At 40.0% G+C, this 58966-nt stretch overlaps 1 protein-coding gene across 7 annotated transcripts; it reads left to right on the top strand.

The window, feature by feature from the left end:
* Positions 1-4917: 4917 nt before the first annotated feature.
* On the top strand, positions 4918-57496 carry IDE (insulin degrading enzyme). Of its 7 annotated transcripts, none has more exons than XM_081192164.1 (25): positions 4918-6270; positions 17735-17919; positions 18923-19130; positions 20354-20523; positions 25655-25777; positions 26512-26624; positions 26996-27158; positions 28067-28159; positions 29566-29657; positions 30236-30316; positions 31344-31447; positions 33459-33561; positions 34686-34808; positions 35530-35612; positions 39020-39164; positions 41717-41827; positions 42387-42507; positions 45910-46001; positions 48376-48487; positions 49450-49617; positions 50094-50366; positions 51022-51083; positions 55480-55552; positions 55929-55996; positions 56633-57496. In XM_081192164.1, exons 2-25 carry the CDS (start codon positions 17760-17762, stop codon positions 56726-56728), a joined length of 2937 nt encoding a protein of 978 aa, XP_081048290.1. In that variant the 5' UTR covers positions 4918-6270; positions 17735-17759; the 3' UTR covers positions 56729-57496. The 7 variants fall into 7 exon arrangements, with proteins under 7 accessions (XP_081048290.1, XP_081048292.1, XP_081048293.1 ...); XM_081192166.1 differs by lacking the exon at positions 4918-6270 and adding an exon at positions 6294-6648; XM_081192167.1 differs by lacking the exon at positions 4918-6270 and adding an exon at positions 6714-6816.
* The last annotated feature ends 1470 nt before the right edge of the window (positions 57497-58966 follow it).

The following is a 58966-nucleotide window of genomic DNA, read 5'->3' as shown; positions in this document are numbered from 1 at the left end:
AACACCAGGACTGGCACGTGCGAACACTTGATCCCAAGCAAACGCTCGGTTATTCGGTAGACCTGTGCGGAAGCTGCGCAGCATTACTTCTGCAGACAGACACTGTTCTGTTTTAGTCATCTCACGGAGTAAAATAGAAATTTCCAAATAGGGAAACTACTGGCTGTTGCTCTAATCGTTTATCTCTATGCTTAGGGATTTGTAAAAGCACCGTCAGTTTAATAACAGGGCATGCTGGGAGTTGTAGTTTCCACTGCCCTTTTCGGCTTGCCTATCACGTAGCTCTGAAGCTGTGAAACCTGAGTCCGGTGTTACACGGTTGCTATGCAGGATTCCTTATTGTGGAAACTAGGGAGATAGAGCGTACTTATTTACATATGACGTGTCCAGTCAGTCACCAGGTGAACTGTTCCCATTCCCTGCCTCCTTGCTGTGAGGAAAGGAATACTGCAGAGGGAGGAGACTCACCTAGGGCGATTCATTTGCTGGAAGCTACCATTTGTCCTTTCTGGTGTGAAAGGACCACCTTTGGGGCCTATAAAAAGGCATTTCTTAAGTATCCTTGGGAGTGACACAAACAATTTTTAACAACCTAATGACAGTTTACTAGGACCAATCAAAACATAACAAAATTATGAGCCAAGTTAGGCAATAGTAGGCAATAATATAATTACTAGGCAAGCACCATAATTATATAGTTTTCCATGCCTGCTATAAGCTTTTCTGTTTATGAAAGACTACACAGACATGTAATTTTATAATGCATATTTGTTTTTTAAAACTTGCTTTTATTTAAATTTTGAAAATTGTATTATGAAATTTTAAAGGCTGTTTTGTCACTATTTTAATTAATATTTTGTACTATTTTACCTAAACCACCTAGTTGTTCTTAGTGCTATCTAAACCTTACTAAACAAAATTTTAAAAGGCTTTTAGAGTTCAACAGAAATTTGTGATTTAGTCTCAGTTTACACTCCGTGACTGTGCTGTGAAACCGATGGATCCAGAAGTTTGCAGCACCACTGTGGATTTATGTGGCATGGATGTGGCCTGTTATTGTACGGTGGAACTGTGATACCTGCATGTAAAATCATGAGGGCTTGTTCCTTGCATCTTATACTTTTTTGCTTTTCCAGAGCAGATAGTGTTAAGACCATGATTTTACCATGCTGTCTGTGGGCATGAAGAGAAGTCTAGATTGGGGGGGGGGGCGTGTCATGAAGTCAAGAAGTAAAAGAAGTAGCTACACCCTGTATGGGAAATGCACCAGAAGATATATTGTACATCGATGTGGTGTAGTGGCCTGTCACAATTGCTCCTTCATGCCAGTGACCTTCACTCTCCTAGGCAGCAGTTATCCTTATTTTGGCTAGAAACAGCCTTACAGTATTTTGCTAAAATGTGTTACTTGTCTACTTCCCAGCTTAAACATTTAGAAGAGATAGCGTACAGCTATGTACCATCTTAGGAGGATCACAGCCTAAATACCTGTAAGAGAGAACAGCTGTGATTGGGGGAGGATCCCTTGAAGCAGCATTAGGCTTATTATTGGCAGCTGCCGCACCAATCACGCAGCCCAATTTAGGAAGGCCCCTGTGATTCAGACACAGGGAGAGCATCAGTGCAGACCTGCCATGCTGTGTCATTTGGTGACTACCTATGGGGTCCTCTTCGTTGCTGTCCCGGTGGAGCTCCCAGCAACTGAACGGAGGTGTTGCTTACTTGGTGTAGTATACTCTTATGTATAATCTGCCTGCTTTTTAATAAATCTTAAGGCTTTCTTCCCCAATTGTGCCTTGTCTTGCTTCTGAATCCCAGAGAAAGAGCCCCCTTGCCTTTGGCAGGGCACCCTCCCTCCCTCCCAAGAATCTGGAACAAAAATATTATACCAGCTGTGAATGGAGCTTCGTCACTGTCTTGTGTATACTGTAGCTCTCATCAGAACTTATTTGGATTCTCATGTTCCTGCTTGAACATCTTCAAGATGCAGAGCACAGAAGACGAGGCATTCCAAGACTTTATGGCGGGGTCAAATTTAAATTAGCTGTTGCCCTGGCTTCTGAATATATTTAACAGCCTGTTAATACAGATTCATTGTCCTACTTCGGTTTCTTGGGTTTATACAAACGCCTTAGATTTGTTTGGACATGGGTGGATGACTGACAGCAGCAGGCAGGAATAACCAGTGAACAAAGATATTGCAGCAAGGATCTGCCAGGTCACAGACAGTTCCACCTACTTGAACTACAACTGGAGACAGGTAAGATTGTGTGGTTTAAAATTATTGCCTATCTCTGCACAGGTGACTTCACTGCGTTTTAGTGAGGCTTTCTCTCAAATGAGTGGGTAGAGGGTTATTAACTATGAACCCCCAAATTTGGTATCCCTTCCAAACCTCTGGCTAGCATGTCAGGCTAGGACCTGGAGCCAGGGTTCTGTTCCCCACTCGGCCATGAAACTCACTGGGTAACCTTGGGCCAATCACTGCCTCTCACCCTAGCCTACCTCACAGGGTTGTTGAGGGTATTAAATGAGAAAGAGGGAGAACCATGTACACCACCATGAGCTTCTCAAAGAAAAGGTTGAGATATGAATTAAATTAATAAGTAGCACTTCATTTTAAGAGGCATTCATCCATTGGTCAAAGAACAGTAGACTACAGCACAAGTAGTTTGTGCGCCGGGCTGTAATTGACATGATTGCAATTAGGCATTTTCTCATATATATCATTACGTATAAGGCTTAATGAAAGGAGGGTGTGTATATAATTGGCATGAAATAATCACATTCTTACTAATTACTTTTCACCTTGACTATGAGTATGAAGCCTTTTTTCAACTAGGTGTTGAGGCCAAGGCATTCGACTAGGAGCTTAAAGTGAGTTCTTATAGCAGAGCCATAGTGGCAGTGGCAGGAGGGGTAGCCAGGCTTTTTGCCCCAGGTGAAGCTTCTAGAGAGGATTACCATTGGGGCTCCCAGCCTGTGTGTGTGTGTACGCAAATGTGCATGGGAGTGTGTTTTTGACCCAGATTAAATAAAGCATAGTTTCTCCCCTGCCTACAGCTGATGAGTGGTGGCAACTCACCCTGGTCCTGGAGGGTCAACAAGTGGGGCTTCAAAACCCCACATCACCTCACATCATAGTGACATCAGGTGACTGATAGGACAGTCCCACCCACCTGTAAAACTTGGTTCAGCAGAGGTGGAAAGATAAGAATCTGGATCACTAGCCAGGAAAGGTTCCCCCACCCCTTCGGCTGAAGGACTAGGGAGGTCAAGGAAAGAGGGAAATGTTTACAGATTCTAAGCAAGCAAAGCAGGAACTAGCCTCGGATGAGGATGTTTACAAAAGTTGTATTCTTTCGGGGTGTCCCAGTCCTGTAATATGTTGCGAAACCTGTTGGAATCACTGAGCAGGTCTGGTACAACAACAGGGAACACGTTGAAGATTAGGCTGTTGGTGTAGGCTCTCTAGAACAGGTATAGGCAGCCTGCAGGCTTGCAAGATCTATTTCATGGGTAGACAAACTAAGGCCCGGGGGCCGGATCCAGCCCAATCGTCTTCTAAATGGAATCAGTGTGTTTTTACATGAGAAGAATGTGTCCTTTTATTTAAAATGCATCTCTGGGTTATTTCTGGGGCATAGGAATTCGTTCATCCCCCCCCCTTCAAAATATAGTCCATCCGTCCCCCAAGGTCTGAGGGACAGTGAACCGGCCCCCTGCTGAAAAAGTTTGCTGACGCCTGATCTATTTTGTTTTCATTACGACCTCAAGATAGACTCAGGTGGAGTTACGTGCAAAAGAGGCACATTTAGAATAAAAGAATTTGGAGCCCAGTAATTCATTTTGAATACCATAACTTAAATGAGCTGACTCAAAAAGCTACTTCTGGTTACCCATTCTGGTTACACTCCCTATCTCTCAACTTCATTTCAGTAGCATGTGGTGGATGGTGAGTCTTTATATTGCTGCTAAAACAACTGAGTGCTCCTTGTCAAATTTCTTCAGTTTCCTCAGAGGTTTACCACCAGAACCTACTCCACCTTCTGCCACTCCTGTTAAAAGAAGGGAGACTGAGATTGAGAGCACAAATCTGTGTACTGGAAGTTCTAAGATTTGTACTCCATAGATTGTAGCTCTTTCTGTGACAAGCCCCATAGTTCCCTTGTTCCTACTGGCAAGTGGATGTCAAAAGAACAAGCAAGCACCCACCACCCACTATATATATGTGCACCCACCTCACAGAACACCAAGCACCTTCACTCTTTCTTTAAATGTGAGGTTTCATCTTCTCTCAAAAATCACAAATTAATATTTCACTCAAAATTCCACATATCTGTGGGCGTAAGTACAGCATCCAGTTTTCCTCAGTAATATTTAAATCTTTACAGGTCCGTTCAAAACTAAACAGGAATGCCTGTACATCATCACCTTTGACATACTTTGAAAATCTCTTTATATTAGTTGAGGTAAAATCTTCACCCCGCAACAATGGTTGTGGCAGTTCTGCTCTCAGCTTAATTTCCTTCATTTTTAAAAGAAACATGTCTTTTTCATGGGCCATCTTGGTCTCCCTTTCTCTGTATTCTTGGGCTAATCTGGCATCTCTTTCTTTCTCTTTTTTCCTCATGAGCTAATCTTCTCTCTCTGCCATATCTCTCTCAGCCTGTATCTGTGCTACCTGAATGTCAGCTGCGATTCTGGCCTTTTCTCTTTCTCCTTTAAATTGTTTTTCTTTCTCTGCTTCAACTTTAGCCAATTCTAATCTTAGCCTCATCATTTCTAATTCAGTATTAGGATTCTCCTCAAATGCAGCAGCTCCCTGCACTGGGTCATCCCAAGTGTCTTTTGCTTGGCGCTTGCTGGTCATTTTCTGACAGATTTTTTTTCTTCTTTTAATAAAGAGTTGTGGACTCTCCTTCCTTGGAGGTTTTTAAGCAGAGGCTGGATGGCCATCTGTCATGAATGCTTTAGTTGAGATTCCTGAATTTCAGGGGGTTGGATTAGATGACCCTCGGGATCATTCCTTATACAATTCTCTGATTCCACATGTGTTTAATATTCTGAATTATGTTACTCTAATTAAAATATGTCAAATGTTGTCTGTACAACAACTTTGGAAGAAGAAATTAACAGTCTTTTTTTAAATTATACATCATCAGCCAAACAGAACAAGCTTGAAAGCAGCAATTAAAGTTAATGGGAACTTTTGTACTGATTTTATAGGCCTGTATAATTCTTCCAAAGATTCCTGCCTTGCAGAAATACCCTGAGATCTTCATGACCTACCCCCATTATACTTCAGGATGATGGACTAGGAAAGGGGTAATGGCCTGATCCAGCAGGCTCGTCTTATGAAGTTTGCCTAAATACCAGCCTGCATATAATTTGTGCTTTAAAAGGGAAAAACAACAACAACCCACTAACACCAGAATTTTACACCAAGATCAATAAAATTCTGTGAAAAAAAGATGAATTTTATGACCAGGTGCTGGAGACAAAGAACAGGAAGAGGCTGTTGTCTTCATGGTACGCTTTTAAGTTTTCAACAAGTAGCTTGCTAGTCATAGCTGGAAATGTAACACTAGACTCCTAGATGGACATTTGGTCTCCTCCACACAAAACTAGTTATATGAATATGTAAATTCAAAACAAGGTATTTGTACTTATTTGCATAATTTGTTTTGCTTTTAATCTCAGGGAGAGGCAAACATGAATGTAGGAAGGAACCTATATTTCAGACTACAGGGCTAGAACTTTCCTTTAATAATAAACAGAAACTCTTAGGATGCTGAAGTTTGTGCCCAAGGCTAGTTTTTGCCTCTGTGCCAAATACACGTGCGCCTTGATCATTTAGCTTGATTTTACCGTTGCCATTTCACAGATTACCGGTATTTCTGAAGCCCTTTTTGTCCTTACACCGATTCTACGCAGCTTAGCGCATAGCCCATCGAAATCAAAAGGCATAGGCGCGCCTAGCTGCATCGGATCTGGCTGTTTAAAAAAGGATCCCACACAGGAGACAGGTGATGCTGCCTTCTGCTTCATTACTGGGGCAGCCGATTTCGCATACGTACAACCGTCTAGTAGGCTGTTGTCTGCCGACGCTCGTGCCGAGCAAGCCATCCGCCGGCAGCAGCCCCTGCCGCAGATCGCGTTGTTCTTCCGGAATCGGAAGGATGCCGGGCTCAAGCGGTGATGTCTCCTAACCCATTTTAATCGGAAGCAAAATCCAGTGGATGGTGGCAAGACTCGCTCCCCCCCTAGGTAAGTGTATAGAGTTAGGAGGGTCTCCCAGAGAAGCAGAATGAGAGCGCGCGCGCTGGGGCGTTCCACCCATGTGCTAGTTCCTTTCGCACGTGCATGCTTTTAACTCGGAAGTTAAAACGGGGTCGACTATCGAAGCAAAGCGTGCAAAGGGCGAGTGTCTTAGAAACCAAGCTGTCATCATTCTCCATAACGGGAATCCCTCGACCCCGCGATCGAGGAGAGCAGCAGACAGCTCCGCGGCCTTTTGCTCCTTTTATACCGCAGCAGCAGCAACAGGCGCTTTCCCGCCGCGTCGCTTCTGCAGCCGCCGCCGCCCTCGGTCTCTCTCTTAGCGGTCCCTCCGCAGGAAGGCGACTTGGTTCCCCTCGGCCCCAGGTAGGAGCAGCAGAAGTGCTTCCAGGCCTCGGCGCGGGGCTGAAGGGAGGAGGAGGAGGAGGTGGGCGAGGGCAGCAGCAGCGACACTCCGCCGGGTAAACGAGAGGAGAGAAAATGGCGCCTCCGCCGGCCAGAAGCGGCTTCAGCTGAGGGAGGAGCGGCGGAGAGGTAGGCCGGGCTTGTGCACCGGCGACAACAGGCAGGGCCGGGATATAATGCGGCAGTGGTTCCCCCGGCTTATTCCTCTCCTCAGCAGGACTGTGCTGCTCTCCTGGGGCTGCTGCTTCGCCCGGCCTCTCGCTCCGCCTCGCCTGCTTTCGCTGCGACAGCGGCTCTTCGTCTCCGGGTATCGTGTCTCCTTCCCCACCTCCTCCGCCACGCGGCGCGCCGTTGCCCCAAAATGGGGGTGTTGTGTGCCAGTGTAGTAGTAGTAGTAGCAGCAGCAGTAGTATTAACGGTGTGGGTGTGGGGGGAGATGTGTGCGCGCGCGCCCCCCCAGCTCCCTCTTTCCGTTGTGTAAGCCGTTGAGGCGGCGCGAGGAGGGTGGGGTGGATATATTTCTCCACCCCACCCCCCCGCCACCCGGGTTTCTGCCCTGGTTGTATAACAGGCGGTTAAATGTGTGTGATTTTTTTTGGAGGGGGACCTCTACCTGGGAGCGGGTGAATCGGCGCTAATGCGAGGCCGTGGGGGAAGGGAAGGTGGACTCTGGCACTGAGCTGTTTAAGGAGGGAGGCTTGGCTTTGAGGGGAGGGGGCGGTGTAGCGGCCTCTTTCTCCGAGTCTGCGAAGTGACTCTGGTAGGCAAGAAAGGGGGTCGTATGCGGCTGCGAAATAGCCCCCAAGCGATTGAGTCGGGTGTAGTGGTGCAAGTAGGAGTAAGCAAGTCGTAAACAGCTGGCGCAAATAACGCTCGATGGTGGCTGTGGTTGTTTTCTTTTCCCTACCCCTGCGCCCACCCCTTGTATTTTTTGCTGGGAGTCATGTTTTTAATGGGAGGAATTCAACGTCACATTGGTCGTAACCGGTTTACTAAGGGGAGAACTTAGCAAGCGGCGAACGATCGCTGAAATTCGAGCGAAAGAATGTTTTTTTTGCAGAAAAAATCTGGGAAATCGAGTTTTTTTCTTCGCAAACTGCGATCGTCTTTAAATACTGTGTCGCCGTCGGTACACGAATGCTTTTCTCTTAGTGTGTGTGGATGTCAGAAACAAGAGCACAAAATACATGCATGCAGGCGAGGGTTTTGCAATATCGTGTTGCTGTTCTTTAAGTGCGACTGTTTTGCATGAGTTGGCAATATTAGTTGTTTACCTACAGGGCTGATGGAAAGTACTTCCCTGCAAGTGTGTACGTAACAGGTTTATCAGATCCCCGTTGTCTTTGAAGAGGATTAGCTTTTAATGCTTGCATGGCTTTCATGTGGACTTAAAAACACAGTGCAGACAACTTTGTTTAGAGCAAGAATCGGGAACCATGTTAGCCCAACATTATGTAAGTTAGGAATGCATTAGACACCTTTATAAGTTGTTCCACAGGAAGGAAGCTTCTCTCCCCACCCATTCAAAACTGTGGTTTTGACACTGTTTAACAACTGTTTTACTTCATAGAACACATGCAGCAATGCTAAACACACTTACTTGGGAGTAAGCCCCCACTGAATTAAATAAGACTTCTTAGTAGACAGCTGTACAATTGCACCATAAATCATTTTGAATTCAAAAGGTATGCCATAATTGAACAGAGTAGGATTTGGCTTGTACTCAGAAAACATACTTAAATACAAATAAGGCAACAGTTAGTTTAAATACAGTAGTTTAAGTGCAATATACAGGTCTATAGAGCATCTGTTTTCTGACACATTGGTCTGTATGAGGAAGAACAACCACATTGCTGAATAAAAGCATGCAAAGCTTTGAAAATGTATAGGCTTAGGTTAATGTAGTCAAATGGTAAGATGAGGTGCAACAAAGTGCTCTTGGAATTAAGCTCTATTGAACTTGGTGGGAGTTGCCTACCACTAAACATAAATAAGATCAGGTTGTACAGGTTTCCAGTGAATGTGTCATGTAGTAGCAAGATTTTTGAATTTAAGAACTATTATAAAAATTATTTGATCTATTTATTAAATATAAATCTGTTGCTAACATATTGTTAAGAAAGGATGACTGAGAAGCTTTCACCAAAGGTAACTTAATACTCTGATATATGTTTGAAATAAATGCATCCCTTGATTCTGTTGTAATTAGGCCCACATACCTGCATCAGTAATTTTTTTTAAGAAGTGGAACAAAGGTTCCATAAAATGAGTTGGCAATACTGCAGATTATTTCATGCTTTAATTATTCTTTCCTGCCTGTGTGTGCACCACATGCATGTACTGTACACAACATCAGAAGTAGGGCTATCTCCCATTTAATTTTTAGTTAATCTGCGTACATTTGCACATTAAAAGTTCTTCAGATGATTTGATATCTCAGCCCTCCTTCTGTGTCTTCCTGGAGGAAATGGTACTTCTAAAATGTTCTTTGAACATTTTAATACATTATCAATACTGATTTTTTAAAAGGTGAATTGAGGATACCTTTCCAGTTGGGCACAATGTTTAACTCATTGATCAAATAGTAGTTGCTGAATCCCACAACAGAAGATAGCTTCGTTTTGCTGGAGCAATAGACGGTAGTTGGATTTTCTATCCACCCTATGAATGTTTGGACATTGCCAATGCTAATACAATGAGATCATCCATCCAGGCTCCCATCCTACACTGTTACGCCTTTTGTTCACTTTGTTTGTTATTTTTTCTTATTAACAAGAAATTCTGTCATCTCCAGAAAAAGGTTTTTTTAACTCCCCCCCCATTTGGGGGGGGGGCTGTGGCTCCTGTTTGCTAACAGAGTATCTCCATTTCAATGTCAGAGTATGAAATTATGCTCTTTTACTTTATCTTGATCCTATTAGATTTATAGTACCAGTGTATCATTGAATCTGAAATGTGTGTCACAGTTGTGGGCTACATTGATGTCAAGAACTTCTACCTCAAATCCCTGGGCACAGTTCTTGATGTTTCAGATCTTGTCTACTGAGCAGGGTATAAAACCAACCCTGCAATGTAGTATACTACCACTGCTCCTTAAGTCCAACCAGCCTGGGCTGAGAGACCCTTACTGGATGCTTCTAGGATATAAGAGAAAGAGAAGTTAAAAGCAGGGCACTTAGGAACTGGATTCAGTACAAAGGCTTTATCCCAAAAGGCAGACACCCATCTTAAATGAGATAGTTATTCAAAAGAAAAGGGGAAAGCATGTGAAAGTCCCATAAAAAGTGCAGATCTTAAATACAATTGACAATTATGAATGGAATCATGAAACTAACTTTCTAAAACAGTGACCCGAAAGCTTCCTTAGCACAGAAATAGGATCTTGCAGATGGTACAAAGAAACAGGTACAAGCAACAGGAAAGAAGAGACAAAGGGGTGAAGGCAATGGCTAACTTTATAGTAAAAAGGTATAGCAACTGTGGTGAGTCCCCTGAGCCAATGAAAACGCTTAGAAACTTCCTGAACTTGGGCATATGTTCATTCTCACAGCTGAAGTCTATTCTCAATGAGCAGGCCCAGTCGCTGACCTTGAGACACAGGAGGGTGAGATAACGCAGGTGCTTCAAACTGGTGAACTCATCCCAATTACTGAAATATAACTGTTTCTCACAGAGGCTTAAAGCAAGAGAGCCATTTTTCTTGATAGATCAGGCCCTATGTTGCTGATTTCATAAAAGGTTAGTATCTTGATAGAAAATTTGTGTAGCATGTTAATTGAGTCTTCTCTCTGTAAGGCAGGGTAGCTTTCTTTGACTTGAGGGATTCACTTAGGGGCCCCATTCTAGTAGTAGGTGTGGCTGCCACACACTCATTAATGTACCTGCATGTTGCATGTGTGCAGACACTCTTACACAAAATATCCACAGTCAGACAGCCTCCCCACCCCAGCTGATCCACGCTGAGAGTGATTATCATTCCCTCTCTGCTCAGATGATCAATCTCATGACACTGGAGAGTGATTTGAATTCCCTTTGGGGCACTGGGCTCTTCCCACTCCAGCACTGTGTCTGTTTCATTTTCTTTCTTTTTTGCTTCTGCAGCAAAAATCAGAGTTCTGGGAGGGCCAGAAAAAAATTGCTTAAGGGGTCAGATCAGACCTGAACTGAGGTTAGCCATCCCTGTTATAAGGTGGTCATACAGCAGCAAATAACAAAGAGAGGGTATAGGTTGGCTTTTATATTTCTAAGGTACCTACTAGATAAGAATTGATTACAGGAAACAACAAAAGTGGTTAGGAAAAAAATGTGTTACTTTTTTTGGTTAAAGCAGCTGGCGAGAGTACAGTCCAGCTTTTTAACTAGGTTTTTTGTAGTATATAGGGTGGCTTAATATTTAAAATATTGGTTGACATATTTCCCAGATAGAAACAGATACCAGTTTGTCACATGGTTCCTATTTATAAGTACCCTATGAAGTAAGTGAGTAGAACCCTCTCAGCAACCAGCTCATCACACACTTAAACTACCATTGGGATCAATTCTAAGTAGTGTTCCCATGATTAGTAGTCTGTCTCCATCCTTTGTGACTGAAACATTAGATTGTGTGGGCCCTTGTGAAAATGGAAGGGACAGTGGGAAACAAGCCAATTAGAGACAAATACTGTTGGAAGGCCGAAAGAAATGTGATCTTAAACTACAAGGGAAATGAAGGAAAAGGGGAAGCAAGATAAAAAGCTAGTTTCATTATTTTCCTAAGGTGGAGGGGATAATCATAATAAAATGAGTAAATAAGTTCTACAAAGACTAAAAAGAAGAGATAATTATGCAGACCAGAGCAAGGGCAGGGAGTCTTATCTGGTTTTCTGGGATGAAAATTATACTTCAGGTATATCAAAGGTTGAAGGCATTGACAAATAATCAGTAAGATCAGGAGCTCTTGACCCTTTATTTTGTGAGGAAAGAGAGGTATCAGGTGAATATATCTGGTTATTATATCTGCTGGATGGAGTTCACAATTCTGTAGAAAAGCAGTGACCTTTGAGTGATGCAAGATAGTCAGCTAGGGATGTAGCTGAATCATTTTGGGCTTCCTACTTGTTTTGATATGAGATAGCAATCTTTCTTTTCATTGTGCGAATAAAGTCCTACGTGCTGCAGTAAATTAACCTTTCAGTTCAGCTCTTGCAGACACCTGTGCACCTCACTGATATTTTCCCATTAAGTTATTGCCAGAGAACTTCAGGCTTTGTGAGCATCTGCTTCTGTGTTGCTGCACTGTGCATGGTATCAAAAACATCTTTTCAAAATGAACTGTTGTGTATTTTTCCCTCTATCTTATTCTCACTTCGGTGAAACTTCTCTGTTTCCTCTTCTAAGCATGTTAATGCCTGTTACTGCCACCAAATAGTCTTGTATATGATGATTGAATGGGGGGGGGGGGCTTGTAAGCCATTAAGCCCAACCCCTTGCTCAGTACATGAATAACAGCATTTATCCTTCCTGCTATTCCATTTGAGTCACTTCCTTTGTGGCTACCCTTTAATGACAGCACCTGAAATGCCAGAACTTTGTACACCACTTGTGAGGGTTCTTCTTTCAATTAATGCCATTATGTTCATAATTTAATTTTAGTTTATTGTGTTGTATACCACTATGGGTCCTCTTTATTTCTAGAAATTATAAACATAGTGTATCATTACTGAAAATAAATGCTTATGACAGAAGCATTTCTCTAAATCACTCTAAAAACCTTTATAAACAGCTTGGGAGTACGTATGTGTTTTTGTGTGTATCCTTTCTGTAACTCCTTCCCACGCAATTGTTTAGATCTTAGTTGCAAGCCACTTTCATCATAAAAATGTTCTGTTGAAAGCAACTCAAACTTTGCATCCGTCATGTGTGCCATCGTACAACATTTCCTCTTTAATAGTACGGTATTAACTATTTCAGAACTGGTTATTATTGAGAAGCCCCAGGAAGTATAAAGATATGCTTTATATATCTAGATATATAAAGCAAAAAGATATACAAGTGGTGAATTGGGGGTGTTCATATTCTTGTTTAGAAGAATGCTTATTGTTAAAGAGCTCTGGTTTGCCTTGCACAAGCTTAGGAACTAATTTGATGAAAGCCATTTCCCTGTTGAGGTTGTGAGAAGTGTCACTAATATATGGCATGTAAGTAATGCTTTTCTCTCTAAAAATATCCAGGAGGCAGAGAGAGAGGGAAGAATAAGCCACTATACATCCAAACTGTATCTCCATAGGAAAAGTCCTGTTTTTAATTGAACTGGAAATTAATTGATCTCATTATCTGGGTTATTCCGGGTCAGTGTTTAAGCTGCTATAAATATAGATTACTCAGACTGTCACATGCTAGTTCAATACTTGTTCCCAGAAGTATTATTAGGTACCACCTTAGCAAGTGCATTTAGCTTCTGTTGAAAGTATCTTCATAATTATGAGGTTTTTGTGCCTCTAACAGTTGCATAACAGGTAGGATTTCAACAGATGTAGCTTTCTGAAGATTATGTACCATTGCTTGGCAAATTTGTTACATGTTTTATTTGCCTGTCACAGGCCTAATAAAGACACAGAGCCCTTGCCAGGACAAAAAAAGTAGGAACTGTGAAAGCCAAGGTGTGTGGTAAATTAGATGCATAGGAAGCACAAGTAGGGATGAGTCATGCTTTTGCAGTAACATGCAGAAGGAAACAGATTCTTACCTACAGTGAGATCTATCAACTCTAGGATTCATTTTCTTTCTCTGCTTCTATGTAGCATTTGAACAAGAACTAAACTCGGGATTCTAAAATAAAGCAGAAAGTTATCAATTTAAAAACGTCATGATAAAAGATGCCATTTATACATTTCTGGAGGTACCGGTACTTTTGACTTAGATTTATGAATTAGGTAGAGTAGAGATATTTGTAGCTGAGTTTGTCAACACTTCGTATGTAAAAGTCTTTAAAAAATCATAATTCTTAAAGCATTTATGGCAAAATCATTTTTAATCCTGGAAAAAAGTGACAAGTCTGGCCTGTTGTTTAACGTCTGTTTAATGACTTCGATGAAGGAATTGAGGGGATGCTCATCAAATTAGCAGATGACACCTAACTGGGAGGGGTAGGTGATGCTGCAGAAGACAGAATTGGGATTCAAGGTGACTTCAACAGATTGGAGAAATGGGCCAAACTAACAAAATGAATTTCAATAGTGACAAATCTAAGGTTCTGCACACACACAACAATAACCAGCTGCACAAATATACGATGGGGGACACCTGGTTTGCCAGTAGTACATGTGGAAAGGCTTTAGGGGTCTTAGACCACAAACTTAACATGAGTCACTAGTGATTTCTGCATAGCAGGGTAGTTGGACTAGATGATCCTTGAGGTCCCTTCCAAGCTTACAATTCTATGATCTATCTTACTTCCTTGATTACTAGATATAGCCAGTGACTTCCAAACAGTGAACTTGGTAGTTACAGAGATTTTTAACTTACTTGGGGTAAGTAGCAGGTGGTGTGGTGTCGCCACTTACCTGCCCTCATGTTTCTGCTGCTTAGCTGGGGGACTATTGGGAGGGGAAAGGCAGGAGCAAGGGCAGCATGGTACAAACACACCAGTGAGAGCACTGTACCAACATGGCTTCACCTCCTGGTTAGAGCAACAACTGACCAGAGGTCAGGTGAGTGATGGTACTTTACCACACCACTTGCTTGGGACATGAGTGATGATGCAGATATGGTTGAAGTCTGACTCTGGAGATATGGGGGTGACACTGCTAGATCTTTTCCAAGTACAATGAACTTTTGTGTTGTATCACACTGAACGATATAAAAAGTGAGACTTAAAACTACTGAACAGTAATGTATTTAAATAGATGTGTACACTGATGACAATGCCTCTTTTTCATTACTGAGAGTAATATGTCAAAAAAAAAAAAGCTTGTTATTGGCTGATGTGTCTTTAAATGTCACTATTACTTTAGGAAATATGTCACAATATCAGCCCCCTCATCTTCACTCCCTGTCTTTAAGAGTTTTTTAAGGTCAACAAGGAATGTGTATAAGGAGGACTAGGCTAAAAGCTATGTTAGGGAATGGACTTGGTTATTTTTTATTTGTATATGATAGTAGTGAGTTTTAATGAATTCCTCCAAAGCTCTGAATGCTGTCTTCGTTATAGAAGAGGTGAGAAGTTACATTAACGTGATTGCCATTTGGCAGGAATTGTGCAGCTGGTGGATTTTAATTAATGGAAACATTGGCTTCTGTGGGTGTCATACCTGAATTTGTCAGTTGCGGGAATTTCTGACATTGTAGCCATTTGAATCCTTCTGCTCTACTTTGTGCTATATTTTGCAACATACTGTTCATTACAAGCTTTATTACTCTAATTTAGGACTTATCCTTAACTGTGGATCGAAAGGTACCGGTAAATGTTAACTGTTCCATAATGTCAGCATTCAGAGTCCAATCAGCCAAAGCAGTACTTTATATACAGCTTCTTAGCTCCAGTATAAATTGGGAAAGGCCCACAGGTCTCACTTCAAAGTCCTGGATGGTATCTACCAGCGGTTTCATGTAGACGTTAAACAGCATTAGTGGCAGAGTGAGGCTTGTGGAACAAAAGTCAGTTCCTTTTATGCTCCACTGGTCACTCCAATACTAGATCTCAGATCATGTCCACAATCTAAGCTAGGAAATCAGCTGGGCAGCTGGCGCACTGTTGAACTTCCAACCTGAAGCTGAATCCCAACATAAGCTCCACAGAGTCCAACTGCTGTCTGCACTGAATACCTATGCAGCTCTCAAATATGTCATTTGTGTTTGGCTCTATTTCCTTCTGTTCTTTTAAACACCACTACACCCCTACTTTTTAACTATTATTTCTTATTAATTTATCCTAATCCTCTGTTACTGGAGCAGTTGTTGCTACTACAGGCTTTCACTTCTACAGCTGCCTGATCCCTCAGTTTGATTCTTAATTGTGCCTGTCTGCAACCTCTGCTCTTTGGCATGGTATCTTGACTATTTTTATTTTTTTTTTTGCTTGTCTTGTTGACATCTGCTGTTTCATAGGTTAGCACAGTTCTCAATGAGGGATGTTCATCAGAACAAGATGAACACCTTGATTTTAGAAATGCAGTGTGCTGTAGCTGAGATCAAACTGGTTTGCATAAAACATCAATGTAAAATGTTTAGTATATAAGTGAGGGCTATGGACTTTGATAGTGTCAGTAGACAGTGGAATTTTACTATGTGGTTTAACCCATGGTCGGTATGAGATTGACTGGAGAACATAAAAATATTTATGCACGTAAATTTATTTATTTTTATTTACGTTTTTCTATTAAAATGTTTAAAAATATCCACTGTTCCATGTGGATGGATGTCCTCTGCACAGTTGCACGAGAATTGACTGTGTGGAACCCAAAATGCTTTTTGTAGACCTTGCTAACTATTTGGGGTGTGTGATTGTGATGGCTGAACGTAGTCTTTACATATGTGGTCTGATTTTGGCCTAGATACGTAGTAGTCCTTAAACACACTATTCTCTAGTACTTATTTCGCCTTCCTCTAAGCCTTAATTTTTCACATTCTTCTGTTACCTTTTTAAAAAAACGGTAAATAGCACTGTTCCCAAAATTCTATGCTGTTATTTTTCCTTTTGAAGTTTCTTTACTTTTGTGGCAGTAACAGTAATGATGGAATAGCTTTGTAGTTTTATCAAATGAATTATGTAGAACAATCGTAATGTGATGCTGTTCTGCTCCAAATAGCTAATACACTTTGTATTTGTCTTCAGTGTTTCAGCCTGGTGGTGTAATTGCCAGGAGACACTGGGAACAAATCATTCAGCACTTTAGTTTGCAGAGTACAAGATACTTGGGTGAAAGAGGCGAGAATGATCTAGGAACTGAAAAGGGACCTTGTTAACAGGCTGATCTTGTGTCTTTCTACTCAGAAATAAGTCTCATAGTTTTCAGTTTTGCTTGCTCTTGGGTAAGTGTGGATAGAATGGCAGCACAAAAGCATTTTTATTTGGCAGGTTGAAGAAGGCATGCTGTTCCTTTCAGGCATATATTTTAAATATGTATTTATATGCTTTACATGAAAGCCAAGAAGCAAGAGACTGTATGCAAAGGCATGAAAGAACAAGAAGCTCTTTCAATGATGCCTGGTACCTGGAATATGTGCAGGGATGGTTTACTTATTTTTCTATGCTTCTACTTTTCTTTTGTTCCTATCTTCTAGCTAAATCAATGACAGGTCAGGAATAGGGTGTATGTAGCATGAACAAATACAGGAAATGCAATTATATTTATTCAGTTCCGAATAAGGGTGTAGTCAGGTAAATAGCCCAGCATGAATGACTTCACCTTTCATGTGGGCTTGAATTAATTCACAGAATCACAGACATTGAAGTAAACTGTTTTTGGCTTGTCATTGGGAGTGTGGTTGTGACATTTTAAACCTGCTTGGTCAGTTCATTTTGGCTCTCTAGCATTCTATATTCATTGTAAAGCAATTCATCATGGATTTAAAGAGCTATAGTAATCTACTCTTGGCAGATGAAAATGATGTTCTAAACTAGGCTTTACTGCATCATAACTGAAATAATGCTTTTATTTAGACAAGCATATGTTGATTTTACATTGCACTTTTTTCAATATATAGCCAATATTATCAATTAGTGAAGGCTGACAGCAACTATACTGTTATAGATAAAAAGGAAATAAAGTACAGACTTTTAATATTATAAAATAGATATTAATAAACTGGATTCACTGTGACCATTATTAGGCCAACTTGTTATTGAAAGCACTCAGAGCTGTTCTACATTTGAAGGAAGTAATATAGCTTTAGTCTATTGATTTCAGTGAACTTAAGTACGCCTTACAGTGTTGGACTGTGGACAATAAGTTTTTGATCTGGACCTTCTAGAGTTGAGTGTTCTTGAGTTGCAAATGCATCTCCCCCTTTTCTTTCTTAGGCTATTTGAACTGAGATATGGCTTTAACTTTTACTGCTTTTTTTTTAGGCTTCATCAAGCAACACACAACAAAATGAGTCATCTTGCTATTAAAAGAATAGCAAATGAAATTATCAAATCACCTGAAGATAAACGAGAGTATCGTGGGCTAGAACTGGCAAATGGCATCAAGGCAATGCTTATCAGTGACCCTACTACAGACAAGTCTTCAGCTGCACTTGATGTACACATAGGTATATGATCATCTATAATATACTGTAACTTGGTTTTGCACTGTAATCTAATTCAAATGTGATAACTTTAAAAAAAAATGGTTTACAACCTTCTACATACTATACTGAGGCTGCAATCCTAGTTTTGCTTACTTGGAAGTTGACATTATATGGAAGTGCACAAAACCCCATTGAACTCCCAGGAAGATGTGTATAGGTTTGCAATCTTACAGCGCTGGCTATCCATTTCTACTCAGAAGTCCTGTTGAATTCAGTGTAGCTTTCTCCCAGGTAAATGGAAGTAGGATTGTAGCCTTAGCCAGATTAGCCTCAGAAGTTAGGTTTGTTATAAAACTGGCTGTATAAATTACTTGTTCTAAAGCAGGTCTAAGTTTTTCAAGGATGAATGATAGAAGAACTCAATTTATATTCTCCACATCCTTCTGCGCTTAAGCTCCCAGTATGTCTGCCGGGGAATTAAAATAGTTTAATTTCCTGGTATAAATTAATGGCATATGGCATGTCATATGAAAATTATTCCTTGTGTAATATGTTTGAGAAGTCAGATAGTAGGCCTAAAAATGATGTATTTGCATGTTAAGCAAACATGAAATTAGAACATGGTTGTTACTAGATGTTCTGATTAAAAACCAAAAACCAAAATGGTTACATATGTATGTCCTGCTTTATCAAATATCTTTTCTTTGTAGTTTGAAGTGCTTGGGATGCTCACATAAACCACTTGCCTCTGATTTCCAGCTAACACCTTTCCTATAGCTTCTCTAAAGTTAGTATGAAGCAGCTGTATACTAGCAGGTGCATTCCAGCCTAGCTTTTCTGCAAAGGGAAATGGAGCTATATAATTTCTTAAATATTTGCAGTCATAATCAGTAAGATGATTTCTCTGACCCAGAGAAAAGTGTTAAAATGTTGATTGTTCTGGATGATTTGATTGCTTTATACTGAATATGTGTAACAGCTTTTAAAGTAATACTCTATTTCTGCCCATTTCTCCTATTCATAGGGTCATTATCTGATCCCCCTAACATTGCTGGGTTAAGCCATTTTTGTGAACATATGCTTTTTTTGGGAACTGAGAAATACCCAAAAGAAAATGAGTACAGCCAATTTCTCAGTGAACATGCAGGAAGTTCAAATGCTTTTACCAGTGGAGAACACACCAACTTTTATTTTGATGTATCACATGAACACTTGGAAGGTGCCCTGGACAGGTGAGCATATCTATTAATGATTAAATATATTGGTTTGGTTTTGTCTTTCCAGCAAGCACAATTAACATGAGAGTCCTACCAGATGATAACATTATTTAGTGTATTTATTACTTCTGCTTTTTTATAATAATGACTTTAATACAATTGTAAAGACTAAATTACTGAAATACTTTTAACATCTTGGGAATAACAGTGATAAAAGAAAACATATGGAATGAGCCCTTGCGGTAGTATATCAAAATAGGTTCTAAGTGAGGAGAGACTCATCAACAGTATGGCGAGTGTCTTAAAAACTTCATATGGTTTATCATTTTGCTGTTACTTTACATAACCATGAAAGTGTTGCATAGGAACCTCACATATGTTTGTTCTATAAATATATTCTGCTTACACTCTCAGCATATGTTGCATATTTATCAGCTGACTCTCAAAGGCTCTTCTCTCTGTGGAATTTTATATTTGGTGAAAATAGGGATATTCAAGCTACTGTTGCATACTGTATATTTGATTTTACTTCAGAGTTAGCAAAATAACAGTGCAATCTCTGGTATGTCTACTCAGAAGTAAGTTGAATTTGGTGGGGTTTACTCCCAGGTAATTTAGCATGATTTTTTCCCCCAAAGACAAAGTAATTAACAGGTTGCACAGCCCTCACTCATTTCATGGTCTGTGTCCTTTTACTTTTTTTAAAAAAAAGTTCTTTGGTTCATGTTGAGGGCCAAGGAGAGGCTTAGTAACATTAGCTTTGGTGATTTTGGAAGGGTCCTCAGTACATCTGTGTAGAGCAGGTCCCAATAGCTCTTTTTTCACAGACACACAGCAGGCCTCTGCTAAGGAAACTTTGAGTGGCTAGTTCATAAGACAACAGCAAGAAGAAGCAGATCTGAAGTAGCAAACAAGGCAGCTGATGGTATCTTGCTCATAGAGTGTGTCCTGTCTGCTAAAAAGGTCATTATAGTAAATTGCACTAGATTAGAACACCCACTTGGTGATGAGACTACTTAGCAACAGGGTGGCTCCAGGTGAACAAAATTTTTAATTAAATTATGGGCATCTGTCCAGAGCATTGAAGACAAAAGGCTCAGACCTGGTGGGCAAATCCTATCCTGAACTGATAATAAATTGTGTGCTTCTCCACACTGAACATGAATTTCATATGGTAAACTATCAACAATGTAATTGTCGAAACATTGATTTGGGAAATCTGACTTTTTTTCTTGCAGGTTTGCTCAGTTTTTCTTGTGCCCTCTGTTTGATGAAAGCTGCAAAGACAGAGAAGTGAATGCTGTTGATTCTGAGCATGAGAAGAATTTAATGAATGATGCTTGGAGACTATTTCAGCTGGAAAAGGCTACTGGAAATCCCAATCACCCCTTCAGTAAATTTGGAACAGGTATTTAATCTTCCATTACATTTGCACATGATCTGCTTTCGATTGGGGAGTCCCTTTAAACTGTGCTGTGCTGGGAGGCTCCAAAGCATTATTTTATATTGGAAAAAATATATTATGAAGCAGAATGCCTTGTATGGCTGGAAGAATGGATCACTTTGGAAAAAGCAGATTTATTAGACCTGGAGGGCTTTAACAACAGGTATGGATAGCATGCCTACCTTGCATATGAGAAGATTAAAGTCAGAGCTGCCGCCCAATTAAGTACTTCTGGGGAGAAATACATGAGGACTTGAAAAAAATGCTTAAAATCCCACTAATGAAAAAACCAGAGGCTTACCTATTAGGGAAAGAAATACTGAAATCGAAAAAAAGAATTTTCTTATATGCAACCACCGCAGCTAGAATAGTAATAGCACCTAAATGGAAAGCTAAAGAATTCCCTACCAAGGAGGAATGGATTCTCAAATTAAATGAATATTTAAAATTGGCTAAACTAACAGCATCCATACGACAGCAGTCAAATCAAAAACTGAAAAATGAATGGCAATGCTTTGATGACTATATGGCAAAATACTGCTCCAAAAAAGACATGCTAATATGCTTAGACTAAGAATGTAAATGCATCAAAACAATAAATTATCAGTGACATATGTATGTATATAGAGAAAATAAAAACAACCAGAATGCAATGATAAGGGTAAAATTGATTCTAGAGAAGACGAGTAGTGGTGGAGGGAAGTTAAACAGGGTGGTGGGTTCATTTTATTTTGTTTATGTTCTTTTTCTTCTTCTTTTTTGGATATTGTATAATGATTTAATGTATAATGATTTAATGTTTCTTTTCTGTTATGTATTTTTTTCTCTTTTTCTCTTAAATTGTATGATGGAATTTTTTATTTTTTTTAAGAATGTGTTAAAATAAAAACATGTTGTATGGAAATTATTTGATGATGTAGCCTTTACACATGGTGGTTTACTGCATTTGATTCACCTTTAAAAGCAACTGAGAATGTGTCACATTTATTTAACAGAATTTATATACCAGTTGATAATTACAAAGCCTATAAGTGGTTTACAAGAAGTATTAAAATTACCAATAAAAATCAGTTTAAGAATAAATACTGTAATTAAAAACATTTAAAAGATAATTAAAATTAACAGTAGACTGAAGAGAGATTAAAGCATGTCAGCATCTACGTGGATGGGCTTGCGTAAACAAAAATGTTTTAAGTAGATCATAAAAGAGTACTTAGGTAGAGAGTTTCAAAGTGTGAGTGCTGCCACACTAGAAGAAATATTTCTTTATAAGTGTGGAAAAAGTATTATATAGCTGTACTGGTGGAAGAAACCTCTCTCAGCACTGCTTCTTAAACCAGAAAACAAAGCAATTCCTGAGAAATTTTCCAGAAAGATATTGTGGTTCATGCCACAGTAAAGTTCAGATGAATCAGTGTGTTTCACTTCCCTTGTCTCTTTTTCAGCATAGATCATCCACCCTTCTGATTGAAATGTGCTTTGAATCTGTGATAGCAGAGGGTTTAAGTCTGGTTAAGTGAGAGCAGCATGCAAGCTCTCACTCCTAAGGTTTTATTCCGTCCGTTTATTACAGCGGTATTACCTTTGGTGAACGTATTAGGTTTAAAATGGTGGCAGCAAGATCCCTTTCTGATAATGGTCACTTTTTGTCTTAAACATGATTTCGAAAACTCTTATTTTCAAATGTATTTGCAGTCTTTAAAATAATAAAAAAGAAAACAGAAGCTTAAAGAGTTATAGCAGCACCAGATTCTTCCATGTGAAGTGCAGATGTTGAGTCAGATTCCACTAACCTAGTGTGCTAGCGGAAGCCAGTGCAAGGACTCCAATTAGTACAACAGGGCTTTCCTCCCCCTCCACAACCCCCAAATCTGCTCTGGAGGGTCAGGATAACAGGGCATGGGGAGGGGAAGAAAGGGGGGATCATTCTGTATGGCAAGCAATCAGGAAAGTGCAATGTTGAATTATTCTGTAAGGGTGGCAATTCACAATGAAAGTGTACGGAGACCTGAACTACTGTGCATTCATCATAAATTGAATAAGACCATTTGTTTATGTATCTTGAATGGTTTTTCTTATTCGTGCTTGTCTGTATTCATTACTACTATTTGTGAATTGAGCTGATCATTCTTTAAATCCCTGTTCTCATTATTTTTAGAACATTATCTTCACCTCACTTATTTTATGATTTCTTGCATTAAGCTTGTTTTCATAACTACACTTCATCAACCCAGAATGCTGTGTTTTAGCTTTATTTTGCATAGCAGCAATGTTAGAGTCAGCTTACTGGAAATTAGAAACTCTAGTCTTGATTTTCCTTTTTCACTGCCAAAAAAAGGGAAGTAATTTAGAAAATTATTATTGATTAATAAGAACTGGGAGATAGACACTGGCAGGCAGCCCATTTGAAGTTGCCACATGATGTCAAGTGAGTGACATCCACCCTGACTTAAACCACAGTTTTCTAAGTCAGGTATCGTGGGGAAACTGTTTTAATTATCCCGAAAGTCTTATCTAAGGCCAAGGGTGGGAGGAGGAAGCGCTTGAGCTAACTGCTCATTTCTACTCCAACAAACCATGCTTTGTTGACTCAATAACACTATATCTGACGCTGGCCTGAACATGTCCATGAACTATGAGGATATACACTGCATTTGTTGTTAGGCACAACACTAATTGTATGATTAACATACCTGTATTTCTGCTCTACACAACCTTTATATTATGAATATCAGAATAGGATTTGCCTGTTATCTTATTAAGCAAAACCCAGCAAATTAGTGAAAATGTATAAAAAAGGGTCTAATTTATTCTGGAGGTGCCACGAGATGGAGGGAACCCTGTTCCATATGTGGTGGTCATGTAAATATGCTGGAGAGTATTGGGAAATGATCCACACAGAATTAAATAAGATTTTAAAACTCACGTTTCTCAAAAGGCCAGGGGCCTTTCTATTAGGGATAATAGGTGATGATATTCCAATTCCAAAAAAGGCACTCAGTATTTTTCTGTACACAACCGCTGCAGCTAGAACAGTATATGCGAAAAAACGGAAAGAAGAGGAGATACCCACGATGGAAATTTGGCAAAACAGATTGATACCGTATTTTTCGCCCCATAAGACGCACCGGCCCATAAGACGCACCTAGATTTTAGGGGGGGAAATGAAGGAAAAAAAATTTATTTCCCCCCCAGGTGCGCTGCGCTACACCAGGAGCTTGGGGCGTGCGGAGCTCAGCGCGCCCCAAGCTTCTGCGTGCCGGCAAGGTCTCCGCTAGCGTGGGAGAGCCGGCGCCTCTCCCAGGGCTAGCGGACCCCTGCGCTAATCCAGAAGCTTGGGGCGTGCTGAGGTCAGCGCGCCCCAAGCTTCTGCATGCCGGCAAGCAGTCCGCTGCCGCCCCAAGCCTTGCGCACCCGGCGGGACCTCCTGCCGGGTGCGGGAGGCTTGGGGCGGCAGCGGACTGCTTGCCGGCATGCAGAAGCTTGGGGCGCGCTGACCTCAGCACGCCCCAAGCTTCTAGGTGCGCGCAAGCAGTCCGCTGCCGCCCCAAGCCTCGCGCACCCGGCGGGACCTCCTGCCGGGTGCGGGAGGCTTGGGGCGGCAGCGGACTGCTTGCCGGCATGCAGAAGCTTGGGGCGCGCTGACCTCAGCACGCCCCAAGCTTCTAGGTGCGCGCAAGCAGTCCGCTGCCGCCCCAAGCCTTGCGCACCCTGCCTTCAGGGCGCCCGACGCTCCGAGAAGCAGGCTGCTATCCGCAGCCTAGGCAACCCTGTGGGACCTCCCACAGGGCTGCCTGGGCGGCGGAATTGTTCCCGAAGCGTCGGGCGCTCTGCCTTCAGGGCGCCCGACGCTCCGAGAAGCAGGCTGCTATCCGCAGCCTAGACATCCCTGCGGGTCCTCCCACAGGGCTGCCTGGGCGGCGGAATTGTTCCCGAAGCGTCGGGCGCTCTGCCTTCAGGGCGCCCGACGCTCCGAGAAGCAGGCTGCTGTCCGCAGCCTAGGCAACCCTGTGGGACCTCCCACAGGGCTGCCTGGGCGGCGGAATTGTTCCCGAAGCGTCGGGCGCTCTGCCTTCAGGGCGCCCGACGCTCCGAGAAGCAGGCTGCTATCCGCAGCCTAGGCAACCCTGTGGGACCTCCCACAGGGCTGCCTAGACTGCGGATATCTTCCTGAAGCCTGGAGAGCGAGAGGGGTCGGTGCGCACCGACCCCTCTCGCTCTTCAAGCTTCAGCGAAAGCCTGCATTCGCCCCATAAGACGCACCCAGATTTTCCCTTCATTTTTGGAGGGGAAAAAGTGCGTCTTATGGGGCGAAAAATACGGTAGTTTCACAGTCATGGTTACTAATGCTATGTATTCTAAGGAATAAGGATGAGATAAAGATAGGAGTGGAGGTGTTTTGGAGATTATTTTAGAGGGTAAAATATACAATTTAATCTACAAGTAGGAGTTGACATATGAGCAGCAGATAACATCAAAACAGGAAGACTTGAAATGATAATGGTGAAATATCAGGATATGCAGTAGATCAAGATTTCCCTACAATGTCACAGAGAGATGGATTGGGAAGTCTTAGGAAAAGAGATAAGTGATGGATACTGTACGATGTGTGTATAAAAGCTGTTAAAATTGCGCAAATAAAAGTTTAGAAAAAGGATTTGTAGAAGCAATCCCTTGAGAACACAATTCCAGATTTCAATTCTCCTAACTCCAAGCTATTCAAGCTGAGCCACAAATGGTCTTGCTGAAATCATGAAAGCAGGAAATCCGATAAACATCTTGCACTCGATAGAAGTACCATCATGTGATAGAAATATAAATAGGATCTGCATGCACAATGCCCATCATTTGTTGTTATGAGAATAAAGTGAGGGGGTGCGGAGAACCATGTATGCCACCTGAGCTCATTGGAGGAAATGAAGAGTATAAATGTAGTAGTAATATAAAACAATCGAGATGCTGTAATCTGTTTGAGGGATATGTGCAGTATCGCCTCTTGTGATTGCAGGGATTAACAGTTTTTACAGAACTGAGCACATTTACCCAGTCATGGCTCTTATTGTAACACATCCTTCTTTTTATTTATGTACTGTAGGAAGCAAATTCACTTTGGAAACTAGACCAAACCAAGAAGGAATAGATGTAAGACAAGAGTTATTGAAGTTTCACTCCACTTATTATTCATCAAATTTAATGGCTGTTTGTGTTCTAGGACGAGGTAAGAATGCCAAACTTTTTGGGAGCTACTTTTAATATATAATCAATTTACAATGGATTAGCACTGGAACTTAACTCTGTGTGGGTGTGGGTGTGTAAAGAATGTAACCACTCTCCAAATCCTAAACCACAGGTCTACTTTAAATCTGTAGCATTTCTAATATCTACACTTATTAATTTGTAGGATGACTTAAAAAAAATTATAGGAAGGGATGTATGTACTCTGCAGATTTGTAGTAGAAGAAAAAGATTGTGTGTCTGCTGCAGAATTTGTCATTCTGAAAATGTCTGTTTTTATATAATGTATATGTTTCTAGCCCTAGTATTTTCTTATAGATGAATCTTAAAATATAAACATGCAGTGATGTTCCAGAACTCAGAACATGGAGGGCAGGCTTCAGTGACATGCATTTCCTAGCATGCTCCAATCTCCGTATCTTTCTTAGTCTCACTGCTTTCTGCCTCCCAGTCTAGACTCCATAGTTTTAATTCCTTAGGAAGATACTTACTATACAGAGTATACATTGTGCTGCATCAACAGTACATAGACAGATTTTATTCTGGGCACAGAATTTTTATATTGAAGAATGTGTAAAATGCATTCAGATTTTAGATACTGACTTTTCTTAAGACTGTGCTTATCAAGGCTTTCTCTAAAAGGAGCAATCAAGGATAACATCTGTGAAACTTTTGACCATGTGTAACTTTCTTTTCCTCCCAAATATATGCATACAGAATCTTTAGATGAGCTAACAAGTTTGGTAGTGAAGCTATTCTCTGAAGTAGAGAACAAAAACGTTCCATTACCAGAATTCCCTGAACATCCTTTCCAGGAAGAACATCTCAGGGTGGGTTTATTGCATTGTGACTTATTTTAAAATAAGTTTTATGTTGTGTTTTTAAGCAAGACCAGAAAACTACTGTGATAAGTTGAGTAGCGTCATAGCACATCAGAATTACTTGCACAGCAAGACAAATGTATGTTGGCTGGAAAAGGTGTGGGTGTAGGTGTAATCGGTCCCTTCCTGAAACTTCACTAATTGTTCTGCTAGAAAATGCAGTTGAGCAATATTAATTTTATGTTATGGCCTAAGCATGAAATGGGCATATGTGTAATGAACTGTGGGTGGTGGATTTGAGAAGAAAAGTAGCCTTGTAAAAGCAAAATACTAGGTTCAGTTTAAATCTGATTAATTTTGCTTTTTTGTTTGTTTCACAGCAACTTTACCAAGTGGTACCTATCAAAGACATTAGAAATCTTTACGTCACGTTTCCAATACCAGATCTTCAGAAGTACTATAAATCAAACCCTGGTCATTATCTTGGCCATCTTATTGGTCATGAAGGTCCAGGAAGTCTTCTATCAGAACTCAAAGCTAAAGGTAAGGTGTGCAGTGAGTTGACATTGAAACCTTGGGGCAATTGCTTCTCTACAGCTCAGCCCCTGAAAAGTAGGAGTGAAGTAAACAAAATCCAAGTTGCAGTTGTAATATTTCAAACAATCCTGCATTACATTGCTGATGCTCTTTTTGGTTTTTCCTATCAATGGCTCAGTACTTCTTATATGAAAGATTATAAGGGATCTCATTTGTATGCAGTATATCCCCTCTCGCCAGTATTCCATCAACAGGATGACTGTTTGTGATGCTCAGGACATGTTTACCAATGTGTAGCATATGTCCCCCTTGCTCTCAAAATGCCCCATTTGGGGGCCTGCACCAGCTTCAACTCCAGCTCCACCAGGAGTGGCAAGGGGGCACAGGCATATTGCCAGCTGAGCTGGGGATGGGGACTTGGACTGACATAGCCTAGCTGCATTGGGAATCTGCTGAATTCTAAACTGCTCATTGCAGAAGATCTTTACAAAGGATTGCCCCCAATGCACTTAGATTTTGTCTGCATGCAATGTCTTTCTGTCATTTGGTTCTTTCATAGTATTTATTTAATTTCATAGATGTTAACCAAAAACATATACAGTGGAACCTCGGGTTACATATGCTTCTGGTTACAGACTCCGCTAACCCAGAAATAGTACCTCAGGTTAAGAACTTTGCTTCAGGATGTGAACAGAAATCGCACGGTGGCAGCGCGGCGGCAGCGGGAGGTCCCATTAGCTAAAGTGGTACCTTAGGTTAAGAATGATTTCAGGTTAAGAACGGACCTCCGAAACGAGTTAAGTTCTTAACCCGAGGTACCACTGTACTTTCTAATTTTGTTTGTGTGCATGAACAACATAACTAAGAAAAAATAAACTATTGTGTGTGAGTTTTAAATATATTCTATTTCACAGGCTGGGTAAATACCCTGGTTGGAGGACAAAAAGAAGGTGCTAGAGGTTTCATGTTTTTCATCATAAATGTTGACCTCACAGAAGAAGGACTTTGTAAGTGGATCCCTTCTTTTATTCTGTGGAGTTTGGATTTGGAGCACATTGATCTAAGTGGGCTACTCTAAGTAGACTTTTTTTACATCTCCCAAAGTGAGAAATAATCTGATGGAAATCCATACTATAATAGCTAGGTCAGGGACAAATGAATTGGCTTCAAACTACGGTAACTTCCCCATCACATGCAAAAATGTAGAGATAAGAACAACCTCACTGCCAAGCATTTGTAATTTTAAGATTGTAGGTGGTTTTTTTTAGAGGGTTGAACAAATGATCTATGTGCTCATTCTTAATTCTACAGATTTGAAAATTGTTTTCCTGCATCTGAATACTGCTAGTGTTCACCCAAATATGAGGAAAGTTCTTAGCCCATCTAATTCTGTTGAAATTACCAAGAAGCTGGTTGGAGGATTCCTAATTGTATATAAAACTAAGCCAAATTATGGCTTGCCACAAGGAAGCAAATGTGGGTTCTCAAGAGATAAGATAGTGGTTGTTTTCCTTTCCTCTAGTGCTACTCCTACTACATGGTTTGCCTTAGCATTACATCTGATCCTGGGCTTATGCTTTATTTTGCTCAAAACAAGCCATGAGCTGGGGGCAAGGTTTGTTCTATGGTTTTGCCACTCATAGTTTGTGCAGGGAAAATAAAACATGAAACTGGATTCAGACATAAAGCTCAGCCATTATGTTTGGACATAATGCTAAGGTCACAGCAGCATAGCAGCAGCAGGATCAGAGGAGGAGCAAAGTGGCCACAATCTTCTGTCTTTGGTTGCTCACAATGAGCCATGGTTTGGTTTTGTGTTATGTGCAAATTGGGCCTCTGTTAAGATCATAACTGATCAGCAAGTTTATCTCTCTGGAAATTATTTGTATATCTAAAGGTATCATGTGCATGTTGTTTGCTTGATACTCTATATACTTTTACATTAGTCAAATAGATGTATGAATACTGCATACATTCGGTTTGTACAACTTTGTATTAGTTTAGCCTCTGTCAGACTGAGCTGCTAGTTTTAAGTGTAAGGGCTGAACTGGAAGATTGATGGTCGGCAATGCGGTCCCAACCATATCTGCTCAGCAGTAAGTCCTGCTGAATTCAATGGGGCTTACTCTCAGTTAAGTGGGGATAGAATAGCAGCCCTAAATGGCTCACCCACTGGAGCAAATAGATTGGGGAAGGGCATCGGAGAAAAGGGTTTCAAACATCCCCGTCTTCAAAGTGCATGCATGGGGCTGCTGATTCGTTTTTTAAAAGCCTTGTACATGCACACAGGAGATTCTAATTGCAGATCTCTTGTGTCATGTCTAGTCTTGGCCCTAAGAAAACTAAAAATGTTCACTTTGTGTTTCCCTGAGAAATTGCTTATGCATGCAATATTTTATCTTTTTCTTGAAAGTACACGTGGAGGATATTATCTTGCACATGTTTCAGTATATACAAAAACTACGTACAGAAGGACCTCAAGAGTGGGTTTTCCAAGAATGTAAGGTATGATAATTGCAACATATTTGAGGTTTTCTTTCAAGTAGTTTTAGAGATTCACACCGGATCTTCTCTTATTTTAGATACCTTAATTAGAAATAGATTGCATCTGTTAAATTTTCTTGTTTTTAAAATTAATTTATGAACTTATGAACAAACACATGACCTACCTAAAATGATGCTATATTTAATAATCCATAACTTTATAAACATAAATTCATCTTATAGAAGATTAAAATTATTATAACTTCCATTTTCTTTAAATCTGCTTAGTTAAGTTCCTAATGTTCTTGAATGCAATCAATTAGTTTCTAATGCTTTTGAATGCAGTTTATTACATACATTGTTTACTTTCCCCTAAATGCTTTGTAATAACTTAAAGCGGTTTTCACTTATTCTCTTATGTTTGCCTGCATTCATTAAACCACAGTGCATTTATTCAATTGATTGCTAACTTCAGAAAACAAATAAAATTTATGTCCAAGCTTCATTTCCCATTATCGTTTAAAAATACCATTCTTACCCATCGTTTACAATATGAAGAGTGACATTGCAGAATAACTTAATTTTATTTCTTGTTTTAGGATTTAAATGCTGTAGCCTTCAGGTTTAAAGATAAGGAAAGACCCCGGGGTTATACATCAAAAGTTGCAGGGGTTCTTCACGTAAGTTACAAAATTGGACTGAATTTAATGCTGAAATATTTCTCAACATTTCTGAAATGTGTCAAAAGTTGGGCATCAATGTCATTAGGTTGGGGTAAAGCACAAAAAAATTATGCATGTATAGTGATAAATTACTATGTCCAAGATGAGTATTGCAGGCCAAAAGATGTTGGTACGGCACACAATTACACTATAAAGTGGTAGTGACAGCTAATTGTCTCCTCACTTAATAACTCCAAGGAAAGACTAGTTACCAAGTGTGGACTGGGACCCTGACTGGTGCTGGATATAGCTGAATAATTTGCACTGTTTCCTTCCAAGCATAACTGAACTGATTATCTGTATATTGATTAATCAGTATGACTTTTACAATGCACAAGCATGCTTACTGGTTAAATGATCTTTCCTGTACCAGGCGTTCTTAGGGCCTGGTCCTAAACATATGGTATTGTCTTATTTATCTGTAGACCTGTTAGGTTTTAGTGTCTTCACATCTAAAGAGCCTTGGTGACTTAGATCGAAGGCAGACTCACCAAAGGTTCCAGTTTGCAAAACAACCTTGGAGAAATCTTTGCTTCTACACTCTTTTTTATTTCCAGAATGAATTCATAAGTACTGAATTCTTTGCTTTTTGCTGGGGGAAGGGGGAGGGGGAGAAGATAGCTTTCTGTTAGAATTTCTGAAAGTAGGGTTTTTTTTAGATACTGCTACATGAACATGTTTATGTTGCTTCCATTCACTTTGAAAACATCCTCCAGGGGTCAGCATTTGCTTCTTTTTATCCCTTATAATATCAACAATTTAGTACAGGTAGCTTTTTTTTTATTAGCTGTGTACCTAAATGACAGTGATTCTTTCTGTACTATGGGTGACATCTAACATTAGTCATAACTCTAAGAAGATCTATTGATTTCAGTGAGTCTACTCCAAGAGTGATAGCCAACTATCATAGTAACTATATTTTATCACTTTAGTATTATGCATAATGTCTTCAGTTTAAACTAAAAATATCACATTTTTATTGTAGTACTATCCTATAGAAGAAGTTCTTGCTGCAGAATATTTACTTGAAGAATTTAGGCCTGATTTAATAGAAATGGTATTGGATAAATTAAGACCTGAAAATGTCCGGTAAGCTATATTGTCATATTTACGTAACTAATGTGTAGTTCTTTTGAATTATCATATGATGTTGATAGACTTCATTGAAACTTCACACCCATGTCACTGACTCTTCTGGATGCTTTCACACGAGGGCTCAATTGAAACAATCCTCCAACCCATAGGTGAAGAAACGAAAGGAACAGCAGGCATGCTCTTCCCCTCTAGCGTGATGCTTTTCTTTCTGTTTTCTATTTATTGTAACTATAGTTTGCCACATTGGCAAACTGGTCAGTGCTTGCCCTTGAAATCAGAATCTGAAAATGAGGTTCGAATTAGGTATCTGATTCTGGTTGTGGCAGGTTGAGGGGCATAGATGACACAAATTGATTATTTGGGAAACTGTAAAGATGATAGTTGCTGCAGAATAGGGACTGAGAGGGAACTTGTGCTTGTAGGATTAACTGGACTGAGCCCAATGCTTCTACTTAAGGAAAACACACTCTTCTTTGTGCAGCTCTTCTTGAGAATCACAGTGGTTCATCATGGTTTTTACCTGTGATTGTATGCTCACCCCAAGTTTGCACTTGGCCCACATACAGGGTCCATGTCAGCAGACACCCCTGACTGCTGCTTAATTCATAGTAATGTATTGACTTGCTCTGTATTTGTCATATGATTTGTAAAACAAGATGGTTGCAGCGGAGTGGAAACACAGTTGTCCACTGGCAACAGAGAGGTTTTTATTAGTGGCAGGTAACCTCTTCCTGCTATTTTCAATACGATAGACTTTCATACTTGGTGTACATAATTGACTTTTATTTTTTTGCTGAAGCCATGGTTCTCTGCCAGTGTATGCTAGAAACACTGAGATAAGCAGTGTTCTCTCATTGCCAGTGACAGAATTGTTACCATAGTAACTAATTTCAAAGGGAAATAAAGCTTCCCTCATACTATTGTATGGTGCCTTGTAGTCATACATAGTGTGAAAGAAGGCTGAGTGGGGTGCTTCATTTACAGCACAGAATCTTCCATCTTGAGATATTATTTGGCAGCCAAGGACAAGGTTAAAATGAAAAATTGCTAGTTATTTCTGTCTCTGATTCAGCCCTATCCTTTGTTTTTAAGGTTATGTTTGTACTAAATGTTCAGACTGATTAAGTGTTCCATATATCCAACTGTCCTATAGTCTTCTAATTAACTACGAGTTGGCTCTGAGGTGCTAGAACAGGATTGATAGTAAATGTTTTCTCTCGCATATAATTGGCCAGAGAGATGATAATTACTCTTGCTATTCTGCATTATTTCTCCTTACTTACCCCCCCCCCCAGCATTTCTTTAAAATTCTAGACTATTTGAAGCCTGGAAAACTGTTAAAACTAATTGGAAACAGTTGTTAAAATGTTGCAGAGAGCATGATCACAAAAGTATGTTGTAGTTTTACCCATGAATGACATTTGCATGGTCTTTTCCTTTGCTTCAAATTTCTGTTTAGAAATGGTAGAAAATGAATTTAGGAGCACCTTGGGTGTGTTATATATGCTCTTAATTGCTGGTAATTTTTTCAAATATTCTTTTAACGTCTTTTTTAAAATACTTGTCATGAGAGCTAGAAATCTTTTATTTTAGTGAAATTTTTGGTGAAATTTTGCATAGCTGCAAAAAGCAAACTGAGCTTAATATATTAAATCCTGTAAAATACATCCTCTTATACGCAAGTTCAGTGTATAATCTCTCTCTCTCTCTCTCTCTCTCTCTCTGTGTGTGTGTGTGTGTGTGTGTGTGTGTGTATATATATATATAATATCTTTTATGACAAGGGGTCGTTTAACATAGCCATTTTGATATGGATAAATGTTGCTTTTTGTTTTACTGACAGGAGGATTACATGGAAAAATAGAATAGGACATATAGAATTTACAGTATTAATAACAGAATCTTTGAACTTAGTGACCAAGCAGAATTATTTGAATAGTATTTTGGGGGGGGCGGGGGAGGTAATATGCTTGCTTACTTACTATGTTTTGGTTTTATTTTTTAGGGTTGCAATAGTTTCTAAGTCTTTTGAAGGAAAAACTGATAGAACAGAAAAATGGTATGGAACCCAGTACAAGCAAGAGGCAATTTCTGATGAAGTCATTAAGGTGTGGTGAGAAAGTTGGTGGTAAACTGAATATGTAACCAGTATTTTCACACTTCTTACAATCAGGGCGGAGGAAGGGGGGCGGTGGGGGCGGTCCCAGGGTGTCGCCATTGGAGGGGGTGACAAAATGCTGGGCGGCACTCACTGCGGGGCCTGCAGCACACCCAAGGCAGGTGTCTCTCCTGGGAGTGATGCGGTGGCTTGAGTGCCCGCAGGATCTGCACTGCCCCAAATGGTCCGCCCGCCACCTTCCCCTCAGCTGTAGGGTGGCTGAGTGGGAGAAGGCAGGCAGACTCCTCGGAGGCCCCGCGGAGCGTCCTGCCCTGGGTCGCCCCACCCCTGTGGGTGGCTGGCCCGCCCCCACGGGCGGATGGCCTCGCCCCTGGGCACAGGGCACGTGTGCTGCCCCAGGCGCCCGATCGGCTTGCTCCGCCACTGCTTACAATAAAGTTTATTTTGTGTTGTTTACAAAAGCAACTAATACTGTTGCTTGTATAAGTGTGTCACATTGGTGTCAGTTAATTTCAACTGGTGTTATGGAGGGAAATAGATTTCACTTCAAAATGTGAACCAAATCCTTGAACATCTCTTTGTGGTGCAGCCAATACTATACATGTTGGACCCTTAAAACACCTCCCCCCCCCAAAAAAAAATCCTGATTAATAAGCTTTAGCGAGAGAGAAACTATGTGCAGAGCACCTAGCTGAACATACAGCTATGATCACACACGCAGCTATGTTTGGAGGATTTGTGTAATATTTTCACATATTGCTAAGAGTGAAAACCAGCTGCTCACATGGTGATACATATTGCAGAAAGCATTTCTTAGTAGTTCTACACAGTGGTTAGAGCATGCACTCTAGCCCTCAGTCAGTGCTATGTTTTAAGTGTTTATGGAACATAGTTAAAAGCAAACTTAAATGGTATTATGTGAACTGCAGGGAATCATACAGATTAAATAATTTGAAACATTAGTAATAATTAATTTTGTCATGAATTTTGAAGAAGCATGATTCATCAGAGGTCAATAACCCTTCATAGAGCAGCACAATTGCAGCACAATTTTTTTAAACCCACCCACTGGACAATAACAAAACTATCCTCTTGTTTGCACATTGAATGTAGAAATGGCAAAATGCTGACCTCAATGGGAAATTCAAGCTGCCAATGAAGAATGAATTTATCCCTACTAACTTTGAAATTGTACCTTTAGAGAAGGATGCACCACAGTACCCTACTCTTATCAAGGTAAGCATATGTATTTAATAATTGTGGGTGGAATTTCGGGAATATGTACCATTCTTTGCTGAATTGCTTTTGAAAGATTAAGGTCATTGAGTAGGCTGCTTATAATATGAACAGTATTGTAAGAATAGATTGTAAAAATGAATGAAAATTGGATCTTTATTTTAAGAGGTGACTAGCTCCTATCCAGTTGGCTTTTTGCCCCGTATACAAAGTATATAAACCTTCACATAGTGGTGGAAGTGAGTTCAAATTGCGGAGTTAGGAGATGAACTCCTAATGGGTCATCCCAATATCAGATAAGCCCAGACCCTGCCATACCTGTCTCTTCTTTTCAGACTTATCTGGCAGTGGTGCAATCAAACGGCGTATGGATTTAGTGTTCATACCGGCAAAAGTCCCACAGGGCTTAGAGGTCCTCCTTCCATCTCAGAAATGTTAGCATATAAGCATGTGTTTAGACAGCACAAGGGAACATCGTAGGGAATAGGTCTGCATCACTGTGTGCTTAATTGGGGTGGGGTTGAGAAATTTGGGCTCTGTTAAACCCTGTGGGACTGCACCCAAACTCAGATGGCCTGGCTCTGTATGTTTAAAGAATATAAACAGATTAAAATGATAAAAATACAGTTTGTAGTTTAATAATAATAATAATAATAATAATAATAATAATAATAATAATAATAATAATAATAATAGAAAATGTATGTTTTCTTAAACTCAGGACACTGCTATGTGCAAGCTATGGTTCAAGCAAGATGACAAATTTTTCCTACCCAAAGCTTGTCTCAACTTTGAATTTTTCAGGTATGCACGCATTCTTGTCTTTAAAATTTATCATTCTAAGCAGAGTCATTCAAGAAAACATTTTATCATTCTAGACATGCTTGGGGCTGCTACAGTGGAATAACTGAGCTTGTCGGTTCCCACTTATTGCTGCAGTCCAGCATTATGGATGTGCAACAGTGTGCGCAGGTTTTGTGTTGGCTGAAAAGTATTGTCCACGTTCCAGAGGAGCAACCATGTTAATCTGTTGCAGCACAAGCAACAAAGTCTTTTAGCATCTTAATTTGTTACTGTTAAAGTGCCACAAGAGTGTTTTAAACATAATCCAAGAGCTGTTAATGACTCTCCTCCTTCACCACACTCCTACACCAAACATACCTCTGGTGATAGAGCTTCACAGCACAGAGAATATATGCACAGAAACATGCTTCCACACATGTATGGCTATATCCAAGCCATGGGTGTTTGTTTGTTTGTTTGTTTGTTTGTTTGTTTGTTTGATTGTTTGATTAATTCATTCCTCAAAGGAAAGTAGCTTTCAGTCTATTCAGCGGAGCAGTCCCTCAGCTTTATGATCCCAATGAGTGCCTTGTTTGACCTGGACAAGTCCACTTTTATACAACTTTGGTACCATTCTACTATTCTTATTTAACCCCTAAAGTTATTTTTGTGTGTGCTAGGAGCATCTGATTTTGGAGGAAGGTTTTTTTAAAGTAAGATTTGTCCAAGAAGTAGAATGTAGGACTGTTGTATTTGTCAGAAACTGGTATGATAGCAGGAATTAGTATTGTAGAGCCATAATTCCCTTACTGTACACATGCATTTTGTGTCCTACCATATTCTGTGGAAGAATCACTTCTTGAGCCTTTGCAGCACTTCAGGCTGCATCCTAAAAAAGCAAAAGTGGGAATTGTAGTCCAAAAACAGCTGGAGACCCAAGTTTGGGAAACCCTGCTCTAGCCTCCCGCCATTGTTTTATCCCCTGCTGTCTCCGCTTGTTGGGGAATATCAATGAGGCCAGTGGATCCAGCTCCATGTACAGTCATATGGAGGGAAATAAATGAACAGGGCTTCATTCTCCTCTCCCTGCAAATGTCCAGAACAATTTTAGAACTGCACTTTAATGCTTTTGATTTTAAAAACATTCTTTAGCACACAAAATAATTAATCTTTGTTTTGGTCTGTCTCAGCTTGGGATCTTTGAGAACAGTTAATATGCAACAAGTAATAAAATAAATATATTTAGCATTCCTGTGAACCCATAATCACCATTGCGGTTCTGCATAAACTACGCTTCAGGTCTTGCCTCCTTCCCACCAGACCTCTGGGCCAGATAATACTGTTGCATCTCTGCATTGGCTGAATCATTAAATCATTTCCAGTGCAGTACAACTGATCACCCGCAGAGGTCTCCCTTTGTATCTAGTGATTATGAATTACTCAATTTGAAATTGGGATTTGCTAATATTGCTGATAATATTCACCCCATCAGATAATAGGTCTCACATACCCCAATTTGGAAACTCTGTTGCACTCTTGATTCAATGTCACTGGGATCTCAAGAGGGCCCAAGCACACCTTTCTAATCACCATCCCTAGAGTATAAACTTACTTGTAATGTTAGCAACAACCAGGGTGCCTTTCTACAAAACCTCCGTTTTCTGTCGTGTCTGGAATGTGGTGTGTAGTTTTCCCAAAGCAGCTGAACGTTCAAACAGAAAATATATGTTCCAGAGCTTCTTATGAGCTAAATATGCTCATAAGCCTGATAATTTCTCAGTGTAATGCTGCTCAATTCATAAGGAAGGCTGAGCATTATGAGCTGGGGATATTTGTATAGACCAGTTAAAAACTTAACTTTGGTGAAATTGCTTGGTTCTGAAGTCAAATTTCCTGTTAAAGTTGAAGCATACTTAACATTTTACAGCACTGAAAATGAAATTTAAGATAAAACCAAGTAAGTTAGGTTTTTACACTTAATATAATTGCTAGCTAATTTCATGGTCCCATTTTGATTTTTGAGGAAGCATGTGAACTGCAGTACTGCTTAGTTTTGTAAGAGAGTTTATAGATAGAAACTTGGGTGGTTATGTATCTTGAAATGATAATTCCTATATTAAGTAAAATGCAGTCATCCCCCCCAAACTTCTTTATCTTCTGATGAGTTTTGTATTGAAAAGGTTTTAAAAATGAGGTCTCAGCCTTTTCTGATTATGTTGTTTCTGCTTGTGATGGGTCTCTACAATAATAGCCTTGAGATAAGATGTATATGAAAATGCAACATTGTCCAGTGAGTTTTAACATATATTGAGGCCGCATACATTTCTGGGAGCAAGTCTGATTGAGCCCAGTGAAACTTAACTTCTGAATAAATAGTGTTGGTTTGCATGTCAGAAATCATCGTGCAAAGGGTCACTTGTTTCACATTATTAAAAGAACATTCTGATTTTTCTTCAAAAAGAGATGCATGGTTTTAATTAAATGTTTTGTTCTTTGAATCATTATTCTGCCCCATAATTATTATTTTGCTTTAACATGCTGAATATTGTTGTACTTTTTATTTTACTTATGATAGAATTCTTCAGTAAGAAATGTTGCTTTGTGAACAATTTACTTGGGCGATGTTGATGATTTCATATTTTTAACTGCTATATGTATATATCCATAATAGATATTAGACCATACTGTGCACAAATTACTTCTGCTCTTAATCTGGCTTGTCACTCTTAATATGTTGGTGCGAAGCAGTATTGTTGAAACATGACTTGAGTCTTTGAGTTGTCTTTACCTTTGGAAGTCTGTGCAGCGTACTCTTCCTCCTTGGGATATTGCAAAAATATATCAGGGTAGTGTTATGTGCTATAGCTAAATACAAAACTTTGATATTTTTGTGCCTAATATAGAAAATGCCAGTGGTTTGGTAGCAAACCTATAACTGCGCTATTTCCTGATTTTGTGAAACCAGCAGCTGTGTTCAGTGAGGTTTAATCCTGATGACAAGCAAGTTAAGTGTGAGACTGTCCTACTTGGCAAGCTTTTAGATTTATCCACTGTGGCGGTTTTTAACTCATTGTATATTTTAAGTGTTTTACATATGTTTTGTACTTGTTTGTAAGCATTTGTCTTTGTAGCAAATTCAGAATAATGTGAGCTAAAAACGGTTTTGTGTAATCTTACGCAGTAGATTTAACATAGATGTAATACGTGTGTGTGTGTGTGTGTGTGTGTGTGTGTGTGTCTCAGTGTGGAATTGTTTAATCAATCTTTCCCCCTTTAGCTGTGTGTTTGTGTTCACATACTGTCTTAATATTCTCATAACAGGAAGCAGGATTTTCTTTTTTACTGTGTCCTTGAGATCCAGTATGGAGGATCTAGCAGAACTGGGAAGTAATTGCAGCAGATATTTTACTTTCAACATTTTCTTCCAGCCCATTTGCTTACGTGGATCCCTTGCATTGTAACATGGCCTATTTGTACCTTGAGCTACTCAAAGACTCCCTCAACGAGTATGCATATGCAGCAGAGCTAGCTGGCTTGAACTATGATCTCCAAAATACCATCTATGGGATGTATGTAAGTACCAAATCAAGGAGAATCTTAAAAGCCTTAAATTTACTTCCACTAATCAGAAGGAAAAAAATGATTTGCTGGAAGCAATTTTTCAATGGCTTTTCCAATTGAGAACCTGTTTTTTTCAGTTTCTTTTTCAACCTTGATTTCTACCTATACTTTCTCATAATTTGAAATTTCTGGAGTCTTCAACATTTCCATTCGCATTCAGCAATTTTTGCACTTCATTTTATGTCATTCACCAGAATATTTGCAAGATTTTTTTTTTTTACTTAAAACTCAAATTTACAGTCCGAATTGGAGTTGAGATACTGCTCCATTCCACTAGAGTTCCGAATGAGAAATCAAATTCCCAGTGTTTCATTCCCGAGAATATTAGTTATGAGGCTGCATATACATACTCTTCAGTCATGTTTCTTCATCCATTACCGTGTCGCTCCTTGAAGTATCAAAGCATCCTTTTGTTTTGTTTTTCTTTTTTGTTAGTCGCTACCTTTATGCTGATCCTCTCCATTGCAACATGACATACCTGTTAATCAGGTTATTGAAGGATGATTTAAAAGAGTATACATATGCAGCACGCCTCTCAGGTTTGGTCTATGCCATTGCATCAGGAATGAATGCAATACTTGTAAGTAAGATTGGGGGGGTGAACAAGCAAAAATTAGATGGCGTGAGAGTTGAGTGCTGCTTGAAAAAATGGCTACTGGTTTTGTCCTCCTTTGCATCCCTATCATAAGGGCATGAGACTTGTGCAGTTTTATAACCATTTATTGAATGGTTTGGCCATGATTGGAATGGTTTTTTTATGACTGAGAAGTGTGCTGATGCATTACTGATCTGCATTTCTTACTCATTTGTATAGTCTAGTAACCTTGAAGGAGTTGCTATGTTTTTAGTTAAACATGGAGTTCTGCTGGCTTTCAGTTATTTAGATCCTAATGTATACTTAAAAAATAAAAAACCCCAGCCACCACCAAAGTACTGCAGGGCATCTTGAAGACTAATACATTTATTGCAGCATGAGCTTTTGTGTGCCAGAACCACCTTCATCAGACATGCAATTTACTAAATATTACTAACTGCATATTGGTATGAGAAGACTGCATTTCAGGATCAAGATGACTTGTGAAACAGGGTCCTTATATAACAAATGAGTACATTAAAAAGTGATCTCTAGTACATGACTATTTCTTCCCTAAACTTTCCCAAAACATTGCACTTACTTTTAAGACTCCAGTAATCTCTGCGTAGGTCATACATTTTCTTTATCTGACAAAACATGGGGCTGCTAAAAAGCATGCTTTTTAATGTACTGGTTTCAGTGCTAAAATTGGCTGGGGGAAAACAGCACAGTTTTATAGTATTTTTGCTTGTTTACATTTGTAGCTTGCCATTTTTTTCCATCATGGAACTCAGTGTGGTGTACAAAGTGTTGTTCAGCAGCCTCTCATATGATCAGACCTATTTAGCACCAGCAAGGTTGCCAAGGTGTTATGTTTTCAGACTGCAACCTGGGATCTAGTCAATATGAGTCAAGTCCATTCTAATTTCTTTCATCATGTAGCACAGGGGTTGGGGAGCCCTTTTGACTTCATAGGCCAGATCCTTATTAGGATCTGCCCCAGAGGCTTAGTTTGCAAGGTTGGCAGAGTCTCCCACATACCAGACATCACAAATGACAGGTGAGTCGGTGCATCTTGCAGGCAGCAAGGTGTTGCTAAAACAAAGGTTTTATCCTTTATATGCGCAAGGAGCTTTGCAGATGCTGCTAGTCATCAGTACCTGCAAATCCTCTTTTTTCTTCTTCTCCTGTCCCCTCTAGCTCCCTATACACCTTCAGAGTAAGCTCCAGAAGGGTGGAGAAGCCTGTTTAGCATGTTGGGGGGGGGGCAGGAAAGGGAGAGGAAACTGAAGTCACATTGCACAAGCAGCACCCAGTTGGCACTGCGTTCAATACAGCCTTGTGTGTATGGTGGTCAACCGAGTTATGCAATGATTTTATGAACCTGTCATCTTGATGTCTTAAACATTTGAAAGTCCCTACTTCTTAAAAATCAGTATATAATGGACTCTTCTGCTTTATTAACTATGGAACAGAAGTTTTTCTTTCCTATATTCTTTTCTAGATTTGGGTTCCTAGGATACTTTTATTCTTCATTTGGAAAAAGAATGATAAACTACTCTTTTCATTCCAATTAGCATATTGCTTTTCTGATTTTAATCCTGGGAAAGAGCAACAACATTTCATTCCGTTTTCTATTACCTGACGTTTGAAGCATTGCTTTGCAGCATGGAACAATATTTGTTTTCCACTATAATTTTGCTTTGTAATTGTAATAGAAGATGTTAAGCCCTGGGAAAAAGTAACGCAGTAATAATATCACACATAGACTTCCATGTAGTAAAGGGCAAACCTTAGTATTTCTGGTGAAATAAGGGAGAATGGTTTCCAGTGTTAAGAAGTTGCTGTTTACTGCTTTGATGGACAATCTAGAATTATAGAAAACAGAATATTTCAAACACATAACAGCTTATATATCCTTTTCCTATAGCTTTCCGTAAAAGGTTACAATGACAAGCAGCATATCCTGCTCAAGAAGATTGTTGAGAAAATGGCTACCTTTGAGATTGATGAAAAAAGATTTGAAATTATCAAGGAGGCGGTAAGCCATCTTGAACTTGACTTTGATCCTTATAAATCAGAATATCAAGCAGGGGAAGACACCATACATGCAATATTTCGTTCCTTGAAGGCAGGAGGGGGTGTACAGAGCCTAAAAGTTCAAACAAGTTATGAACAATGTGTAGGGAATGTACATATGCCTGCAGAAAGGTATAAGACTGCAATGATTGGTGCCACACTTGGACTGTTGTCATTTGCACACTTGCCTGAGAGTAAGCTCCATTTGAAAATAATGTGACTTCAGAGTAGTCATCCATAAGCTCATCAATTACAGGCAAATTCCTGATGTGTTTTATTGGCCCCAGTATTGGTTGATGAATGCTAGTCAGGGTAACCTTTTAATCATGGATGAATAATGATTTGCCATCCAGCTTCAAACTATGATATGAGATCTCAGTTAAGAGGGAGCCCTGCCCATCTTGAAGGGCATTTATTTCTTTTATCTGACCATATAATTTGAATATAGAACATCAAAAAACCAGGCAACGTTCATTGCAAATCTTCATTTCTTAACCATTATTTTATTTTAACCTTGTTAGTACATGCGATCGCTTAATAACTTCCGAGCTGAACAACCACACCAGCATGCCATGTATTACCTCCGACTACTGATGACGGAAGTTGCCTGGACCAAAGATGAATTAAAAGAAGCTTTAGACGGTGAGCTGCTGCCAGTTTATATATTTTGCCCATTTTAATTACATCTTTTCTATCTAATGTGTATTTTTACTTGTTTTGATTTTTAAATTGTTGTTTCTTAGTCAAGCATTTTTTATCTCAACTGAACTTTGAGCGAAGTATTTTAATTTCATCTCCGTCTTAAATAGTATATGCATTCATACAACTGTTCTATGGAGGGTATGGAGATTTTTAGTAATTTAGATTGACTTAGTGGTGATGAGAAAACCTTTTAAAACCTTATTGTCATGTTCTAGGTTTTTAAGATCTAAATTTAGAATTTAAATAATCCTTAATGATAACCAAAACCACATTTGTTACAGAGGGAATATTAAAATAACAAAGCTTTAAGCATTTAAAATAAGTCCATTGTGAAGAAGCTTAACATAATCATCAAAATATCTTTCTCTAAAATATATCTAGTTTAAAATTATCCACCAGCAATAACTCGTCAATCCAAGAAGATCGTAAGCTTCCAAAAGTATGCTCAGATGTGAAGTTTGAAGTCCCTCACAGAAAAGTCCCACAGTTTTGGTGCAGACAGATTTCAAGAGCTTAATCCCCCTAACTGGGGCTTCATTTAGTTCCAACAATCTGTCCTTAAAGGGTGCCTTTTAAATTCTGGGATCTGGACAGCATAAAAACACTTTAAGAAATTAATTCCATATTCCTGTGGAAGAAGTGGTTATGCAGTATGACCCATGGATATATAATTTGCCTCTTATTTTTTACAGTTGCAGTTGTGCAGTTCTAAAATTCTGTTTGATAGTCTTAGGAGAGGGGTTGCCAATATTGTGCCCCCCCCCCCCGTGTTTGACTCTTAACTCCCATTAGCCCCAGCCAATATAGTCAGTGTTCAGGAATGATGTGAATTGTAGTGCAAAACACCTAGAGGTCAGTACATTGAATATTCCTGTTTTCAGATGAGATTTCCAAATACTTTTCAGAACCCCAGCATGCTGAATGCCATTCCTTTCTTCCACTCTCAAGTCCTGTTTCCCTTTACCTTTTAAAAGTCCAGAGATTCAGCTGTTCTAGCTCATCAATTTTCTTTGGGTCTAGGGAAAATCAGAACATTGGAGAAAGGTACAGGCACTGCCACTCATCTGATCACTAAGCATAGTTGGTGCTTTTCCAGGTTGGCAAGCTCAACCTCCGTCATTTTAAGTCTGTGAACTGTGTAAACACTCAGTCTCTTTCAAGACAAAGGGAAGCACAGTAATATTTGTTTTATACTCTCAGCCAAACTCGTACAATTTGCTCCACTTTGTTCAGGAACATTGCATGGAGAGGGGTTGCCAATATTGTGCCCCCCCCCCCCGTGTTTGACTCTTAACTCCCATTAGCCCCAGCCAATATAGTCAGTGTTCAGGAATGATGTGAATTGTAGTGCAAAACACCTAGAGGTCAGTACATTGAATATTCCTGTTTTCAGATGAGATTTCCAAATACTTTTCAGAACCCCAGCATGCTGAATGCCATTCCTTTCTTCCACTCTCAAGTCCTGTTTCCCTTTACCTTTTAAAAGTCCAGAGATTCAGCTGTTCTAGCTCATCAATTTTCTTTGGGTCTAGGGAAAATCAGAACATTGGAGAAAGGTACAGGCACTGCCACTCATCTGATCACTAAGCATAGTTGGTGCTTTTCCAGGTTGGCAAGCTCAACCTCCGTCATTTTAAGTCTGTGAACTGTGTAAACACTCAGTCTCTTTCAAGACAAAGGGAAGCACAGTAATATTTGTTTTATACTCTCAGCCAAACTCGTACAATTTGCTCCACTTTGTTCAGGAACATTGCATGGGGCAGGGCAGGATATAGGTCTTGGGAAGAAAGCAGCAGATATTTAATTCACTCACTCCAGTTTGCAGCCACATAGCTCACTCAGGGCTCACGCTGCTCCACTTAGAAGCCCATGTCTGTTATCAGACAAATGAACTGGGCCAACACAAACTCATGAGTGATTCTAATGACAGCAGCAGAGAATGAAGCAAAGGGGAAATCACTATCCAATCCAACCTAGTCCCCATTCCCATTTTCTGGGCCAGTTGTAGACTAAATGGATTAAATCAAACATCCTTCTAGTTTAGCATTCTGTTTGCAGCAGTGGCCATCTATATGCCATTGCAGATGCTCCCAAGCAGGACATGAAGACAAGAGCCCTCCTCTGCTGTCCCCCCTCTGTTGTCCTTGCAGCAATGGGGCAACTTCATTGGATGCAGCACTGTCTTTAAGTGACACTGAAACATCAGCACCATCCGGACAATATAATCTCAGTCTTCTTAATCTCATTAAGAAGACCTTGCTCCACTTCACCACCCCACGGGCCTCGCCCTCCAGCAGCACCCAAGCAGGACTTCCTCCACATAGACTGGGCTGGGAGTTATCAGGGGAGGTGCTCCTTTAAATACTTGGATCCCATAACCATCAGTTAGTGCAGAATTTGTTGCAATATGATCGCTTCTTGCCTCCCTGTGTAACAGCCAGCATAATCATTCTGCGGTAGCTGCAGCCTCAAGAACAACCCCAAATACAGCATTCCTATGTTCTCTATCTTACCATCAGTGATATCAGAGATCTTATTTACACAGCATCTATTTACTAGTGATCCGTATGCCTGGCTGTAGACAGGCAGGAGGAAGAAATTTCTTTCCAATATTCTCTCCTCACCCCCTGACCCCTATGTAAGTTTCCCATCTTTCCCTTTGTACACTTCTACAAGGGAGTCGAGGTGTGAAATCTAGGTTATGCTGATTGTTTAGTTTCTAAGGTTGATTGCCACAATCCACTCTGGTGGCACTTAAACTTGTATTCACCATTTATATTCATCTACACTCACCTGTGTTTCAGTGGGTGTTTGGATGTGCCTGTAGCTAAAGGCATTAATCCTACCATACATATCTATGAAAAGTTTAATTAATTTCAGAATAACCACCAATCTCTGAAACTGCCATTCAGAAATAATTGCTGTCAAGATGATGGGGAATGATAAACTACATGTTCTTTTATGTAGTTAACAGCTTAAGCTTTATCTTCAGCCACCACCTGAATGACTGTTACTATTTTTGAGGCTGGATGTCTGTTTAGCCTAACTGCAGTGCAGCATAGTCTGTCTGTCTGCCTTTCTCTTTTCTTTTCTGTGTTGGAATCTGGGTCAAATAACATGTGAATTCTAAGCAAGGCAAACTACGCAGTGAGCACTGCAATTTTGTCCTGGAAACTTTCCCAAACCTGAATATTTGTGAAGAAAACTCCCACTGACTTTTGTTGATTATTATAATTTTCTTTGTCATCTTCTAAGACATGTATTGGATTTTAGGATGATATAGGCCTTGTTTTTCGAAATGGAAAATGTGATTGATTTTAAACCTCTAAATATCTGTTGTAGATGTCACCCTTCCCCGTCTCAAGGCCTTTATTTCTCAGCTGTTGTCACGGTTACACATTGAAGCACTTCTCCATGGCAATATAACAAAACAGGTTGGTTTGATACGTTTTTCACCAGAAGCAGATTTATACTGATAATTGTACGTAAAATCAAGGGTTTACTTAAGTTTCTCTATCTTTTGATCCATGCTTGCTTTTTAAATCTTCATAAGCTTTTCTGTCAGTGAGTCTATCTTACAGGTTTGCTTGTCCAATATTGTTCTGTGGGTGTCTTTAGCTAGAGAGAAGAGTATAAAATAACACAGAAAGGCTATGACATCTATTTGAAATGAAATCTTCACAATGCTGCATCCCAGACTTAGGTTTCTGTTTCTTATTACATATCTTGGGGACAGTACAGGTGCACAATCATATCTGTGATGTCTCTTTAAGCTTACATTTCACATTCAAGATTGAACTGTTTGGCTGTGTGATGCTTCCTTTTTGTCCCAGATAAATAACTGACCCTGTTAAGTGATTTCTTAAAATCAAGCAAAACTACTTGAATGTTCAAGGGACTTGCATTCCAACATGTATTGGAATGAGCTTTCAGGCAGTTTATACTTCATGGTATCTGCGCAGTCTGCTTCAGTGATGAAATAAGGCTGTAAAATTGAATGCTAGATCCACACACTTAAGTTCTCAAACAGGCATATAATTTGAACCAAGAGCATGTATTTAAAATAGCTGAGAATGAAGTCAGTGGCTAATGTTAAATGGCAGTCTGTGAGCTGGAAATAATAGACATTGTGACTTTAATGTTATAGTATAAGATTGCCTGGTACAGCTTTGTGAGATGTTTGAATATCATCTTAGCAAAGGAATTTAATGCAGCGATGTTAATGGTACTTTTGATGAAATTATAGAGCTAGTTTGCTTTCATACCTACCTGTAAAATGAGACTAGGGTCTTACATATTTGCGCTAGGTGTGACAGCTCTGTATTGCGTATATTGGTTGGATATAATAAGTACAAGGAAGGTACCAACAGCCATGTTTGTAGAAAAAACTTTAAGGTTCTCTATCTGTAGAAACTGTACATATTTTATGTTAAAAGGCAACAGTGAATGAGCATGTCCAGCTCACTTATTTCTGAGCATCTTAAAATAACCCTTAATGCCATAGTAATGGTAAAATAATTTGACTTAAGGCAAACCAAAAGGGCAAGGTCTCAAAGTCCTCCCGCATGAGCCATTAAGGACTAGTAAAAACTATTTGAGTCTCCCCAGATAGTGAACTACGCAGTGAACAATGACATCTACCATACCTGGATATTTGGTTTCATGGAAGAGGAAGTGGCTTTCCTTGACATTATTTATTTAATCAAGCCACACCCTGGTTTAGCATTTTTAAATGTTGTCTTTTCTATGCAAGGTTACTTTCTGTGATGTTAGAATCCAAAAGGTTTTGGCTTACTGAATTTGAATTTTAAAGCACATTTTAAATGAGATTTTCTTGAGTTCAGATCAGTTGACCCAGCCTTGTAGTTTTCATTTTGAAGTTGCATATCTGAATATGACTGTATCTTTAAAAAAGGCTTTGGAGTTTTGCATCTCTATAAGCACAGTTAGCTTTTAACAGCCTTTATTATTTTGGATTTAATTTCAATACATCTTGATGAGTTTGTTTCCTCTATAAAGGCTTTCCCTAGAGTGACTTGGGTTTTTTTTTTTTGTAGATTTGTTACTCATTATCGTAAGGTTTTATTTGGTACTTTAATGCATAGTGATTTTGATATCAACTCCAGAAAGTAAGACTCCTCTCTGGAGATGGTCAAAGGGTTTTATAGCATTGGCTTGTCAAAGGCATTTTTGCTGTTTGTGCAGCTGTATTGTTTTAGCCCCATGATGCATACACGTCTCTCATAGTTACAGGCTTAAGAGGACCATGGACTTGGACCTTAATCAATGCATAAAGTAGGAAATGAAGGGGGAACTAAGGAATTGTGTGGTTTCACTAAACTTTCAGAAACTAAATGCAGAAGAGTAGGAGACAAGAGTAATATGGGGATGATACAGCAGATGCTGGCTGTGGACATCAAAGTAGCAATGAGTTGACACATATTTTCTGTAAATGAAGAGGGGTGGCAGGGAGGAAAAAACAATTCAGCCTTATGTGCTAAGATGTAGGGCACAGCCATTGCATATAAAATGTGCATTTATTTATTTTTTAAAAAAAGTTGATCTTGTTTTCTAAAAGTATTTAAAACATAATGTAGAAGCAAAGATTCAGCCTTTCAGTTTTGTGTGCTTCATAGCTGTCACACGTACCAACTTGGCTTTGCATTCCTAATGCTTGCATCTGCTGCAATTAGTCATCTCCTTTCTAATTTCGCCATTTTCCGTAATACCCGTTATCCTTCTGTGTGCTACCACATGGACAATTGCCAGGAGATGAATAAAATCTCCAATGAATTTCTTCTCTTCCAGGCTGCATTAGGAATTATGCAAATGATTGAAGACACTCTCATTGAGCATGCTCATACAAAACCTCTGCTTCCGAGCCAGCTTGTAAGGTATAGAGAAGTACAGCTGCCTGACAGTAAGTTGTCCATTGGGACATAAGCTATAAAACATATAAAGCTGAGGTTCATGGTTCTTGCATTTGCAATAAGTCAGGATGAAATTTCTTGATTTGTTTTTGGAAAGTGACTTGCTTTCAGTACTGCATGGCAAATATTTCAAAATCAATGCCAAAATGATATATTATTTTGGCAACAGTAGTCTAGGTCTGTGTTGTGAATCTCTGTGTTAGTTTTGGAGGAAAAGGTCTTCCTCACTGAATAGAGTGCAGAATTACTATACAAATGAAATCACTCAAGTCTCAGTATTTGACTTTCAAATATATATCCTGAATTTATTCACAGCGTACAAAGAGTTAAGCACTGCAGAGTAGAAAAATGGATAGCAATGTGTAGAGGTGCATCATGGGCAGATCATGCACCATTTTGGGGCTAGTTGCTAATTTGGAAACGAGAACTACTGTTTACCAAACCACTCACTGGCATTGTTTGGGGTAATTATGCACCTGATTATAATATAAGCTGAAGTTCTTTGCTCATGGAACAAAGAAACCATGACTAGAAAAAGTACCGCATTTTTCGTTCTATAAGATGCACCAGACGACAAGACGCACCTAGTTTTTGGAGGAGGAAAACAAGAAAAAAAATATTCTGAATCTCAGAAGCCAGAACAGCAAGAGGGATTGCTGCGCAGTGAAAGCAGCAATCCCTCTTGCTGTTCTGGCTTCTGGGATAGCTGCGCAGCCTGCATTCACTCCATAAGACGCACATACACTTCCCCTTACTTTTAGGAGGGCAAAAGTGAGTCTTATAGAGCAAAAAGTATGGTAATTCATTTCAGTCCTAGGCTTCCAGATTGTGTTTATATAGAGTACTTATATTTTCTTCTCTAAACTAGTGTACATCGCATAGAGAGTATGGATGGTTCCCTGCTTGACCATCTTTCAAAATGACCCTTTGCATCATTTTCATGTTTTTTTAGGAGGTTGGTTCGTCTATCAACAGAGGAACGAGGTTCATAACAATTGTGGCATTGAAATATATTATCAAACAGATATGCAAAGCACCTCAGAGAATATGTTTTTGGAGCTCTTCTGTCAAATCATCTCAGAGCCTTGCTTCAATACCCTGCGCACTAAAGAACAGTTAGGTAAATAATAGCTTGCCTGTCTTCATAGATCACCTAAATATTGTTATAGTGAGCAGAATTTGGATTGTATACTTCAGCCACTATAGTTCAATGTAATGTGCTGTCCATGTGATGGCTGTGGAATCTTATTGCTGGCTTGGGGCCCTTTGTGCTCAGTGACAAATCAATGAAATCACTGTTTCAAAGAGATACAGGAGAATCATGAAAGTGATTTATACAATTTTAATATATATGCTGTTTTCTTCATGGTCAAAATGCATAATGTGAGATCCCTCCATTAGCTTGCACGAAAGCTAAAACCTGAGATTAGTTACGATAGTTATATCATCTATTCACTTGATGTAAGACCATTTAAGGCACTAATGGTCATGTTAGAATTTGGCCAGAATTCAAGGGCAGAAATACAAACCCCTTCTGTCTTTTTTAATTATTTATTTAGTGAGTCTAATAGAATGAATTATTTGGTTTTTTTCAAGGTTACATTGTGTTCAGTGGTCCACGGCGGGCAAATGGTATCCAAGGACTACGATTTATCATCCAGTCAGAAAAACCTCCACACTACTTGGAGAGCAGAGTTGAAGCTTTTTTAAAAACCATGGAGAAGAGTATAGAGGACATGTCTGATGAAGCCTTCCAGAAGCACATCCAGGCTTTAGCAATTCGTCGCCTTGACAAACCAAAGAAACTGTCTGCTGAGTGTGCAAAATATTGGGGCGAAATTATTTCCCAGCAATATAACTTTGACAGAGGTAAGAAGCACTCCCAAGCTGGAAATGTAATTTTTTTTGGATGAAAGCTTAACAAAAGTAACAATTCAGACCATCTAAAGTGTACCCACCATGCATGATAAAATAATAATATTTAGTTCTGGAATACACTTAGAAGATTAATTAGTGTCAAAGTCACAATGCTGGGATACTGCACATAGCCGGGGTGACCTGGTCAGATGGGTGGGGTACAAATAATAATTTTTTAAAATTAAATTATTATTAGCTATTTCTGTGGTATTATCTATTTCTTTGCCCCATCTAGACCACATTCCATTTTTGAAAGCTGCCTGGCATGTATTCTTATAACCGATTATGTGATGAGGGATTTGCATTCTAGAAATTCCAGTGCTGCCTTATCCCTTCCTTTGCATCAGTCTAAGAACATATGATGCTTGATGCAGATACTCCTGATCCATTAATCATAGCTAAGGACATGGAATGTCACATGTGCACAGGCTTCAGAAAATGTCCTGATCCTTCAGGGTAGCAATATTTTCAGTGACAGGCATATTTTGGGTATAGGGCGGTACATAAATTCAATAAATAATAATAATAATTACAATATGCTGAGGTGTTGTGGTTTGAAGGAAGTGTAAATTTCATAATTGTATTAATTATAATCTTTGTTGTCCAGATAACATTGAAGTGGCATATCTCAAAACTCTTACTAAGGATGATATTATGCACTTTTATAAGGTAAGCTGATCATAATATTTCTGATTAGTTTAGCTTCTGATTGTAAAATTGTGTAAAATTTAAGGGAATATATTAATAACAGTTTGAGAACTTGATAAACATCACAACATTTATCTAAATGGAGTACATACATATACCAGATGTTAAAATGTTGCTGTGTGCTATGAACATGACAATAGAGCCTGTGAGTATTCTTCTTTTTTTTATTTTATTCCACATTCTTTTTACCAGGGTAAAAATGTTGTTCCCCAATTATTCCCTAGTCACTCATCAGAATGCTTGCTAACTTAATTCTGTGCATACTGTCAGCATAATTCAAACATGTAAATGATAGTTTTTCTCTTCTTTTTTGCCTGGACAAGCCAAAGCTCTTTACAGGAACAATTATATATATCTGGTTGGGTTAAAATTGTGACACTATATTCTAAAAGCTTTTTAAAGTAGATGGGGGTGGGGAAGAACAACTATTTTTGTTGTTGTTCTTTAGCCAGATTCTACAAAGCACACGTTGTCCTTGGGGACATCTCTGCAGCTACTACAGTGGTACCTCGCAAGACGAATGCCTCGCAAGATGGAAAACCCACAAGACGAAAGGGTTTTCTGTTTTGGAGGCGCTTCGCAATACGAATTTCCCTATGGGCTTGCTTCGCAAGAAGAAAGCCCATAGGGAAATCTCCGGGGACCTCTTTTAAATGCTGGTGGTGGGGAGCAAAGCCTTTCCCCCCCTCCGGCCTTCAGAAGAGGTCCAGGAAGGCCGGCGGGGGCCGAAAGGCTTTGCTCCCCACCGCCAGCATTTTAAAAGCAGTCCGGGATAGCAGGGAAGCGCTTCCCGCTATCGCGGACGGCTTTTGAAGGCAGGGCGGGGGGCGAAAGTCTTTGCTCCCCCCTGCCTGCCTTCCTGGGAGAGCGGAGAAAGGCAGCACGTTTCTCCGCTGTCCCGGACGGCTTTGGAAGGCAGGCGGTGGGGAGCAAAGACTTTCGCCCCCCGCCCGCCTTCAGAAGAGGTCCAGGACCTCTTCTGAAGGCGGGCGGGGGGCAAAAGTCTTTGTCCCCCCTGCCTGCCTTCCCAGGGGCTTTTACATCTCCCGGGACAGCGGAGAAGTCCTCCGCTGTCCCGGGCGATTTTAAAATGCCACCCGCCAGCATTTTAAGATCACCCAGGACAGCGGAGAAGTCCTCCGCTGTCCCGGGGTTTTTTAAAATGCTGGGGGTGGGAAGAAAAGCCCTTGTCCCCCCCCCCAGTCTTCAGAAGAGGTCGGGGGACAGACTGTCCCCGGACCTGGTCTGAAGGCGGTTTCCATAGGAACGCATTAATTGATTTTCAATGCATTCCTATGGGAAACCGTGCATCGCAAGACGAAAAACTCGCAAGAAGAAAAAACTTGCGGAACGAATTAATTTCGTCTTGCGAGGCACCACTGTATTGTCATTGTTACGTATAGCACCTGAACTGTTTGTATGCTGTATTTAAGGAGTTATAGGGTTGTTTGAACCTTGCAATCAGCTCTGTATGTATAACAGTAATTGGTGATTTTGCAAAATTAATAATATTGCCTTATTGAGCAGCTGCTTATTGCAATACAAGTACATAGCAGAGGAGTCCTATAGTCCAACTTGGTGGTTCTCAACCAGTGGGCCGTGGCACCCTGGGGTGGCTTGAATGATGGTCACGGGTGCCATGGACAACACTGGCCTCTGTCTCTCCTTCTTTCCTTCCCTTCCACCTCTGATACCCTCTTGCATCTCTGCCTCCCAAAGGCTTGCACAACTGTTCGTTGCAGCAGCCCTGGCTACGAGCTCCCCAGGTGAATGGTGTCTCTGGGGCTCGCCAGGGGGTGCTTCCCAGGCCCCTGTGGGGCAGTGGAAGGAGGCAACTCTTTTTGGGGGGGGCAGCTCAGAGACCAGGGGCGGCAGCTACCCAGAGGATTCCCAAGGAGCGAGGAAAAGAGAGGAGGCTGAGGGAACACTCCACAAGGGAGGGTGTTTGAAAAGGGGTGAGGGGCTGCTAGCTCTGCAGGCAGGGGATGACATAGCTGAGCTCAAGAGGCCCACGGGGTACCACAGAAAAAATATTGTTGGTCAAGGGAGCCATGGACCCAAAAAGGTTGAAAACCTCTGGTCTAACTCAAGCCCAGCTTGGAAGAGACGAGGAGAAAATACAACAGGAACACTACAAAAGATAATAGTGTTATTGTTTTCCTGTCCTCCTTGTGGGCTTCCCATATCCATTGGCTTGGCCATTGTGAGAGCAGAATGCTGCACAAGCTAGGCCTTTGGTCTGATCCAATAGGGCCGCTCTTACAATATCAACAGCAGTCATGCTCCCAATGTCCCTGGAATAACCTCCCCAAATCAGGGGCAAGACTGCAACAACACTCACATGCCACATGGACACAGAGAGAGGCAATCTGTGCATGCTAAGAGAGGTGTGTAACCATCAAGTCACAATGCCCACAACTTGCAAGAAACACAGAAAGCTAAACAATGCCAAAAGGCACAGCGCTAAAGCAGCAGCGCACTTGCAAAACATTTTGCTTATCCCCTCCAAACTGCCAGTGGAAGAAAGCAGTATGACCAGGTGGCAGTAACAAGTAAGGGTGCAATGTGTGCAGCTTGCAAGGCAGGTAAAAATGAATACGTTAAACATATTCCAGGGCTGTTGGTTCAAGTTCAGACGAACTAATTTCCCCCCTTTAATAGCTGATGCTTATTTAAAAAGGCGTGGTCATTACAGTTTTGAAGTGACTCAGACAAATTCATGCATGCTTTTTGGATCTTTGAATATCCTAAGCAGAATACATGTTACATATATGCTAGTATTGGTTTTGGGAGTAGTACAACAGAACAAGGTGGAGGTGGACAAGGAAGCACATGACTCTTCAGCAGTAGAAGCCCCACTAATGAACCCTCCCCCAGGCTAGAAACCATACAAAAGGGTATTTCCTTCCATGCCCCAATGGTTGCAGAGCATGAAGTACCGGGGGAAGCCAAATGCACACGCAGCTGAAAGAGGCAGCATATAAGGGCAGTGCACATCCCTTTGGGTCCCTGTTTTCAAACAGCAGAGTGGATTAGGAGAGAGCTCTGAATCCTTATCCTGTCTGTCAAACACAGCTGCTCGGTGTGCAGTTAAAATGCATGGTTGCAGACTGTAATCAAGAGGTAGAAGATGTGCTTTCAGTGTCTCCACACCAGGAGCAGTCATGAGGATATCCAAGATGATAGCCATGCTCCCTCCTATCAATCCACCCCTTATGCACACACCCCCACACCATATTCCTCCATCCATACCCCCAGTCCATTCATTCCCCATCACTGCATCTGTCCAGCTTTTGCATGTGTACACACACACACTGCAAGAAGGGATGCAAGAAAGGGAAAGAAACACTGTGCATAATTTCTGTTGAACAGATTATAAGGCAGCTTCTTTGAAGTGAGGCAAACTTCTTCCTGCCATCTAAAAAGTAAATTAAAAAATATTTTGGAATTGAAGCCTCTCTTAAAAAAATAATTGTGTAAGGAGCTTGCCATTAACTGCCCCCCCCCGCAACTTTGGAATGGAGATGCTTTTTCTAGAACCACTTTAGTTACTTTTAATTATGAATGCTCATTGTGTTCAAGTCAGTGCTAATAGAACTTGACTGTGCATTGCATCATGGTTTTCAGTAGACTTGTCATTACGGCCGATTAAGAAAATGTTAATTATTGATATAAGTGCATTGTAGTTAAATTATTTGATTACAGTTGCGGAAGGCAATTGATTTACTCCCCAGCTAATTCTGTTAATGAAGCTTTTAAAAGATTTGAGCAACTGACAGCTAGATTGACTTTGAATTGCTTACTCTTGCCATATATTTTAATATTGCTCTTAAGTATTGCTGGTGTTTCTATATTATTCAAAAATGGCTCTCATCTCTAGTAAGTGCACCTATTTTATCATTAATTTTATTTACCTTCCACAGTATGTGAAAGAGATTTTGGCAGAATTTGAGGTTTTCTTGGGCAGGCCACAAGCACTATGTAACAGCCAGGGTGAGTTAATGGGGTGGACTCACTGGCATAACTGAAATATTGACAAGCCAGCCAGGGAGGGGCCCAGTAGGTCAGTTCTGTTTAACACTGAACAGGTGTTTTCATGTTTGCAAAAGAGTGACTTGAGATTGTATATGACAGCATAAGCAGCAGCAGTTGGCTGCATATCACAGTGTGCATAGGCTACATATTTCTCTTCCTTTTTGGACATTCCACCCTACTTGGATAAAGTGTCCTGCTTGGGTCAGGCATATCTGCTCCAGGCTAGCAGACTTTCTTGCACACTTTGGTCTGCAGTGCAGATGTTCCTGTGCTTTTGTTGGAATAACCGATTCTCATCTTTCTTTCCTCTGTCTTTCTGTAGGAGATGTTGTCAGTTGATGCTCAAAGAAGGCACAAAGTATCCGTGCATGTACTAGCACGGGAAATGGATTCCTGTAAGTACTGAGTGCCTTTCTTTGTTTCCAAATTATCTTCACTCAAGTTTGCACAGAAAAACACTTAGAATCATAGAATCATAGAGTTGGAAGAGACCACAAGGGCCATCGAGTCCAACCCCCTGCCAAGCTGTTTGGTAGAACAAACAGAATCTTTTGCAAAGGATGGTTATGACCTCTAGTGGATCGGTGGGAGTATATTCACTCTCAGGAGTCCTGGAGAATAACAAATGTGAGAAAAGTTTGCAAGTGTGCAGATTTTCAAGCAGTACGAAAAGCAGTTCAACCCTTTGCTTTTAATGGTCTGTTTAATATCTGTGTATAAAAGTAGATGTTTTCCTAGAGGTTTATGAACTGTTGTTGTTGCTTTAAACAGGCCCTGTTGTGGGAGAATTTCCATCTCAGAATGATGTAAACCTGGCACCAGCTCCACCACTGCCACAGGTAAGATGTTTTATAATCATTTATGAAAAAAATGAGAGTGCCCAATATACGCTCCAACACTGTTATTACTCACTCAGCCTTATCATGTTTAGAAGTAACTATCCCTGTGTTCAAATGAGGCTGGTGGTGCATATCACCACCAGGAAATGCATTACTCATGGGACCTATCTGGCTGCTATGCTTGGGACAGCTTAACCACTGTGTGAACAAGCCTTTAGAAAAATTGTGAGTGTCGTGAATAGTATAGATTTGGGGTGTGGCACTTCTGGAACATGGAGCTAATTAGGCCCAATTAGGCTTCTGTATTTGGCCATTTGAAGAAACCACACCTACCTGTCAAGCACAGAGAGATGTTCCTGTCTTAAGATTGTCATCATAACATATTGGATATATAGTTTTGTAAGAAGCCACTTTTTAGGCAATTTTATCTCGTGAATTTTGCATCTGAAGGAAGTTCTTATGTAAGCAAGGTTTGGATCTTAGTTATAATTTTTTTGCTATTGGCTTTTTAACTGAAACTTAAGGACTTGGTCACCCTTTGGCTGATGATTTTAAAAATGAATTTTGCTTCAGTGAATACATATAGGCTATGTGCTTGATTCTCAAAGTTTCTTTTTCTAAAATGTTTCTTTGCAGCCAGACGTGATTCAGAATATGACAGAGTTCAAACGCAGCCTGCCACTCTTTCCTCTGGTGAAGCCACATATCAATTTCATGGCTGCAAAACTGTGAAGAACCTTTGCTGGGTGAAGAACTGGAAGTGGAAGAGTCTTGTATGACTTCAGTGGATTTTCATAATGAACCAACATCTTAAGCTGTTGTTAGGACAAACAATCCTGTCCATTATGAGGGTTCCTGATTCCTTCTAGGTTTATTTGGCATTTCTGGTGTGATAGGGTTACAGCAAATTAGGCAAATAGGCTGTAGTCATACGTCATGTTTATTGTAGAGCCACTCTTGGAAACCAAAATCAAGTGGTATATTCAAAGGTTTGTGTAGGTATGGTATATTTTACAATAGTGAGGCCCTTTTAAAGGTTTTGTTTCCATAATGGAATATGAAGAAGCTTACTGAACAAACTGGTGTTATTTTAAAGGCCCTTCCTTTTCTTATGGAAAGTCATTAAGATTAAGCAATTTATTGGATGTGGAGGAACGAAACATTATTAAAATGCACATACTGATTTTTAAAGAAAAGACTTAAGCATATTGATCCTCAGAGCAGCCAACCATTTAGGTACTATATAAATCAGTGGAAATGAGGGGGAAACGTCAACAGATATATTTCTGATAAGTTACCAGGCATATTGACATAGTTTTAATCTTTATACACATTTGAGGACATTTTTTTAATATTCAGACTAGTAAAATGCTGGAAACACCTGGCTAGCCACCCTTTTCTTGCCCAGAGTGTTACCTTCTGCTTGTAACCCTTGTGTTTTCTCAGGGTTACTTGGAAAATGTTTCATTTGCATAAATAAAATTGTTTTGGCGCTTTTTCTTCCGGTTGTTCATGTATTGTTTTTAGATATCTCATCAAACTTGCCCTCTCTTGTTGGGTATGTGACTTGTTGAAAAGGCTATCAGTGACCCTTAATAGGTGTTTAAGCTGTGGACATGGGGCAGACTTCTGTGAGAAGGCATAAAATGGAAATCTTAGTCTTTGTCACAAAGACACAGCACAGCGTGTGCCTGATTCCATAAATGCACCCTTTGAATGTCCGGAACAGGGTGGCCCTTCAAGGCATGTGATACAACAATACCTTAATCTGACCTACCACTGTTTTTGCAGCTCTTGGTGCAAGCTTTCAAGCTTTATCAGGCTTAGATATTTTAAAGTGACAGGGAAGAAGAAATCCCAGAACAAATGGAAGGTTAGCATTTGCTTAGCCATGCCAGCAATTAAACGTCAGCTCAATAGGGCAACATCACATTGAGCCTGACCAAGGCAAACTTCCCTGCGCTTAAAAGCTTGCAGCCAGTATTTTAAACACTGTTTAAATTGCTTATCCTGGATCATTTTTATTTGACACTTCAGGCATCTGCAATGCAATAATAGCACAATTTAATAATCAGGGTACAGGAAGTTGGTGCCAACTGCTTTCTAGGAAAACAGCACAAAGCAGAGATTTGTATGCAAAATAAACAGGAATGATAAAATAGAATAATTTTTTCATCTCTAGCCTATTGGTTTTAGTGGAGGTTGTGCTACTAAAAGCTCATAGGAAGACAAGGGAGCCAGTTTTGCATAATCTGGTTTTTGGAGAGAAAAGGCATACATTTACCAAAGTAATACGTCTTTTAAATGCTGGCTTTTTTCCAAGTTTGTTATACAGATTCTAAGTCTGAAGTATTTCAAAGATCCCAATGGATTTCTAGTCTCAGCTTGGTTTTCTAAGAGAAAATGTGCCTCCTACTTCAGAAATCTGACCTGCATAGCATTAATTGTATAAGAGCACTGGTTACATGCTTTGCAGTCTGAGGCTGGAATCTGAATGTCTTGGCTACCCCGTCCACTGTTTTGTTTTATTAGTTCCAATGTTGATTGCCTTGTGAATTGTCAGAATAAAATTGTGTGTTGCATTTTCCTGGAGATACGATATATAATATCCGAGTAGGAAGTAAACAGCTAACCTTGGGACATAGAATTAACCTGCATGTATCTTTAAAGGGCGCAATGTTTTATCATTGCTGTATTTTACCTTGTTAAGGTTCAAGGCCCCTCCTGCATCTTACAGCAACACAGTGAGTTAAAAGAAATAGGACATAATTTCTCAGGGAGTGTTAATGCTATTGAACATTAACCCTTCATGTCCAACAAGTTCATTACTCATTATGGCTGGCATCATGGTAAAGAGGTCATTTGATTGTTTTGTTACACAGAAAGCTGTAGCTTTTTATGTGATACAGATGATAGGTTTTCCACTCCCTTCCTAACCTGCTCAAAAACTGAAAACATGACAAGGAATCA

The sequence above is a fragment of the Podarcis bocagei genome (assembly GCF_964188305.1).
Source record: "Podarcis bocagei genome assembly, chromosome: 4".
NCBI lineage: Eukaryota > Metazoa > Chordata > Lepidosauria > Squamata > Lacertidae > Podarcis > Podarcis bocagei.
Note: the sequence above shows the minus strand (reverse complement) of the source record. Positions and strands in the feature narration are given on the sequence as shown.

Bases quoted from the DNA above. Each gene is read 5' to 3' on its own strand.
- IDE (XM_081192162.1), top strand. From the start codon at position 6,864: ATGCGGCAGTGGTTCCCCCGGCTTATTCCTCTCCTCAGCAGGACTGTG. The intron at 20,524-25,654 runs GTATTTAATCTT...TATGTACTGTAG, and splicing joins CTTCAGTAAATTTGGAACAG to GAAGCAAATTCACTTTGGAA. The intron at 48,488-49,449 runs GTAAGTTGTCCA...ATGTTTTTTTAG, and splicing joins AGAAGTACAGCTGCCTGACA to GAGGTTGGTTCGTCTATCAA.